At 44.7% G+C, this 72,089-nt stretch overlaps 1 protein-coding gene and 1 long non-coding RNA gene across 5 annotated transcripts; both read right to left on the reverse strand.

Annotated features, from left to right (window-relative positions):
- Positions 1–744: 744 nt before the first annotated feature.
- ADNP2 (ADNP homeobox 2) lies at positions 745–30,952 on the reverse strand. Of its 4 annotated transcripts, XM_033178449.1 has the most exons (5): positions 21,618–21,738; positions 10,666–10,760; positions 8,734–8,918; positions 7,964–8,053; positions 745–5,487 (listed from the first exon to the last, which is right to left on the reverse strand). In XM_033178449.1, exon 5 carries the CDS (start codon positions 5,308–5,310, stop codon positions 2,308–2,310), a length of 3,003 nt encoding a protein of 1,000 aa, XP_033034340.1. In that variant the 5' UTR covers positions 5,311–5,487; positions 7,964–8,053; positions 8,734–8,918; positions 10,666–10,760; positions 21,618–21,738; the 3' UTR covers positions 745–2,307. The 4 variants fall into 4 exon arrangements, with proteins under 4 accessions (XP_033034340.1, XP_033034338.1, XP_033034339.1 ...); XM_033178447.1 differs by lacking the exons at positions 8,734–8,918; positions 10,666–10,760 and adding an exon at positions 30,512–30,952; XM_033178448.1 differs by lacking the exons at positions 8,734–8,918; positions 10,666–10,760 and adding an exon at positions 30,508–30,709.
- Positions 30,953–51,636: 20,684 nt separating this feature from the next.
- LOC117064200 lies at positions 51,637–60,727 on the reverse strand. Its single transcript, XR_004429319.1, has 3 exons — positions 60,539–60,727; positions 53,136–53,257; positions 51,637–52,160 (listed from the first exon to the last, which is right to left on the reverse strand). It is a non-coding gene; the product is annotated as an uncharacterized LOC117064200 (long non-coding RNA).
- Positions 60,728–72,089: the final 11,362 nt, after the last annotated feature.

The raw sequence follows: 72,089 nt of genomic DNA on the forward strand, positions 1-72,089 counted from the left end.
TACTCGGGAGGCTGAGGCAGGAGAATGGCGTGAACCCGGGAGGCGGAGCTTGCAGTGAGCTGAGATCCGGCCACTGCACTCCAGCCCGGCAACAGAGTGAGACTCCGTCTCAAAAAAAAAAAAAAAGACTCAGCATGAACAGTTCTACCACAGCTAACTGCACCAAGAAATCAGAGCTCTTTTACCAGGATTCTGACAAGGAGATTCTGCTCTGCCAGGGACCACCCGGCAATGACAGTTTTGGTGGCCACAATGGGGAGAGAGTAGGGACATGCATGCTACTAGTGTCTAATGACACTGCTCAACACCCTACAGTGACAGAATAGCCACCCACCACAAAGAATTACCTGACCCAAAATGTCAGCAGTGCTGAGGCTGGGAAACCCTAACGTACATGACGAAAGCTGAGGATTAAACTACGGCAGACAGCAGCTGCCTCCTCATCAGCACCTCCTCCACACTGACCCTGAGCCACAGCCCCAGCGAAGGAAGCTTCACAGCACCGACACCCCAGTTTCCTTCTTTGGCACTTTCCGGGCTACCAGTATAGAATCATCAGGAATCTCTAGTCACACCTATTTTGTGACCTCAGTAATTAGGCCTTTTGGGTTATGTTCTTATTTTCACACAAATGACAAGTAAGGTTTTTCAGAACATAAATATGGTATCTATTCCCATACTGAGGTTATACCTATGATTCGCAATAATGTTTTAACTTTTAAAAGAATTAAACAGTTCTATTTACAGTGGTGTAACAAATTTTAATTCAAAATAGACACTCTGAAAACAACAGGTAAAAAAAAAATAAAGTTTAACAAGCTCTCTTTGAATTTACAACAGAGTACACCAACAATCACAAACCAGTTTCACAACTGCCTCAAATATGCACATTACAGCAATTACATGCAAGTATTATATTTTTTAAAATCCACATAGTAAGTAACATTATATCTCTTAGAGGCTGTCACATCCTCCAAATATTTCTACCTAAAGATAGAGTGAACAGGCTCCTCTGCCGTGTACCACCAGAAATATGACTTACCATCTCAACTGGCTGGTCTCCATGACTGGTTCTGGTGCTTTAAGTTTTTTTTAATATCATGTGGGGAAAAAAACGAGGTTTAACACCCAGTGACAACCACGGAGATTCTTTAACAATATGCCATCCCATCCACCCGGAAACAGCTTCCAGCCGAAACCAGCTAGAGAAAAGCCCATTTCCCCACTAAACATGACCTTCAGAAAATGTGGTCAAAGACTTAACTGTACCAACCATGGAGACTTAAATCTCAGTCTGCAAACTTCACCGTGTCCCCTGAAAACCTGTGCTGAAATTTAAGTTAGTATCCACACTCAGGGGCAATAATTTTATTCCTGAGTATCGTAGTCCTTCCCTTTCACTAGTTTATGAGTAGTTAGGTTAGGAGAAGAGTTTTGGGGTGCATTTTTTCAATGTTTATTCTAAAGGCACTAAAAATTTATTGTTTTACCTCTGAATGGAGAAATGACTTAGCATATCAAAAGAAAGGGAAAATCTACACTGAAAAATATTTCTGGATCTACAGAATAAATTTATTTGTAAAATAACTCTTGATTTATGAGCTACATACCAGCATACCAGATGTCAGATTCAGTCTACTTTTAACAAATAAAAACATTTGATTTTCTATGAGTTATGGGTAAAAAAAAAAAAAAAAAAAAAAACAAAAAACAGCCATTAGGACAAACCTAAAAAAATGCAGATCAAAATTATAATCTATAAGCAAAGATCTAAGATCTTACAAATAAATCAGCGTAAGTTAATGTACTGCATCCTCAAGGAGCCTTATACATACATCACAGGGATTTGTACCCACGTCTCTGAACACTCACTGTACCATCCGCTGCTGCAGGGAAAGCTGAAGGAAATCGATGCTTCCTCTCGCAGTTAAATCAAGTATTCTGAAAAGGGCTGAAATGTCCTTAAACGAAAAAGCAAATTATTTATAGATTTCAGTTTCTTATTATATGATACTGACACTACTGGGAAAACAAGGCGTGCATGAAATATCAAAAGATTTCATTTACATGACAGAGAAAAAAACCTGAAAACAATTGTTACAAATCAAACTGCAGGAAACAACAGATGTGAAATAACTACTGGCTTCCTGGTAACAGGGGTCTCTCCAGCACCTGAAGTAACTCTGCAGAGCAGCACAGCGACCACTGAGGTGGATTCACCAACACAGTGAGGAAAACACTGTGAAATTTCAACCGAAAAAATCTATCTACTACTTTAGAGTTACTTTTTTTTTTTTTTTACAAGTTTTATGGTTCATATTCAAAGTTCAATCTATGTTTCACATTTTTAAGTTCAGACATATCAAAGCCTAAAAGTACAGAAGGCTTGTGATTTTTTATTGCTTTCATGCAAATATACCTTCTTTTTCCAAAAAATGAAGCCACATCAATTTTCCACACCCAAAAGAGTGAGGATAACAATTCTATTTCCTTTTTACTAGGATATGGTTTCTTATGGAAATAATCTTTAAGAAATTGCTTCTTTTCTTCGTAAGAGCGGCCTTCATATTTTTTAGGATCTAATGCTAAAATCTGAAGAGCCTCATCCTTGACAATAGGTCCCTCTGTTCTGCTTTCACTCCTTTGTCTTTTGAAAGGCACAACACTCGTAACCTTTTCCGGACCTGGGGCTGCATCGGCATTCAGGATGGGAGGCTGCTCCTCCCCACGCCGCTGGTCTTCGGCCCCTAAGTGGCCATCAGGCAGCTTTCTCTTAACAGAAAAACTGGACTCATGTATCACTTCACCGTTGACTAAAAGCAGTTCACTGTTCTGAATAAAATCCGGCTGGACTTGTAGGTCTGAGCTGCTGTCCTTCGGAGCACTCCTGCAGCGCACCAAATGGACAGCGATGGCAGCCAAGGTCATGTTTCCAGTGTAGACCCCACAGCAGTGGATGCACTTGAAGGCGGGAGACTTCAGGACCGTGTGGACTGTGGGCATGATGTGGTGCCTCTCCTTCAAATGCAGCTCGTAGGCCTCCGTTGTCACAAAGGGGCCAAAGCAAAAGGGGCAGGTGGACACTCGCTTGCCAGTGCCCCCGGGGGTGCCCTCAGCCTGAGGCCTGACCTTCACATACACAGGCACCAGTGACTTGGAGTGTATCCCAGCCAGGATTGCCAGGTAGACTTCCCGCTCCCCAAGCTTCTCCTTTGGCAATATGGTAATGAAATCAAGGTGGGGAAAGAGCAGGTTGCCATTGGCATCGACATCTAACTGAAAACCTCTGTTGCTATAATCCATAGGCAGCTTCTTCTTCCCCAGGTGCCTGTTCCTGCTGTGCTCTGAAAGACCTTTGATATCATGGAAGGTGCACGGACAGAACAAGCACCCCAAGCCATGCATCAGCAAGTGGTGTATAAGCTCCTCTTCAGAGACCAAGCATTTACAAGACAGACACCGCACCGTTTTCTCTCTCATCCACTTTAGAAATGGTGCGCACGCTGCCAGTTTTTCAGGCTCAAGTTTCTCGCCAGACTTGGACTCGCTGTGCTTATGCGCTACCTCCATGTGGACCTGGTAGACGTTGGACGGAAAGAGCTCATTGCAGACGGGGCAGGTCTTCCACTGCTTGGCCTGTTTGAGCACCTGGTTTGTGTCTGCTGCAGAGGAGGAGGCCTGAACAAACACGCTCTGGGCAGCATTCACCAGCACTGGAGGAGAGGGCATGCCGGCCATGGAACCGGCCATCGGTGCAGCTGCACCTGACGGCAGGAGCTGGATGGGCATCTGGGGCGGAGCAACAGTCGCAAGGCCTCCAGGGGGAACCGGCAGAGTGACAGACACAGGCGCCAGCGTGTAGGTCGGAATCCCATTCACTTGTTTCCCTGTGGGGATGAGCTGTCTGAGAATAGAGCCTGAAGTTAGGAAGGTGGTGTTCTGCGAAGCACCAGGTCTCACTGGCTGGTTCACAGGCAGAATGTTGGTGCCCACAGTCTGGTTGAGTTGCAAGACCCCAGGCCTCACTGGCTGGCCCACAGGAAGAACTCCCGACACAACAGGCTGACTAAGCTGCAGAACCCCAGAATTCACACCCTGGTTTACAGACACAACAGCTGAGGAGGAGACTGTCTGGCTGGGAGAAAGCAGCCCAGATGGGACCACCTGGCCTGCAGGGAGAACCCTCAGTGGGGCTGTCTGGCCAGGGGGAAGAACCCGTGACGGAGCTGTCTGGCCCACGGGGAGAACCCCTGACTGGACCATCTGGCCAGTAGGAAGAACCCCAGAAGTGGCTGTTTGCCCAGGGATAACCCCTGCAGGAGTCATCTGGCCTGCAGAAAGGACTCCAGACGGGACTGCCCGACTCACAGACAGCACCCCTGGAGAGACAGCCTGCAGGACTCCGGGGGTGACAGAGGGACTCACAGGAAGAACCCCAGGCCCAACAGGTCTGTTTATGGGTCCCACAGGCTGGGTGAGGGGTAAAACCCCAGGGCGGACAGTCTGATTTATGGGGAGGACACTAGTTCCAACAGACTTATTGACAGGTCCAACTGGCTGACTCAAGGGCAACACAGGAGGATTCACAGACTGATGAAGTGGGACCCCGTGAGAAAGAAAGACGGGCTGAGGTGCTGGGGGCTGCAGGGTGAGGCTGTTCTGGCCCACGGGCAGAGGGCTGGAGACCAGAGTCATGTGGGATTGGCCAGCAGCAGGCGGGGAATGAGTGAGGCTTCCAGGGGCACCCTGGGCCACAGTCACTGGCTGTCCTGCGGCTGGGCTCGGACTGTTCTGTGGCAAAGCAAGATGGAAGCAAGGAGGTGGCACTGGAGCGCTTGGAGCACTGCCGTTTGCTGGTGCAGCCAAATGTGCCGCTGGTTTTGGAGCAATGTGTGTTTGCTTCAAGAGTCCAGTCCTCTTAATATGTTCTGAAATCACAGATCTAAGCTTATTCTCCAAATCTCTGTGTATGTCTGATGTCAAAATGTGATACATTAATGCATCCTGGCTGCTGGCATTGGCGTTGCACTTTTTACAGAAATATTTGTCAGGTGGTGGGATCTTCTCTATAGAAAGAGTATCGTTAGTTTTCGGTTGTTCATCCATTTCCTCAGTTCGCAGGCCAAAGTAGGAGTTAATTAAGTAGTGAAAATGGGCTACCAGCACATGCTTCTTCATGCTGTAGTACAAAGTGTTTGAAAAGTTACATTTTAGACATGTGAAACTTATCACATCACTCCTAGATGATTTAGCTTCACCTAAAATATTCACTGTGTAGTTCTGAACTTTCCGGACAGGCGCATGGAACATTCTGAAGTGCCTTCCCACAACTTTGGGCTGAGATGCAAATACACAGTTTGGGCAAGGGATCACCAGCTCTTGGTCAATTTCATCTTCATGGTAACGATGTAAATGATTTCTGAATGAAGTAAGCACCTTTGTAGAGTATTTACAGAGGCCACAACAGTATGGCTTTGTTCGGTATCTCTGTTAAAAGAAAAGAAAGCCTTAAGCATAGTTGAATAAACTGTTAGATGCTAACCTTCCACAGTCCCTAAGGACTTGACCCCTTTTCTCCTAATGTGCTAGGCATTTAACCTGACTTAGTGTTTTCTAACCCAGGGGTTGGTAAGCTTTTTCTGTGAAGGGCCTGAGAATGCTTATGTTAGGATTGTGGACCATACAGTACAGTCTCTGTGGCAACTACTCAGCACTGCCATTGTTGTACAAAAGTCCCCAAAATAATGTGTAATTTATGTTCCAACAAAACTTTATTTACAAACACCAACTTGAATTTCATATACTTTTCACATGTCACAAAATAGTACTGTCATTTTTTTCTTAAGCATTTAAAAGCCTAACTGTTCCTAGCTCATGAGTCGTGGCTAATTCATACACATCTAGGATTTGGCTCACACTCACACGGTTTGCTGACCCCTGTTCTAAGTCATCCACTAAAACCACAAATACAATTACTTAGTCCTGTACTTTTAATTATTAACAGCATCAATTTTAAAAGCTTCATTAATTTTCTACAAGAGAAAGTATTTTCTCCCCCTCATCCCACTGCTCTGAATTCCAATGTTATTTTTGCTCCAAATTCTAAAATCTCCGGAATTTATCCACAACTAACCGAACTTTCAAATGTTAAACCCATCATTACTATCTTTCTACTTCCCCTATTTCTAGAGAAGGTAGGAGTCAAATGGACAGTGTTTGGCCCATGCAAGTACCTAATAAACTATCTGATAAATAGTAAAGAAAGTGCAACTAAGCCTAAACTCACACTATGGATGACCCTAACATAAGGGTAAGGCCACAGAACGCAACACTGACCATATGGAATTTCTATTTAAGGCATGTTTTGGGGAACTTAACAAGTTCGGGACCTAAAAACACATTCACACAACAGGGTGCACTCTGTTCTAACATCCAGTAAGCCTTGCTGGTTTGCAATAACTTGAGAGCACACTGAAATCTCTGGTCTCATGACAGAGTCTTGAGAACCCAGAGCTGATGAACCACAAAACACCGTTCCCCAGTTCCACAAACAAGGAAGCTAAGACCTAGCTTCATCTAAAGCCCCCGAGCTGGCTGTGGCACTATCACAGTGATCAAGGGTTAATTCTCATCCTTTCCTAAACCTGTGTGCTCATTATCACTCACACTCACACACACACACACACTTCCATTCTTCAGGTTTTTTTTTTTGGACAGAGTCTCACTCTGTCACTCAGGCTGGAGTGCAGTGGCGTGATCTCAGCTCACTGCAACCTATACCTCCCCGGTTCAAGGAATTCTCCTGCCTCGGCCTCCTAAGTAACTGGAGTTACATTATAAGATATTTTAAGAATTCAGATGAGAAAAATCAATGAGGCTTAAGATTCGTGAAGTCAAGATCTGCTAAATGAGGCATCCTGTAGTAGCCAGAAGCTGTGCTCAGGTGAAGGAGAACTCAATCACAGTGGTTTCAAGGAATCTTGCATCTCATGGTAGAGAGGAGAGTGTCGGGTCACAGACTGAAAAACAGCACTCAAAGAAAGTGGGCTAACAAAAAGTATCTTTACAGAAAATTCTGACAAAGCACAGCCTGAGCAACACAGTAAGACCCCACCTCTACAAAAATAAAAACAAAAAAAAATTAGCCGAGCATGGTGGCATGCACCTGTGGTCTCAGCTACTCAGGAGGTTGAAGTGGAAGGACACTGTGAACCCATGAGGTCAAGGCTGCAGTGAGCTAAGATTACGCCACTGGACTCCAGCCCAGGCAACAGTGACACCCTGTCCCCCCAAAAATAATAAAAATAAAAAAAATTCTGACAACGACTAAATTACTGAAATATGTTAAAGCCCAAATTCCCAAGGCCAGCATGACTTTGACAACAGAAGCTGGTGAGAGGGTACAGCCAAGTCAAGTCTGGGATGAGCTGAGTTTGATACCGAAGAAGGTGCTAACAACTGGTGGCAGAAAAGGTGTCCCAGAAAACACTTTAATGAGAATTCAGCAGTATGGCTCATGTTTTAGCCTGAATTTGCTTAATTGTTTGAGGTTTCTAATTACTTAAAATGTTCCTTGATTCAGAGGTCTACATTTTTATTTCAGTTTCTGAAACCAGGATGTACATTCACTGTATGCACTTAACGTAGTGGCATTTTGTTTTACTCAGAACAATTATTGAATCAAACGTCCTTCTTACAGCAACGACATCTTATAATCAAGGACAAACAATAGTTTCACTGCATCACTGTGTCAACGCCGCACACGGAAAACTCGCAGAGCATCAGTAACCCTGCCTCACCACACACTATACTTGGTTTCTTGCCACTTCTCTAAAGGTTGCATTATTCCTCCTCCCCATTCACTCACCAGCAACCCCAATACATGTGATGTTCTTTAGACCACATTTACATTCATTCCTCACTTTTGAGGAAACATGAAAAAACAAATACAAAAAATACATACCACTTTCTTTCCAGAAGGTTCCCAGAGAGAAACATCTCCCCATGATGTGTTATGAAAGTATTTCTCTCCCGGATCAAAGCCTTTAAGGTCCTTTTAAAAAGGGAGAAAAAAAGAGAAATAACAATATGTAAATTCGGAAGATAAAGAAATATTTAATTACAACCTGATGAGATTATAAGGCCGGGCACAGTGGCTCACGCTTGTAATCCCAGCACTTTGGGAGGCTGAGGAGGGTGGATCACTTGAGGCCAGGAGGTCGACACCAGCCTGGCCAACACGGTGAAACTCCATCTCTACTGAAAAATACAAAAATTAGCTGGGCGTGGTGACACATGCCTGTACTCCAAGCTACTCAGGAGGCTGAGGCAGGAGAACTGCTTGAACCCGGGAGGTGGAGGTTGCAGTGAACCGCACTCAAGCCTGGGAGACAGAGCAGGACACTGTCGAAAAAGAAAAGAAAAAAGACAGAGAGAGAGAGAAAGAGGGGAGAGGGGAGGGGAGAGGGGAAAGAGAAAGAGAGAGAAAGAAAAGGAAGAAAAGTAAAAAGGAAAAGGGAAAAGGAAAAGGAAAGGAAAGAACGAACCTGATGAGATTACTTGGTACCTTAGAAATCTACAGGGGAAGAAAGAAATGAAAGTACAGTCACCCCTCGGTATGGGGACTGGTTCCAGGACCACCTGGAGGCACCAAATCCAAGACTGCTCAAGCCTCTTATGTTAAATTGTGTAGTTACTTGCACATATGTAACCTATGCACATCTTCCTACTCACCTTGTTTAGAGAACAATGACAAGAAAACAAGTCTGTCCATGTTCAGTACAGATGCAACCATCCATTTTCTCCCCCATATATTTTCAACCCACAGTTGGTTTAATCAACAGATGCAGAACCCCTGGATATAGACAGACTATAAAGCTCTCAGCAAGTTTTGATGGAGTACCCTTTAAGTATGAGAACTGAGGAAAAGGTTGAAATAATCAAAGTCAAAATTACAGATTCATAAGAAATAAACAGAGGAGACCTCCCAACAAGTAACTATCTACATCCTTTATACGTATGCAAAGCCTAAACGTAAGGATTCTAAAACCCATGGAGCTTCATGAGTACATATAAAGAAACAAAAAAGTACTTCAAAGTAAAAGAATCTTCATCTGGGTTGGTTCCAAGTCTTTGCTACTGTGAATAGTGCCGCAATAAACATACGTGTGCATGTGTCTTTATAGTAGCATGATTTATAACTCATCATTTCTATTAGGTATTTCTCCTAATGCTATCCCCCTCCCATTCCCCCACCCCACGACAAGCCCCAGTGTGTGATGTTCCCCGCTCTGTGTCCAAGTGATCTCATTGTTCCATTCCCACCTATGAGTGAGAACATGTGGTGTTTGGTTTTCTGTCCTTGCAATAGTTTGCCCAGAATAATGGTTTCCAGCTTCATCTACGTCCCTACAAAGGACATGACTCATCCCTTTTTATGGCTGCATAGTATTGGCACGTGTATACATATGTAACAAACCTGCACGTTGTGCACATGTATCCTAGAACTTAAATCAAAAAAAAAAAAAAAGAATCTTCATCTTGAACACACTCTTTTTAAACTATACTTTACTGCTATTGTTCGATCCATTTGTCTTAGGGAATGAAAGAAAAGTATTTTTATCTTACTCTTTAAATATTTTTCAAAGCAGTTAAACAAAGATCTAGAACGTGTAAGAGGGTTTTTTTCTCAGATGGAATCAATCATTTTTCACCCAAAAAGTTACACTTGCTAGAGAGAGAAAACTATGCAAAAGACCTATAGTGTAGACAACGGTGTCAGGAAAAACCTCACAATCAGCTGAAAGAGGCAGTAGTGTGAGAAACACAGTGCATACTGGAGACTCTCAGGGGCAGGTGAACATGGAGAGAAGAGGAACACGTAGGTCCTAGAAAGGGGTCCAGAGGCCAGAAATGCATGAGCTGAGACCTCCCACAGGAGCAGCATCCTCAGAGCAGGGGTTCAACAGCTGACTTCCAAAGCCTGTTGGCAGAAGGTAGGGAAGGGAGGAAAGGTAGAAGGAAGGCCTCCACCTTGCATTCAGGTAAAATGGCCTAAGACAAAATAATTACAAGCTCCACAGAATAGGAATCTACCTCATCCTTTTGTAGTCATCACTAATTAAACCCTCAAATATTTTCTTTTGGACTCTGGGGATCCAACCATGAATAAGACAAATGGGATCCCAACCTCACAGAGTTTCACAATTGAGAAACACCGATATTTTGTAAAATTTTTCTTCACAAGAAAATACTGTCTTTCATGGGTGATAGGTGCTATGAATAACAACCGTGAAGTGGTAAAGGAGTATAAAGCAGAGAGCTCCAACTGTGTCTGCCTGACCCGAGCGTGACGTGGGCAGGGGGCTGCGGTGGCTAACATGACAGGGAGGGGACAGGAGAGAGAGAAAAACAACAAGGCCTGGGGCAGAATCCTGATGCAGGGCAGCAGAGGGTTTTAAACAACAATGTTTTAAAAAGTGAAAATCAGACACTAAGTGAGAAGGCGTACAAGAAAAACATTTTCCATTTCTATCTAAAATTTTAAAGTCCATGTGGCCCAAGATTACTTTTCTTCTGAGTTGAAAAAAGTAAAAATCTACTCCTGTTTTGCTCTCAGCTACTTCCCAAAGCGTGTAGAAAGTGTAGTCATACAAAGCACTTTACCTGTGCAGCACAGCTCACTTGTTTAAAAGTGCAAACTGTATTAAGAAGTGAGCATAAAGAGGTATCAAGTCCATAATCGCATGGTGTGGACAGCCCTGTGAGGTAACAGTGCATTCAGAATTAGCTCACGACGCCAACTTCAGAACCTACAGAAAAGTACAAGTACAAATGCTCAAAAACAAATGAGACAAATGCTCAAAGAAGGGACCCACCCTCACAGACCCTTTAGGGGAGGGGTCATGACAAGAGCACCAGGAGCACCTGGATACTGTAACATTTGAGCATCAGAAAGACAAATGGCTGGAGAGACCCAAACACACGAAGTCACAGGAGAGCCACAGAAGTGCTCAAGAAAGAAAAAAAGGCATTTCACGAATCACCATTTGGAAAGGTTAACTGCTCACTTTGAAAAGTGACAGCTCAAAGGAAAGGATAAAACTATCCTGCCTTTCCCAGAGAAACCAAACAGTCCCAACTGCTGAGTAACAAGAGTTTACAGAAGAAATTCTGCTAACAATCCACAAGTGACAGAATCAGAAAGACCTCCCTCACAGCAAGTCCCCCAATAAAACTACCATCTAGGACCAGGATTATCAACAGGTGTTAAATGCATTACATTCCAGGCCACAGAAAGAATGTAACACACAAAGACCAGACTGCCACCTACTGCAGTGAAGCAACAAAATATGACTGGGGTCCCTGAAGTGACACAAGAAGCACAGAACAGCATATATGTCTTCTAGCCCAAAATGCTTAACTTGAATCAACTGGGCCTTTCAGTAGAACTTCTCATTTAAAAGCAGCTCAGGGGACAGGGGACTAAGCTGAAACAACACTACAAGAAAGTACCAGACAGATCTGGAAGGAGGGGCATCTCTGCAGGACAAGAGGCTGGTCTGGCCAAGGGAAAGCACTACGAACCCAACCACTAGATGTAACAGGGTCCACACGGTTTCTGGCTTACATAAACCGAGTGTAAAAACTGTTCTGGGGGTCGTGTGCGGTGGCTCACGCCTGTAATCCCAGCACTTTGGGAGGCTGAGGCGGGCGGATCATCTGAGGTAAGGAGTTCGAGACCAGCCTGGCCGCATGGTGAAACCCCGTCTCTACTAAAAATACAAAAACTAGCTGGGCATGGTGGTGGGTGCTCCTAATCCCAGCTACGTGGGAGGCTGAGGCAAGAGAACTGCTTGAACCCAGGAGACAGAGGTTGCAAAGAGCCGAGACTGCACCACTGCACTCCAGCCTGGGTGATAAGAGTGAAACTCCACCTCAAAACAAAAACAAACAAACAAAAAAAAAGTTCTGGGTAAAACTGAAGAAATCTGACTATGGACTGCATATTAAATAAGGTGAACATGTAATACATGACAAGACAAAGGAAAGTGAAAAAAGCAAGTGATAAAATAGCTAATCAATACAATCTCATGGGAAGAACGATAACATACAGAAATAAACAGCTAAACAATACGATGTTAATGGTGGCAACTTCTGAATGACAGAAATGTGGCATTTTAAATTTCATTTTCTAATTAGAAACGGTTACCTGCATTTTCAAACATTCATATAGTATTATTTTTATAACAATGATTACTTTTAATATAAAAAACTACAGAAAAATAGTTAATACAATTACCTTTAACTCTACAATAGTATGTAGCTTATCAAGTCAATTCAGAACAAGAAAAAGACAAGTTATAAAAAGATTTCTTTTTATTTATTTATTTATTTATTTATTTTGAGACAGAGTGCTGCTCTGTTGCCCAGGCTGGAGTGCAGTGGCACAATCTCGGCTCACTGCAGCCTCCACCTCCCATGTTCAAGCAATTTTCCTGCCTGAGCCTCCCAACTAGCTAGGACTACAGGCACATGCCGCCATGCCCGGCTGCTTTTTGTATTTTTAGTAGAGATGGGGTTTCACCATGTTGGCCAGGCTAGTCTTTATCTCCTGACTTCGTGATCCACCCACCTCAGCTTCCCAAAGTGCTGGGGTTACAGGTATGAGTCACCACACCTGGCCAAGTTATTACAAAGATTTCTACTGAAAGTTAGGTTATTTTCAGAACTATCTTAAAAGACAAAGTATACAACACATGGGTCCTTTATTCTGATTCCAACAAAGAGCAAAAATATTTGAAACAAAGAGAAATAAGCATAAACACTAGGAAACACAAAGGAACTTTAAGTACATCTTAAAAACCAGCACACAAGAATCTAAGCCCAATTAAAAGATGCTGCTAGAGCAGCAGAAATGAATCAAGAAGGCTGGAATTAAGAAGAGCCCCACAGTAATTATGAAATCATTATCACCCAATAGAAAGCAAGAATTCACTATTTCCAAATAGACAAAAGAAATAAGCCACTATCCCACCATATTGATCTTGTGATAAATTTGCACAGGGTCTCCTGAAGACTTTTTCTGAGCCCGGATGCTCTCATGTGTGAGAAAACCAGTGGGACTTTTCCACTGGTTCACTAGTGGGAAAAAAACTGTCAAAATGCCAGAGTCCACCGGGAGAGGGGAATGACTAATACAGTGACGTGAGTCAAGCCCTCACAGCGAGGTCTGTCTCCAGAGTCCCAGGCCGTCCAGACCCACTCTAGCAATGCTTAAAAATTTCAAGTGCCTTAAACATGTTATAGAACAAAATCCAAATATATTTAAATGAAACAACAAAATCTAGCACCCATAAAACACAATGTCCAGCGTGTAGCCAAAAACTGCCAATCAGAAAACAAAAAACAAAAACTGCCAGTCATACAAAGCAGCAGAAAAATATGACCCAAAACCAGGAGAACAAGAAATTACAGAAAACATGAATGCAACGAGAGAAGTGAAAGAAAGTGAAAGATGGGTGGTAAACTGCACTTCCACGAATGAAAAATGCACTATCATGAAAAATACAACGCATGAGATTAAGAGCAGATTAGATGCTGCCAAAGACTGGTAAATCTGAAGACAAAGCAAGAGAAATACACAAACACAAACACACACACACACACACACACACAAACACACCTGAAAAAACCCCAACAACGGCATCAACGAGCTATGGGACAGTATCAAGGAGCCTAATATACAGGAGTCCCCCCTTATCGGCACAGGACATGTTCCAAGACCCAGTGGATGCTGACACTGTGAACAGTGCCAAATGCTACATACACTATGTTTTTTCCTACACAGACATATCTACAATAAAATACAACTTATAAATTAGATTTGGTACAGGACATTGGTACAGGAAGGTATTAACAACAATAAAATAGAACAACTGTAACAATATACAGTAATAAAAGTTATGTGAATGTGGTCTCTCAAAGTATCTTACTCTACTGTGCTCGCCCTTCTTGTGGTGATGTGAGATGACACGATGCCTGTTTGGCGCCTCACGTGACAAGATGAAGTGAGGTGAAAGGTAGAGCTCGGTGGTGCAATATCTCAACACACTACTCAGAATGTCATGGAACTTAAAATGTATGAAATATTTCTGGAATTTTCCATATAGTATTTTCAAACCATGGTTGACTATGGAAAGCAAAACTGAGAATACAGGGGAACTATTATATGTGTAATTGAGTATCAGGGACAAAGTGGGGAGGAGAAGAAAAACTAGTTGAAGAAATGATGCCACAAAATTTTCCAAATCTGATGAAAACTATAAACACACAAAATCGAGAAGCTCACTAGACTCCAAGCAAAAGGAACACAAAGAAAACCAAACCAAGGCACATTATGGTCAAAGTATTAAAAATACAGACAGGAACAAAGATGACAGAAAACACATTGTTGGAAAAAATGCCAGCCAGAAGACAATAGAATGAAATCTTTAAAATATTAAAAAGGAAAAAAACTAGAATTCCACACCTAGCAAAAATATCTTCCTTCCTAAAAGAAAGACACAACTTTTTTTAGAGAGAAAGTATAGTGAGTTAATTAAGTACATCAGCACTACAAAATACGAAGTTCTTCAGGAGGCAGAGGAAATGCCTCGTGATGGAAATACACATCTACACAAAGGGATGACGAGTATCATCAATGACATGAAGATCAATATAATTTTTTTCTTTTTTACCGTTTAAAATAAAAGTAACAACATATTGTAAGATTTGTAACATGTGGAAGAAAACAACAGAACAAAGGCCGGAAGAAGACATTACAGCACACTGCTCTAAGGTTCTAATACTACAGATGAAGTAGCAGTATATGAAGAAAGTCAGCGAAAGATCTATAGCTAATAAGTCAATGAGAGATAAAATGGAATCATAAAAAATATTCAATCCAAAAGAAAGCAGAAAAAGAGTGAAAAATAAAGAACAGATGAGACAAGCAAAAATACAAACACCAAGATGGGAGATTTAAAACCAACCATATCAATAATCACATTAAATAACAAGGACTGGCAAACTTCTTCTGTAAAGGACAAGTTAATAAATAGTTTAGGCTTTGCTGCCTATAGAATCTCTGATACAATTACTCAATCCTGCCACACTGTGCACAAAAGCAGCCTTGGACAATATATTAAACTAATGAGAATAGCTATACCAATAAACTTTTAACTAAAAAAAATTTTTTTGAGACAGGGTCTCACTCTGTCGCCCAAGCTGGAGTGCAGTGGTGTAATCATGACTCATTGCAGCCTTGAACTCCTGGGCTCAAGGGATCCTCCCACCTAAGCCTCCAGAGTAGCTGAGACTACCAGCGCACACCACCACACCTGGCTATTTTTTTTTTATACGGAGTCTTGCTCTGTCACCCTGGCTGGAGTGCAGTGGCACATTCCCAGCTCACTGCAAGCTCCGCCTCCCGGGTTCACGCCATTCTCCTGCCTCAGCCTCCTGAGTAGCTGGGACTACAGGCGCCTGCCACCAAGCCCAGCTAATTTTTTGTATTTTTAGTAGAAATGTGGTTGCACCATGCTAGCCAGGATGGTCTCGATCTCCTGACCTCGTGATCCACCCGCCTCGGCCTCCCAAAGCTCTGGGATTGCATGCGTGAGCCACCACGCCCAGCCTATTTATTATTTTAAAGACAGAGTCTTGCTATGTTGTCCCGGCTGGTCTAAAACTCCTGGCCTCAAGTAGTCCTCCCACTTCAGTCTCCCAAAGTGCTGGGATTACCACTGCACCTGGCCCCAATAAACTGTATTTACAAAAACAGGTAGCAAGCCCAACTTGACCCATGGGCTATAGTTTGCCAATCCCTGGGTCTAGATACTCAAAAGGCATAGACTAACAGGTTGGGTAACAAAGCAAGACCAATTACATGCTGTCTATTAAGACTTTAAATATAAAGTCATTTTGGATTAAAGGTTTGAAAATAGAAAAATATGTGCCATGTATGATATTCTGAAATATACATTTGGTCTTCATCCCTATCTCCTGACATACAACTCCTAAAATCCTTGGAATCTCCTAAATCAGATTAACTTGTAGTTGGGCCTATATGTTATGAAATTTTTGAAAATTCAAGCAATATAGAAGTTTTTATAGAAAAATTACAAAATAGACACAAAACAAGAAAAATATTCAGAATTAACAGTTACGTTAATTTTTGTCTTTTTTTGTTCTAATGCGCCACTGCACTCCAGAATGGGCGACAGAGCAAGACTCAAAAAAAAAAAACAGAGTATGTTCACAAATAGGAAGACAATGTTGTTAAGATGTCAATAATCCCCAAAGTAATATAAAACACAATCCTTATCAAAGTTCCAACAGTCTTCTTTGCAGAAATGAAAAAGTCTATCCTCATATTCATACGAAATTACAAGGGGCCCCAAAAAGCCAGAACAATACTGAAACAGAATACAATTGGAAGACTCACATTTCCCAATTTCAAAACTTATTATAAAACTTACTATTCGTTTAAATCAAAACAGTATAGGGACCGGGCACAGTGGCTCACGCCTGTAATCCCAGCACTTTGGGAGGCTGACGTGGGTGGATCACTTGAGGTCGGGAGTTTGAGATCAGCCTGGCCAACATGACAAAATCCCGTCTCTACTAAAAATACAAAAATTAACCGGGCGTGGTCGTAGGCACCTGTAATCTCAGCTACTTGGGAGGCTGAAGCAGGAGAATCACTTCTTGAACCCGGGAGGCAGAGGCTGCAGCGAGCCAAGATCGTGCCACTGCACTCCAGCCTGGGCAACAGAGTAAGACTTAGTCTCAAAAGAGGAAAAAAAAAAAAAAAAACAGTATAGGATTGGTATAAGGACAGACATATAGATCAATGGAATAGAATTGAGAGTATGGAAATAAACCCATATATCCAGGACCAACTGATTTTTAATAAGAGTGCCAAGTCCATTCAATAGGGAACAAGCAGTCTCTTGAAGAAATGGTGCTGAAACAACTGAATTTCTATCTACATGTAAGAGAACAAAACCGGACTCCTACTTTACACAATATATAAGAATTAACTCGGCCGGGCGCGGTGGCTCAAGCCTGTAATCCCAGCACTTTGGGAGGCCGAGACGGGCGGATCACAAGGTCAGGAGATCAAGACCATCCTGGCGAACACGGTGAAACCCCGTCTCTACTAAAAATACAAAAAACTAGCCAGGCGAGGTGGCGGGCGCCTGTAGTCCCAGCTACTTGGGAGGCTGAGGCAGGAGAATGGCGTAAACCTGGGAGGCGGAGCTTGCAGTGAGCTGAGATCTGGCCACTGCACTCCAGCCTGGGCAACAGAGCAAGACTCCGCCTCAAAAAAAAAAAAAAAAAAGAATTAACTCAAAATAGACCAGCGACCTAACATGAGAACTACAACCACAAAACTCTTAGGAAAAACACAGGAGAACATCTTCATGACCGTGGACTTGGCAATGGATCCTCAGATACAACATAAAAACATCGACAACAAAAGAAAAAAAATAGATAAATTGGACTTCATCAAAATTAACAACTTTTGTGCAACAAAAGATCCAATTAAGAAACAGGGAAAGAACCTGCCAACAGGCATTTATCCAAAGAAGATATACACATGGCTTACAAGCACAGGAAAAAATGCTGAAACCAATTTGCCTATGAAAAGACACATCGAAACCACCATGAGATTCCACTTTACACTATTAGGATGGCAAGTGAGGGAGGGAGAAAGGGAGAGGAAGAGGGACAGAAGAAACAAAGCAGGAAGGGAGAAAGAAAGGGAAGGAAGGAAAAAATAAGTGCTGGTAATGATATGAACAGATTTAATTCTTGTACGCTTCTGGTAGGAATGTAAAATGGTACAGTTTCACTGTGAAAAGTTTGGCAGTTCTTTGAAAAAGTAAACAGAATAACTATATGACCCAATAACTCCACTCCTAGGTATATACACCCAAAATAACTGAAAACAGTGACTCAAACAAGTACTTGTGCACCAGTGTTCATTGCAGCATTATTCACAACAGCCAAAAGGTAGAATCAATCCAAATGTCCACCAACAGATCGAGACCATCCTGGCCAACATGGTGAAACCCCATCTCTACTTTTTTGTATTTTTTAATACAAAAATTAGCTGGGCGTGGTCATACGTGCCTGTAATCCCAGCTACTCAGGAGGCTGAGGCAGGAGAATCACTTGAACCAGGGAGTCAGAGATTGCAGTGAGTCAGAGATCACGCCACTGCACTCCAGCCTGGTGACAGAGTGAGACTCCACCTCAAAAAAACATAAATGAATAAAAGAAAATACTAGTCATGGGCCATGTGCAGTGGCTCACACATATATTAATCCCAGCATTTTGGGAGGCCAAGGCAAGCGGATCACTTGAGCCCAACAGTTCGAGACTAGCCTGAGCAACATGGTGAAACCTTGACTCTATAAAAAATGCAAAAAAAAAATTTACCCAGTGTGTGGTGGTGCGCACCTATAGTGCCAACTACTCAGAAAGCTGAGTTGTGAGGATGATCTGAGCCCAGGAAATCGAGGCTGCAGTGAGCCGTGATTGTACCACTGCACTCCAGCCTGGGTAAAAGAGCGAGACCCTGTCTCAAAAAAAAAAGAAAAGAAAAGAAAAAAATATGCCAGTGAGGGCCAGCTCCATTGGGCATGTAACTAGCACAGCTGCACAAAGCCTGCACTCAAGGGATTTAATGCTCAGTGGTAACCATCATGAATTCTTAACAATTTATCTTTGAATTTGTGTTTTATATTATGAAAGTGAACTCTGATGGGACATGGAGCATATGCCAAGGGCTTGGAGTCTCAGCTCACACATGGTCTGCCTCCTTTACCCTTTCCAGAGTCAGGGCTGATACTGCTCTCTGCCTTGCCCTCACCCCAAAGCCCACCTGGCCTCAGCCTTCCTCCCAGTCCCCAAGCCTATAACCACTCTCTCACATCTTCCACCTAAGTCAAGAGGTCCACATTCCACTGTAGCCCCAAGCAGGGGACTGGCACAGATTGGGGGTTGGGGGGTGGCTGAATGCCACACTTGCTGTGGCATCTCAGTGTGCAGCAAGGTGGCAAGCATCCCTGTCCTGCACTGGCAGCACCAAGGTACGTTTGGCAGGCAACTTGACAAGCGTCCCTTACCCATCCCAGATCCAATGTTAATTTCTGATCAGATGTTAATTTTTATAAAAAAAAAAACAACTCCTGGCCGGGCACGGTGGCTCATGCCTGTAATCCCAGCACTTTGGGAGGCCGAGGCGGGCGGATCACAAGGTCAGGAGATCAAGACCATCCTGGCTAACACGGTAAAACCCCGCCTCTACTAAAAACGCAAAAAATTAGCCGGGCATGGCGGAGGGCGCCTGTAGTCCCAGCTGCTTGGGAGGCTGAGGCAGGAGAATGGCGTGAACCCAGGCGGCAGAGCTTGCAGTGAGCCGAGATCGAGACACTGCACTCCAGCCTGGGCGACTGAGCGAGACTCTGTCTCAAAACAAACAAACAAACAAACAAAAAACTCATGAAGAGTTTCTATGTGTAGCAGGGTTTAGACATAGTTTAGAAAATATTAGGTGTGTCGAAGAGTCTACCTTTCCTAAAGCTTACTTTTCTCAGCCAGGCTATTGACATTAGCCTCCTATTGCTAAGATTGAAGTCACATGTGCTGTGGAAATCTTATGAGAAGGCAGAGTGACATACCACTCTGAAATCTGAAATACACAGCAAGGCAGCGGTGAGGATGATGGACAGGTAGTTCCCTCGGTTCCTCTTCTCTTTACAGGGCTGGTTCTCCAGTCAACTTGGATTCTTTTTTTTTTTTTTTGAGACGGAGTCTCTCGCTCTGTCACCCAGGCAGGAGTGCAGTGACGCCATCTCAGCTCACTGCAAGCTCCGCCTCCCAGGTTCAAGCCATTCTCCTGCCTAAGCCACCCAAGAGGCTTCCAATAAATCTTCTTTTGTGTAAATTGGTCAGATTGGTTTCTGCTGCTTGAAAACAAAGAACTCTAATTGCTGTGCTGGATTAAGAATAAATGCACTTGACAGGGAAAAAGGTTCCTACTATGAGGTTCAGTGAAAAAGAAACAACAGCTAGCACAGTATCTTCTACAATTTGACTCTATCTTTTCAGAAACAAATGTGAATATATCCCATTTTTAAAATCTATAGATATTTAACAATGTTAATCTGGATATTTCAGGGTAATGGTTTACACGTGAGTCTTACTGTCTTATTTCTGTGTCTGTTTTCTAATTTTTCTATAAAAAACTTCTGTATTGCTTGAATTTTCAAAAATTTCATAATATATAGGCCCAACTACAAATAAAATTTTCTCCCCAAAATAGTTTTAATAATTCAACAGTTAATCTAACTAACAGTTTTAAGCCATTCAAATCTCTTAATTTTCCCTTGTGAAGTACCATATCTCTGTGTTAATAAAGTCTTGGAAAGAAAAAGTAAACAGTCGTGAACAAATTCAGATAAGTAAACACATTCTCAGGCTAAGAAAGTAAAAGTTCATGAGTCATGTTCAGTTCTAGTCAAGTCAAAAACAAAGGACTCTAGGATGAGAAACTTTCATTGTTACTGACATGTTACCTAAAAATAAAACAAATTTCCTAACAGAATTCCACCTTAAAAAATTGAATTGATATTAAAAGGAGACTAAAGAGACATGACAACCAAATACCTGATCCTAGACTAGATTTATTAATGAAGGGGAAAGCAAGGCTATAAATGATTAGACAAAACAAAAATATCATTACCAATGACTACAAGGATATATAATAACTCTTTTTATTTCTTTTTTGAGACAGAGTCTCACTCTGTCACCCAGGCTGGAGTGCAGTGGCGCTATCTCGGCTCACTGCAACTTCTGCCACCCAGGTTCAAGCAATTATTGTGCCTCAGCCTCCTGAGTAGCTGCGACTACAGGCACCCGCCACCACATCCGGCTAATTTTTGTATTTTCAGTAGAGACAGGGTTTCACCATGTTGGCCAGGCTGGTCTCGAACTCCTGACTTCAAGTGATCCACCCATCCCAGCCTCCCAAAGTGCTGAGATTACAGGCATGAGCCACCATGCCCGGCCAGGATATACAACTTTTATTTAACATTTTGTAAAACTATATATGCCAACTATATATTCTCAATGTTATAAGGACAGACAAAATTTTAGGAAAACTTTTCTGAAATCACATATACAAATACACAAATCAGGATTTTAAAAAAATCCTATCATTTCATTGATGCATGCCCGTTTGTTGATCGCTCTAACAACACTGGGAAATTAAGTTAGTTTTCTTTTGCTAAAATAACAAATAAATCACATTTCTCTCAAACATCAAAAACAATTTTTTAATAACTAATGACTAGAAAAATCCCCTCCTTAAAGTAGCTTAAACACCTGAACAGCTTGAATAGCTCACTTTATGTCATAAAGACATAAATAAGTACTAATGAGGCTTTCACACAGTCATCTGAAGTATAATAGCAATTTCCATTTTGAGGAATCTCACCCACTTTTCGAAAACCCCAGTTCAAATCTCACCTCCATATTTCAATTGGCTACTTATGTCCTCTTACCTTCAGTAACTCCTTGCAGCTGTCAAGCCCAATATCCACAAGAATACCTTTCACCTTTTTTCGCACCTTTCTGATGTTGTCAAGATTTTCCACAGGAATTTGAAACATTTTTGAAATTTTCCTTAAAAGAAAACAAAACTGTAATAAGTACATGTATATAATACACAAAAATACATTTTTTGACAGGGTTGGTAAAACACTCAGATTAGAGTATAATTTTCAACAAATTGTTGCAGAAAGAGTGAACATTCATATGCAAATGAATGAGGTGGACCTCTTCCTTACACCATATACAAAAATTAACTCAGAAGTGGATCACACCTATATGTAAGACCTAAAACTATAAAACTCTTACAAGAAAACATAAGCATAAACATTCACGACCTTAGATTCCTTAAGGAATTCCTAGATAGGACACCAAAAAGCACCAGTAATGAAAGAAAAAATAGGTATGATGGATTTTATCAAACGTAAAAATTTTTATGCTTCAAAGGACACCATCAAAAAAGCAAAAAACCCACAAAACAGGAGAAAATAGTTGCAAATCTTATTTCTTTCTAATAAGGAACTTATATGCAGAATACAGATAACTCTTGTATCTCAATAATAAAAACACAGATAACCCAGTTTACAAATGGGCAAAGGATCTGAACAGACACTTCTCCAAAGAAAAATATCCATTAAGGTACATGAAAAGATGCTCAGGCAGGGGACAGTGGCTCACGCCTGTAATTCCAGCACCTTAGGAGGCTGAGGTAGGCAGACTGTTTGAGCTCAGGAGTTGAAGACCAGCCAGGGCAACATGGTGAAACCCTGCCTCTACAAAAAATACAAAAATTAGCCGGGCATCCTGGTGCGCACCTGTAGTCCCAGCTATCCAGGAGGCTGAGGTGAGAGGATCACCCGAGCCCAGGAGGTAAGGCTGCAGTGAGTCTGATCATGCCACTATATTCCAGCCTGGTCAACAGTGAGACCCTGTCTTAAAACAAAACAAAACAAAATGCTCAACATCATTATCCATTTGGTGAAATGCAAATCAAAACCACAAAGAGATACTATGCCCACCAGGATACCTATAAAGAAAAAAAAAAAGAAACGTGTTGGCAAGGACATGGAGAAACTGGAACTCTCATCCATTCCTAACTGTAATGTAAACCAGTGCAGCCAGTCTTGGTGTGTGCCTGAAAACAGTCTGGCTGTCTCACAAAAGATTAAAAATATACATAACATATGAACCAACAATTCTACTCAAGAGAAATGAAAAGCATACATCCACACAAAAACTTACATAAGGATGTTCATGACAACACTATTCAATCACCAAAATGTGTGAACAACCCAAATGCCCCCAGATTGGGGCATTTGATAAATAAACTGATGACTGGATAAATAAAATGTGGCATATCCATACAATAGATTATTTGGCCATAAAAGAAATACATACATGCTACAATATGGATGAACCTTGGAAATATGCTAAGTAAAAGCAGCCAGACACAAGGATTGTATGATTCTATTTATATGAAGTGTCCAGAACAGGCAAATCCATGGAAAGCATAACAGTGGGCCAAGCACAGTGGCTCACGCCCGTAATCCCAGCACTCTGGGAGGCCAAGGTGGGTGGATCACCTGAGGACAGGAGTTCAAGACCAGCCTGGTCAACATGGTGAAATCCCGTCTCTACTAAAAATACAAAAAATTAGCTGGGCGCCTGTAATCTCGGCTACTCGGGAGGCTGAGGCAGGAGAATTGCTTGACCCTGGGAGGTGGAGGTTGCAGTAAGCCGAGATCACGCCACTGCACTCCAGCCTGAGTGACAAGAGCGAAACTCCACCTCAAAAAAAAAAAAAAAAAGCACAGCAGTGGCTGTCAGGGCTGGGAGAACTGGGAAGAACAAGGCTTCTTCGTTCTGAACTCAACTGTGATGATGTATATACGATGTGAATGTGCTCACAGCCATTCACTGTACACTTTAAATTGGTGAATTGTATGGTATATAAATTATATCTCAAGCTGTTTAAAACAGTATCTAAAAAGGCATAAAATTAAAATAAACCCTGTGGTACTTGACCAGACTAAGGTTTACTGAAGTGAACTCATGTAGTCATACACCCCAGTAGCAGTGGGCACAACTAGGGCTCAAATCTTAATTCCTAAATACCACCTTCCTTTAAAAAGAACCCTTGGAAAAATGGCTGGAGCATGGTAAAGACAAGATGAGCCTAGAATATCCTGTGCCAGAATATAAAGAAATTGCTCAATGAGGCATGTCAACAGAACACAAAAGTAACCAGCTTGAAAGGGCTCCCATAGGCCAGATAAGAGACAATTTGGGCATATATCAAGTAACAGATATAACCTGTGGCAAAGTGAATTTTCCCAACACACAACAATACCTTCCAACCCACATGCTCTTACAATACAGCCCTAACTCTCCTCCCAAAAGTGGGGGCATCTATGCCCCCTCCTCTTGACCTTTGGGCAGAACTTTGTGGCTGCCTTAACCAATAAAGTATAGAGGAAATGCCATGAGAATTCCAAGACTAGATCATAAAAATGCCACGTACCTCTCTCTCAGGATGATCATGCTCAGAATCCAGATATCATGTGTGTAGCAAGTGCCAACTAGCCCACAGAGACACTACATAGAGGTGTTCCACATCCACTACCAGCATGGAAGCGAAGACGCCTCTTGAGGATTCCAGCCCCTAGCTGTCAAGTCACCCCTGCCTTTGAGTCTTCCCAGATGAGGCCCCAGACACTGCGGACCAGAAACAAACCATCTCCCTTCCCTGTCTGAATAGAACTAACCCAGAGAACTGATGAGCTTTTTAAATAAAATGTCTTACTCCACTAAGTTTGGGGTGGTTTGGTACACAGTGATAGTTTATATAGTTACACAGACTATATAGACTATATAACTATATAGACTATAACCCACTTGAATATAGTGATTTCCTGATTTTGATGGTTTTGTTGTGGATATGTAGGAGAATGTTCTTGTTTGAAGGAAGAAGAGAACGCTCTTGTAGTATTTAGCGTAATGTGGCAACTTTTTTGGCAACTTTTTTGGCAACTTACTCTCAAACAATTCAGCGAAAAAAATTATTTGTACTATACTTGTAACTTTCCTATAAATCTGCAACTATTCCAAAAAACATTTAAATGTGTAGGCTATAAAAGCTAAAATATATATTAGTCAAATTCAAGTGGCAAATATTTGGTTATTCAACTTCATTAATAATAATTAAAGAAATGCCATTTAAAATATCAATTTTTTACTATCAAAATAGTAACTACTAAGATTACTAACATCTGGTGGTAGTAAAAGTAGAAAAATTATAATTTTTACACTTTTACAGGGTAATTTGGCAATACCCCTCAAGACTTTTTGAGACACAGTCTTGCTCTTTCAACCAGGCTGGAGTGTAGTGACTTAATTACAGCTCACTGCAGCCTCAACCTCCCAGGCTCAAGCAATCCTCCTGCCTCAGCCTCCTGAGTAGCTTGGACTATTGGTGTATGCCACCACACCTGGCTAACCTTTTTTATTTTTTGTAGAGATAGGGTCTCCCTATGTTACCCAGGCTGGTCTTGAACTCCTGAGTTCAAGCAGTCCTCCCCCTCAGCCTCTCAAAGTACGGGGATTACAGGCATGAGCCACCATGCCTGACTCTCATGATTTTTAAGGACAATTTCTGAGTAAGCAATTCTTCTTCTACATTCCTCTCTTGTATCCCCCACCCAAGGAGAGGCTTAGTGATCCCTCCTAGGACTCAGCACAATAACCATATACCACTCCACTGTCTCAACTCACCATGTTGCAATTATCTATTTATATATCCATTTCTCCTATTGGGCTACTATTTCAGGGCAGAAATCATGTTATATTTGCTTGACAGGGTCCCATCACAGAGCACAGTACACTGCAAATGTTCATTAAATGAACAAAAAACATAAAACAGGATAAGAACCATAAGATATGCAGAAAGTGCCAGGGAGTTCTAAAGAGGAAATGGCTATGGAAAGCTAGTGCCCAAGAAATACAAGGTGAATAAATTAGCATCAAAAAATTATTGAGGCAAAGGAGGAAAAGTCTGAATTTATTTGGCAAAAGTAAAATCAAAAAGGTAGACTGGAATCAAACTGGGAAAGCAGTAGGAGGCAGAAAGGGTTAACATATAATAAGGAGAAATTTTTGGTGGGTACCAAGCAAACGTCAAGTTTTTGAGAAGCTGTTCTGGAGTGGCGAGATTTATTTTCAAAGTTATCAATGTGAAAAATGTATCCTGGTCTCAGCAAAAGGAGAGATTTAAGGATCACTAGCATTGTAGAACTGGGAGGATATAAAATTTAAAATTTTTCTTTATAAAATTTTAAGTTTAAAATTTTTCTTTATAAAATTTTAAGTTTAAAATTTTTCTTTATAAAATTTTAAGTTTAAAATTTTTCTTTATAAAATTTTAAGTTTAAAAAGTTTCTTTAATAAAATGCACTGATTTGGGTTCTAGCCTTCAAAAGCTTACACTCCCACACAAGAGCTGCCATAACCTCATTATGCATTTCCAAACACTAAACTCAAGGTCACCTTCTAGCCCAGACCAGCTTCTTTGGCCAGAGCAAAACGCAACAAAAATTTTGTTAACTGCTTTCCACGGACTCTACCAGACTTGATTTCATTTCCTCCTTAAAGTTCCACTATCCTCTCTATCCTCTGGGGTTATTCTCCAAAAGCTGGCTGACAGACAATATTGTCTAAAGTAGGGACCATCATCCACATATATCTGAAATAAGGAAGCTAAATTTACTGCTTCCAAGAAAGTCTCAACTCACACAGCAAGAGCTGATCTTATCACAGGGTTCTGAGAAGCCTGGAGTACAAAGACTTTTAAAAGCAGAGTGATTGGTGATTGGCCGATTCATGTAAGCATGGTTGTACATACACGAAACTCAGAAAGGGTTTACTAAAATGAGGCTCTCAGCGATTGGGCAGGGTTCTGGGGTTACTTGTTCAAAGCTTGAGACTAGGGCCAAGGAGTTCTCACTTTTTTATTTTTTTCCCTTGAATTTGAAAAATAGGCACTTTTTATTCTCAAATGAAAGTGCTCCCATTCCTTCATCATTGTTATTGTGGCCCTTCTAAACAAAACAAAACACAAGCACACAAATACCTTTTCATTTAAAAAATGGGGGGAAGTTTCCTGTTTTTTATTTTTTATAGCAGTTTCCTAACAGCTTTAGGGAAACCAACAAAGGATAAAAAATAAAATACAAGTAAACTACAGGTTTCATAACTGTTGCCAACCACTGGGGAAGGGAAGCTGACTTTTACCCATATAAGCTACCACAATTTATTCATTCTTAGATCCATTCTTACAGCATAATTTATCAATCCTAAGATAAAAGATTCCATATAAAATGCCCAGTGGATGAATTAACTAGGAAATAGTTCGATGTTTTCGTATTTATAGATCCTCTATGGATACTGTTCTCCACAGATTCTTGGAGCTCAGTAAAATCTGTATTTTCACCACTAGAAAACAGCAAGCTAACCAGGGGGGCCAACTGTTTCCATATCGTGCACTAACGTATATATCATGCACTAACGTATATATCATGCACTAACGTATATATCATGCACTAACATATTAATCTCAATTCAAAATAAATTTCAATTCCTAAAGTTTGCGGTAGGCATGGAACTACCATAAAATTCCACTGATATGCACAAGAAAATATTATTTCCCAAAATGGTACATAAAGGATTTCTCTGGGGATTTTTTAGTATAATGATCTCTTAAGGATATTCTATTATAGAAAAAAAATACACTCTAAAAAAAAAATGTTGGCCAGGCACGGTGGCTCCCGCCTGTAATCCCAGCACTTTGGGAGGCTGAAGTGGGAGAATCACCTGAGGTCAGGAGTTCGAGACCAGCCCGACCAACATGGGGAAACCCTGTCTCTACTAAAATTACAAAAAAATCAGCCGGCATGATGGCGTGCGCCTGTAGTCCCAACTACTCGGGACGCTGAGACAGGAGAATCACTTGAACCCGGGAGGCAGAGATTGCAGTGAGCCGAGATCACACCACTGCACTCCAGCCTGGGTGACAGAGCAAAACTCCATCTCAAAAATAACAAAAAAGAGTCATTCAGGTAATACAGCAATAAACAATACTTTTTAACGCCACAGAACTTTTTTCAGTTCCTGTGAAATTGCACAAAACGATGGTCACCAAAAAGGATTCTAGAGCTGTGTGCCTGGGTTTACATCAGCTCCACCGTTTATGAGCTGTGTAATCTTCAGGCAATCACTTACTCTCTCGGGCCTCAGCTGGCTCTTCTGTAAAACAGGGCAAGTATGACCTAATTCACAGAGTAGCTATGAGGATAAATGAGTTAATACATGCAAAACAGCACATAAGCACTGAGTTTGCTATTAATTAACTCCAAAAAACTAAATGAAATGTCTCAACTATTGGAATACAGGGCTTTTTAAAGAACAACTTTAAAAACACAGAATATTTGGATCATATATTCGGCAGATCTGGGTTCAAATCACGGGGAGATACCTGTTTCCACCTATGTAACACATTGCCCTAACAGGTCTAGGATAGCCAGAGGGTGAAGGGCAGGGCAGAACCCAAGTTTGCAATATGCTGTTGGTAAACTTATGAGGGCAATCATAAATTAACCAACAGCATGTTGCAAACTTGGGTTCAAATTAAAAAGGTGTTTCCCAAATCCCAGAATCTCTTCAGCTAAAAATCTTAGCTTAGCTGTCCTTTTCCTCCAGAAACAATGATTAACTCCTTTCAGACATGTCCTAACCCTCACTGTTCCTCCCCTCAACTAGAGGGCCGGTAGGACAACCGCTTGTCTCATCTCCACTCCTGTAATTCCTTTCTTTTTTTTTTTTTTTTTTGAGACGGAGTCTCGCTCAGTCGCCCAGGCTGGAGTGCAGTGGCCGGATCTCAGCTCACTGCAAGCTCCGCCTCCCGGGTTCACGCCATTCTCCTGCCTCAGCCTCCCGAGTAGCTGGGACCACAGGCGCCCGCCACCTCCCCCGGCTAGTTTTTTGTATTTTTTAGTAGAGACGGGGTTTCACCGTGTTAGCCAGGATGGTCTCGATCTCCTGACCTCGTGATCCACCTGTCTCGGCCTCCCAAAGTGCTGGGATTACAGGCTTGAGCCACCGTGCCCGGCCATGTACTTCCTTTCTTTTTTTTTTTTTTGAGACGGAGTCTCGCCCTGTCACCCAGGCTGGAGTGCAGTGGCCGGATCTCAGCTCACTGCAAGCTCCGCCTCCCGGGTTTACGCCATTCTCCTGCCTCAGCCTCCCAGGTAGCTGGGACTACAGGCGCCGCCACCTCGCCCAGCTAGTTTTTTGTAGTTTTTAGTAGAGACGGGGTTTCACCGTGTTAGCCAGGATGGTCTCCATCTCCTGACCTCGCGATCCGCCCATCTCGGCCTCCCAAAGTGCTGGGATTACAGGCTTGAGCCACCGCGCCCGGCCTATGTACTTCCTTTCTTAACACACATCTGTCACTTCCATGTTTAAGGACGACGGGCTCAATGCTGTCTTCAGAGTGAAGTCCTAACTCTAACCGAAATTTAACCGAAATATTAAAACACACTCATACAAGGCCCACTGTCCAGGAACATCTTTAAATAAGTTACACATACATTCCTGACTTCCAGACACAGCTGAACACGTACTTTACGCAACTTTTTACATGTCGTACTCTCTCCCACTAATGCTCCTCACCCCCCCAAATGGTACCCAGACTTTTTTGACAAAGGCTCTTTGTCAAAAAAAAAACCCCTTTTTTGACAAAGACTCTGCGTGGCACATGCCCACAGTACTCTACAAATATCGGCTGCCCCACTTGCCAATCTGCATTGTCAGTTATCTGCTTACCAGTTTCTCCTCCCCCACCCCACTCCTCCACAGCCAGTCTATTCCTCAAGATCCCAAGAGGCAGTGATTACCCGTGCAAATAGAGTAAGTTTTAAGCACTCAGGCAAGTCTTCTGTTCAAATAAACTACTTAAAATACTGAATTATTTCTCATTCTGCATCTGCACATTATTTTAAAAGGCAGTTAAAAATTTTAACATTCCAAAGCCAACTGTGATAGAAATCTTGTAAACGGAATCTATTTCAACGCAACCAGCAACGGCGGGTGAAAAGTACGTCCAGTCAACATCTGCATATCAATTATTGATATTCGCATCGAAAGCTCAACGGTGAAGAAACAGGGCCCCGTTATCAGCTGTTCTTCCAACCTTTCTAGGGGAAAAAATCTGGGCAGATTTAGGTGTCACTGTCAGCTCCTGCCCTACATTTGCCGTCACTCAAGGCTCCTCCAGGGAGAAGCTTCCAGGACAACCCGGTCTCGGGGCTGCGGCGGGCGGGCGGGCTGGCGGGTGGGGCGGTGCTGGGGTCCTCACAGGGGTCGCCACAGCTCCTTGCCTTTCCTCTTCTTCTCCATCCTCGTTCCCTCTCCCGCTACTCCTCGCTCCCTTCACCAGTCCCCCCTCTCTCCCTCGGTCCCCGTCCCCATCTTCCCCCTATTCCTCCTCTCCCCTTTGGTCCCCGTCCCCTTCTCCGCCCTCCCGGGGCGGCCCCGCTCCCACGTGACCGGCGGCGGGCGGGGCGGGCCGCGGGCGCGTCGGGGGTCGACGGGCGCCGTTCGGGCCGCGAACCCGCGCCGTGAGAACGTCCCGGGATTCCCGAGACGGCCACGGGCGGCGCCAGGGCAGGCGGCTGGCGTGGGTGTGGGCTGGGTACCGGCGGGGGCGGGGCTCGGAGGGGGCCAGACTGGGGCGGGGGCCAGGACCGGGGCGGGGGGCGTCGCCGCGCGGGCCCGCGCTGGGCCGGGCCGTACCTACCACTGGCCCCCGAGGAGCACCGCGTCTCTGCTGCTGCCTCTCGCAGGGCTGCCGCGTCTTCCGCCGAGCGCAGCCGCGTCCCCTGGGGCCTCCTGCGCCCGCCCGCGCCTCCGCCCCGCGCGGCGGGACCCCCGCCTCAGCGCGCGCCCACCCCCGGCGCGACTCGTCCCCTCCTCCCGCGCAGCCAGAAAGAGAAAATGGCGCTCGATTGGCCTCAGGAAGTGACGTTGACCCTCATTTGCATGTAGGCGCAGCTAGCCAATGGGAGCAGAGTGTGCTTGGGGGCCCCTGGCATTTCCCACAGGCCCCCCGGGGCCCCTGACTAAAGCTGGACTGGAGGCTCTGGGGTGGCAGTGGGGGGCCCCTCTAGGGCCCCCTGACTCCCTTCTGGCCCAGGGAACTGCCCTGCCAGCTCCTTTCCACATCTGTGCAAACTCTCGTGAGAGTTTGAGTGGGTAATGACGTCATTAAAGGGGTGGGGAGAGTGTGTCATCAACCATGTGACTAATCACGTGGACTCACCACAGCTTTGACTTCATTTGCATGGAATGGGGTGGAGCTAGTGCCAGCTCCAGGAGTGGTGACCCCGCCCACATCTCAGAGCCAATGGGAGCCCAGCTGTGATAATGCTGTCTTGCCATTGGAAGACAGAACTTTGGCTCCCAGAACTGGGACAAGTGTGCCATGATTGACATATCCTGGTGAACCGACTGGCTGGGGTCTCCTGACTTCATCATTCCTGTGGGAAAGTGATCACACCTTTTCTTGAGAATTCTGATTTTTAGATCTACTACAAGTTGTGTGGGGAGAGGGTTAATTGCATACATTTGTATAAACTATTAACCTAAAAGTTCACTTTTGCACAGGTTTTTATCAATTGTGTAGCAATTATAATTTATTCCTCAAAATGAGTGGAACATGGAGTAGGGCTTTCAAAATGGCTCTAGGTCTTCGTTCTGTGGAGTCCCCAGGCCTCTGGTGGACGCCCTCGTGCCCCAGAGCACGTGGGAGTAACCACCAGGGCAGCGCAGGCGCCTCCCCCAGTGCCCCCAACCTTAACCCTAATTCTGACCCTGCACCTGAACCTCACCCTAGCGCTAACCCTGACTCTGACCCTAACTCTCCCGCAGTGTTCCTCCCCCTGACCCTAACTCAGCCACGCCCTCCGTGGCTGTTCCAGGCCTTTCCTTCTTGGCCCGAAGCCCCCTGCAGGACACGTGCCCATTTCAGCATAAGGCCATGTCTCCTTCCAGAGTGCTGAGCCCCTGCAACCCGCCACCGGCCTCCAGCCCTGCGGCCCACTCCAACCATCACGGGGCAAAAAGGCTGTGCCCAGGCTGGGCCTTCCGCCCACAGACCTCTCCAGAGCCTCCTTGTCACCATCCACTTGCCCATAATTTCAGCTTTTCCCTCTCAATGGGAGCCTTCTGCTCAGTTTAGCCCAGTGACTAAAAACATAATAGGCACTAAATAAATGTCCATATTCGTTTTAAAATTGTGTTAAATGGTGAGCCGATATGCCCTGACCACAATTTGCTTTTTTCCTACGGGAATACAAGTCATAATTGAAGAAGAGTTTGCCCTTTATGTTTGCTTACGAGTTAAAATTTTATTTTGAGTTACAGTGGTAAGTGGATGTGATGTTCCTATATATCTTCCTTGCAAAATTATGGGTGGGATGAAAAGTGTAGTTAAAGTCTGCAGGCTCCCGTTGATCCTCTAGTGACCTCTCATTCTATCACATTTCTCAAAACAGCAGTCCTGTGTCTGTCTCCTCAGCCCCCTGCATGCCTCTCACCCCTACCCTCACCACTCTGCAGAAACGCCTTGGTCACCAGTGCCCTCCTAATTGTTGAGTCCAAAACAGATTTTAGGCCTCGTCTTTCTCGATCTATCTTCCACTTGTTACTACAGACCAATCCCCCTTTCCTACAGACCTTCCCCCACAAAGCCGCCCCCCGCCCCACTACTCCCCAAAAGGGCTCTTTAATCTCCAAACTCACTAACTGTTTCCTCATCTTCGCCTGCGTCTCTTCCCGGCCCATCCTTGAACGCGGTGTTCTCTGGGATCCTGCTGGCTTTTTCCTACACGGTGCAGCACATATGCGCCACTTGCTTCCTGTGTGCCAGGCACCGTGCTGGGTATTGGAACTCCCACGCCTTTCATTTTTTTCTGCATTTTCTCCCTTGTTAATTTCGACCACAGATTCAAACCTTGTTATTTCAATTCCAAACCAGTATCTTCACCTCTTCCTACGTTTCAGTTTTATTTTTCTGGCTGCCAAAGGGGGCAGCTCCACTTCAGAGTCCCACAGGCAACTCAGATTCAAAACGTTCAAATCTGAGCCCATCGTTCTCTCCTCAACAGCCACTCCTACAGCAAGCAGTGTGTTCCCTGTCTTTTCCAATTTTATATCCCAAATGTTCGTCAGATCTGTTCCCTCATCTGCAGCCCCACTACCACTTGCAGGCATTCAGGTCATCTCCTGCCTGTACCACCTGCACAGGCTCCCACCACCTTACCTCCAGCTTGGTACCTCAGGTACTTTCCCCAGTCAGCCCTTTTAGAGAGTGAATCTGACTGTCCTTCCCTTCTTGCTGCAATCACTCAAAATCCCCCAGGGATCAAGCCCAGCTGGTCAACATGACACACAAATTCTCCAAAGCTGACCAGTCAGCCCCCAGTCCCATTTTGCTCCTGTAAACACCACATGGTGTTTGTTCATGGGATTCCTGTCCCAACCCCTGAGCTAATTTTCATTCCACTGCCATTCAAGGCTGAACCCTACTGGCCTCTCTCCCACAAACATCTCCCTGAACACACACATACACATACACACACACACCACACACACACACACACATCAAAATGTGGGAGGTACTTCTTGACATTCCCAAAACATTCTGTGTCTCCTGCTGCCCTCACCACCTTGTTTACTGTTATCTGCTCACTGCTTGTCTCTCTGCGGGGCGTCAATAGGGGCCATGTCTCCTTCATCATTGTATCCCTTGTGCCTACATTACTTTAATAAATACAATATCAACATTTGCATAAACATGATAAATTTGATAAATATAAATATAATCAAATTTAAATGTTGAATGATTTTTTCCCCTTGCATTTTGCTATGAAAATGTTTAATGTACCAAAAAGTTGAAATAATTGTTCAGGGAACACCATCACCTAGCTTTTCCAGTTAACATTTGCTTACTTCCATTATCACATACGTATTCAAATATTTACCTCTTGACTCATTTTTTTAAAGCAAACATCAGTACACCATCCCTAAACACTTCAGCGTGGATATCTGATGAATACAGTTTAAAACCGCCATCCAGAGCGTTGAGCTAAAAAGGACTGTCCCTCCCACCACAGAAGGAATGAGCAATATGACCTGGGGACTTGTCAAGATTACTTTCATAGACTCAGGAAAGTGCATGACACTGAAGTCATCAAACCAAAGACACAAGTTGGACCTCAGGACTTATCTACCAGGCAAGTCACAGCTCATGCAGGTTTATTCTGCACACCCACTTCCGAATCACAAGAAGACCACAGACTTGCTGGCAGTAGAGGAGTAGATTCCTCGACTCCGGTTGCTCCATTAGGTTTGAAAAGGAAGATGGCCCGTGGGGAAGCTTCCCACGCTCTCATCTAGGTGCCCCATCACCAGTATTGGCATTTGTAAGATAGTTGTTCAGAACAAAGGGAGCCCCAGAGTGGACCGTGGCAGCCACAGGCACCTTTGTGTGAATTAGAGAGGCAGGGCCTCTGGGTGTGTTGCTGTCCTCCGGGACCTGGCTCGTGGAGATGAAGGGGTCTTGGTATGTCTTCCAGTATCACTTCCTCTGCTTCTGTGCAGACCCAGCCCCACAGCAGGGCACAGACCTGTGTGAAGAGAGCGAGCTGGATTTCAGCTCCCACTTCCCGCTCCGCTTGCTCTGTGTAAAGCACAAGCATGTACAACTATAGTCAGCAGCCCGACTGGTCTACGCACAGAGACGACTGTGCACATGCACACGTACAATCAAAGAAACTGCAGAGTTCATCTAAAACCAGTGAGCCACAGAAGAGGAGAGCTTTGGGAACAACTTACACGTATTCTTTCTCTACTTTGTTTTTTGAGGTTTCTTTTTTCTCTTAGAGACAGGGTCATACTCTTAGAGGCAGGCTGCAGTGATAGGATCATAGCTCATTGCAGCCTCGGCCTCCTGGGCTCAAGGGATCTCCCCACCTCTGCCTCTCAAGTAGCTGGGACTACAGGTGTGGACCACCGTGACTGGCTAAGTTCTTCGGTTTTGTTAGAGAAAGGATCTCACCATGTTACCCAAACTGGTCTCATACTCCTGGACTCAAGAAATCCTCCCATCTCAGCTTCACAAAGTGCTGGACTGAGAGGCATAAACCACCAACCAGGTTATTTCTCCCCTTCATCCCGCATACGCTCTGTGTAGGTCCACCAGGTGCCAAGAATACAGTGCTGAGCAGACTCCATCCCTGCTCTCCTGGAGCTTAAGCTAATGGAGGAGAAAGGCATCCGCGAAATAACTACACAATGAAAATATACTTATAAACTTTGGTCAATGCTCCTGAGAAAGGAAATCTCCATATATGCCTATGACCCAGAAACCTGATGTAGACCCGCAGTCTCGAAGAAGCAGGGTCTGGGATCAGGGGATACGTAAAGCTGTGAGAGGCGGAGAAGAAGAGAGATCTGCGAGAGGCCCCAAAGGCCTGCGCCTGAGGGAGCCTGGCACAGCCAGACCAGAGCAGCCAAAGTGCAGGCCACAGGAAGAAGAGGATCACAGGGGAGGCCAGGGCCAGGCTAGGAAGCCATTTGGGTTGTATTAAGACCAAGGAGAGGCCAAGGAAGTGGTTTCAGTGGCTGGGTTGATAGGATCAGATTTGCATTTGAAATGTACAGCAGGGCTGTCCTGTGGAGAAAGGAATGTTAATTGAGGAAAGGAAGATGCAGCTTAAGAGGAGGTTGTTGGAGCAGTCCTGGTGAAAGATGACGACAGTTGGGAACTGACATGAGGGTGGCAGCAGTGAAGATGAAAAGAAGTGGCCAGCCTTGAGAGAAAATTTGGAGGGGAGAGAATCTGCAGTTGTTGGCATGCAGAGCTAGAGGCAAGCCCTAGAGGGGGCACTTGTTTTTGTGGAGCTTACTGGCTTTGGAAGTATGCTTGGCTTTCTCTGGTTGGTCCTGAGTTAGAAGTGGAAACAATAAAAGTATGGAAAACTGGCAGTCACTGACTAAGTCCTGGCCATTTGGGGCTGATTGCTGCAGAGGCACAGGTCACAGATCGTCTTGTACAGTCAGACCATTTTTCGTTGGCACATTCAGTTTGGTCTCCCTTCCCCTTGTGGTCATTCTCTCACTGGAGAGTTTGGACAGCTCGGGGAGGCTAGAGATCCAGATCTTCACAGCTTGGAGGTTGTCTGGTTGCCCCCATAGGCAATCATTTCACGAGAATTCCTTTCTTTGCGTTGTAGCATCGCGGAGATCATCTGATGACAGAGCAGCTGCACAGAAGCACTGCAGACTCTGCAGAGGATGCAACCAACAGCATCATGACCACTATGACAAAACATGACTAATAGTTCTCATAAGATGCTTCTGGGCCGGGCGCGGCGGCTCAAGCCTGTAATCCCAGCACTTTGGGAGGCCGAGACGGGCGGATCACAAGGTCAGGAGATCGAGACCATCCTGGCTAACACGGTGAAACCCCGTCTCTACTAAAAAATATAAAAAAATTAGCGGGCGAGGTGGCGGGCGCCTGTAGTCCCAGCTACTCGGGAGGCTGAGGCAGGAGAATGGCGTGAACCCGGGAGGCGGAGCTTGCAGTGAGCTGAGATCCGGCCACAGCACTCCAGCCTGGGCGGCAGAGCGAGACTCCGTCTCAAAAAAAAAAAAAAAAACAAAAACAAAAACAAAAAGATGCTTCTGAACTGGGAACACCAGTTTCCCATCCCAGGACAAGAGAACAAATCCCACAGGCCATAGGGGATCCCATAGGATCAGTCTTAAAGAGACAAATAGTTTTTTCCTTACGGCATTGTATAGTCTCTTTCACTTTGCCTGTTTCATTCATCCAAGTACAGCGAGGAGTATTAGCAGCACAGATGCCATGACTCGCCAACAAGAAATCTACAGCAATAGGCTTGTTCATCACCATGTATACCAGTGAGCTGAGACTGGCCTGTGTTCCATCCAGGGCACAGGAGGTGGTGTTCACACTTCTCACTTCTGCCAGAATGAGTAGTAATTTTCTCAAAGTCTCCTCTACTTGTATGATTCCCACCTCTGGGAACACTGCTCTGCTTGTTCGTATAAACAATGAGTCAGTAATTTCTCCAGGAATAGTGCCTGAATGATCAGCCGGATTTCCAGCCTTGGTGATTTCTAAAATTAGAGTCTCTATGTGCAGACAAGTCTCAGAATTCTATTCCTAAAGTGCATGAGAGGCTGGGGCAAGGTGGCTTACGCCTGTAATCCCAGCACTTTTGGGGACCAAGGTGGGCAGATCACGAGGTCTGGAGATCGAGACCATCCTGGCTCGAACATGGTGAAACTCCGTCTCTACCAAAAATACAAAAAAATTAGCCGGGCATGGTGGCGGGCACCTGTAGTCCCAGCTACTCAGGAGGCTGAGGCAGGAGAATGGCGTGAACCCGGGAGGTGGAGCTTGCAGCGAGCTGAGATAGCGCCACTGCACTCCAGCCTGGCTGACAGAGTGAGACTCCATCTCAAAAATAAAATAAAATAAAATAAACTTCATGAAAGCAATCAGCTCTGGACCCAAAGAAAGCAGCATCCAATAGGGGTGTATGGAGATCCAGGAAAAAAAGGGATTTGTCTATGACACTAGCTTGGAACCAAGGTTTTACATTAGCTGGGTTATGCTAATTGGGTCTCTATTGGTATCTTTAAGGTGGCAAATACTGGTCTATCACTCTATGAAGGTTGTTGAATGCAAATTTAGTTTTAGGTTTTATTGTTCATGTAGATGCAAGTGGAAACGCTATCAGCTGTGATCTGCTATGTCTCATTTAATAAAACTAGAATTGCCTAGAGGTTTTCATCATTGGAATGTGGTGATTGATGGCATGTCCTGTAGTCAGTAAGATTGAGGGCACTGACTACTGTCTGGGATAATCTGAGAATGGTGTTAGACTATTTTCTGATCTAACTATTACCATAAAAAGGGAAGAAAAGAGAAAAAGGGGGTCATTATGAGTGGACAGCAACAAGAGGCCTATAGAAAATTAGAAGAATGATCATAGGCAAAAGATGAAAACTAAAACAAGAATCAGAGTCTTGGTCCACTGTCTTGAGCAGAAACTTTCCACTGTTTGAGCTTGTTCTAAAGGTCTTGAGTCAGCTTCCTACTTCCTAAGATGGGCTGCTTCTGGGGAATCTCTAAAGCTTGAGGTCTGCTCTTGGAATAGGCTTCCAATTGTGTGGGATTCTGGATTGCTTCTTTAGCAAGTTGTGAAATGTTTGGAGTTTCACTGCTATGGTTGTTGTAAACGTAGATGGTAAGTCCCTTCCAACAAAATTTAAGAGCAATTTTCTCAGACATCTCTTCTAACAGACAAAATCTCCAGGTTGAAGATCATGAGGAAGCTATTTAGGAAGATGTTGTAAGAAGGGGGCTGTTGAATATTGAACATCACCAGTATTTTGCTCGTCTGGGTGCAGCAGGGCCAGGGCTAGTATCAGAAGTGAAATCCTAAATGCATTACAAGCTGTCTTGGTCCATTCAGGCTGCTATAACAAAATATCAGACTGAGTGGCTTATAAACAACAGAAATTTATTTCTCACAGTTCAGGAGGCTGGGAAGTCCAAGATCAAGGCAGTGATCGGATTCAGTGTCTGGTGAGGTCCTAGTTCATCATAGAAGGCCATCTTCTCACTATACCTCACATGGTGGAAGAAGTGATGGGTCTCCTCTGGGTCTCTGTTTACAAGGGCACTAACCCCATCTGTGAGGGCTTCACCCTCATAACTTACTCACTTCCCAAAGACCCCACTCTTAATAAATTACATTGGGGGTTAGGCAACATATGAGTTTTGGTGAGACGTTCGGTCTATAGCACCAGTTCAGAGGGTAATTGACGTTTCCCTGAAGGAGGGAACCATATGGCCAGAAGGGGAGTGAGACTACCTTTGGCCAAAGGAACTCCAGGGTTTCTGAAAATTTTCCTACTTTTAATTAAGGATGCCGTTGGCTCTCTCAATCTATTCAGAATATGTGGGTAGTGAAGGCAGTGTGGTTTGGGGGTAGGAGGTAACACTTTATAGGATCCTCTTATAATGGCTCCATAGAGTGTGTACCTTGGTCACTTGATGTGAAAGCGGAGATGCTCCAAGATTGGAAACATGAAAGCAAGCAGCTTTTTAGGAACTGTAAGGGCTGTGGCTTTTTGTTAAGGAAATATTTTAACCCACCCTGAAAATAGACATGCAATAACTAAAACATCCTCAACTCTCACGGAGGGCAGAGGCAGGTAAAATCCACCTGTATTAGCCTGTTTTCACGCTGCTGATAAAGACATACCTGAGACTGGGTAATTTACAAAAGAAAGAGGTTCAGTTGGACTCACAGTTCCACATGACCGGGGAGGCCTCACAATCATGGCAGAAGGTGAAAGGCACGTCTCATGTGGTGGCAGCAAAAGAGAGTAGAGCCAAGTGAAATGGTTTTTCCCTTATCAAATCATCAGATCTCGTGAGATTTATTCACTACCATGAGAACAGCATGGGGGTAACCACCCCCATGATTCAATTCTCTCACTGGGTCCCTCCCACAACATGTGGGAATTATGGAAGTACAATTCAAGATGAGCTTTGGTGGGGATACAGAGCCAAACCATATCACTATCTGAAGATGCTCATGGGGCTATTGAGATCTTAATCCCTGGCCATGTTCCATCTTTATGGATTTTTCCATGATTATATGGTCAACAGGTCATAACACATGCCCAAAATAATCTCAACTATCTTTTTAAAGTTCTCCCACCAATATCAATTTAAGATAGTAACCAATTTGTCTGTACCATGAGCAGTAGTTTCACTGAGAAATTTAGCCAATATTCATCTGAAATCATCTAGTACCACCAACAGGCCTTCTTGGAAGTGCCAGAGATTATCTGAGTAACGGTACAACCAGGCTTCTTCCATAACAGTGGATATCTTATAACGGCCTCTTTGAATCCCTCCAGGGGTTTATTCTTTAGGGGTTTAGATTAGGATCACAGCCTTTGTTAAAACGGTTTGGCATGACGACCAAGTATTTCCTTTAGTTTCCATGGTGTCTCTTCTTGCCTAGGCCTCAGCCTTATTAATAGAAGGGAAAGGCTTCACCTCTTTAGGAAGTAGGAGTCCAGCTAAAAGCTTCTGAACTTGTCCATTTTGGATGGGGGTCCCAGTAGAAGTGAGAAACCTCCTGTTTCCAAAGCTTCCCACAGTTGTGTGCTGCTCCCGAAGCCCACCTGCTATCTCTGTGTGCAGCCCCTCTGGACTCTCACTGTCTGACAATCTCTAGTAAGCACAGTGAGCTTGGCCATCAGGGTTGATTTTACCTTGGGAGAGGACGATATCCTTAACAAAGAAGAGAGAGTGGTGATAGCACATCCTACCTGACCACTTCCAGCTTCACTTTTGAGCTATAATCCATCCACAAATAGTATTAGGTCAGGGTTCTCCATTGAGGTCTCCAGTGAACCTAAAAAGTTACAGAAGGCTCCCTGGCTGAGGTAGCACTCCCTTCAGGCTCCCTTTCCTTGGCAGAGGCATGAGAGCAGCAGGATTCAGGGCATTGCAGCGTGAACAGTAAGGGGAGAGGAACAGAATCTCCTAAAAGGCTAATTGGCTGGCTGGGAAGTATGCATTTTCAGACAGCAGCAATGTCTGCATGGAAGCAGGAACAAGGAGGTCAAATGGGGAGACGAGAACTGTGATATGGTTTAGCTCTGTGTCCCCACCCAAATCTCATCTCAAATTGTAATCCTCATGTGTCACGGGAGGAACCTGGTGGGAGGTGACTGGATCACAGGGGTGCTTTCCCATGTTGTTCTTGTGATAGTGAGGCAAGTTCTCACAAGATCTGATGGTTTAAAAGTGGCAGTTTCCACTGAGTTCTGTCTCTCCTGCCACCATATTAGAGGTGCCTTGCTTCTCCTTCACCTTCTGCCATGATGGTAAGCTTCCTGAGACCTCCACAGCCATGTGGAACTGTGAGTCAATTAAACTTCATTATAAATCACCAGTCGCAGGTAGTATCTTTATAGCAGTGTGAAAATGGACTAATACAAACCGGTTCATCAGAAGCCTCAAAAAGTTTTCAGTGTCAGCTATTGTCCTAAGACAAGGAGAATAAGCCCCTGCACCCAGATCAAGGGTAAAGCGATAGTGAGTCTAGGATCTTTGATGGTTCCCAGGAAGTTGAATAAAAACCCCAAGCACTTGCGCAGATTGCTCCTGCAAAACCGACCATGGGAACCTTTGCAGTTAGGGATGCCAAGGGAAGGGGCCATTGAAGAGCCTTCTTCAGGTCCCAGAGGCCTGTGCATGTTTATGCTCCCAAAGCAAAGGATCTCTTACTGAGTCCTTGGTCAATTCACAAAAAAAAAGTGTAGTAATTTTAGAAAAATCTGGCACTTATTGCAGTATCCAATGAAACCTAGAAATCCTCTTGATTGTCATTCTGTGAGAGATCTGGAATCAACTTGGGTAGTCTCTTTAGATAGGGCATGTCCTGAATAATAAACTATGTTTTGGCAAAATGGTAACATGTCTTCTGAAACATTATGTCCCTTTTCTACCAAGGCTGAGAGAAAGTCAATGGAATCTTTTCCGGAGGCTTCTTTGTTCTCTGAGAAATGTAGGAAATCATCTATATATAGTATCAGAACCAAATCCATGGAAATTTAGATCTTTTATGTTTTTTTTTCTTTTTTTTTTTTTTTTTTTTTTTTTTTTGAGACAGGGTCTCACTCTGTCACCCTGAGTATTTCAGGCTGGAATGCAGTGATGCAGTCATAGCTCACTGCAGCCTCAACCTCCTGGACTCAAGTGATCCTCCCACCTGAGCCTCCCAAAGTGCTGGGATTACAAGCATGAGTCACTGCACATGGCCATCTTTTAGGTCTTGATTGAGGACCTGCAAAAAATAGGAGGGAGCTTCATTGAGACTCTAAGGCATAACTTAGAGTATACTCTTGTCCTACCTAGGTGAGGACGAAGGGTACTGAATGTCTCTATGCGGGGGCACGCCGAACAAGACAAAGAATCTCTATCATGACGGCAAGTGGCTTCAGGAGGGGTTGACAGCAGCAAGGGGTTTGGGTTAGGAGCCACTGGGAAGCAAGAGATGACAATTTTCTTGATGGCCTTCAGACCTTGAAAAATCGACATCCTCATCCATTTGGTTTCTTCACTGGCAGAACAAGAGCATCAGGAGCTAGTGAAGTGCATGAGAAGGCCTTTGGATCCAAGGCCTTCAAAGATTGGTGTCAGCCCTTTGTTTCTGGCTTCAAGGAATATGGGGGAAGTTAGGGTTACAGTGTGGTAGAAGAGTTGTTGGGAAAAGGTAGGGCATCTGGACACAGGGGAGAGGAGGAAGGAGTTGATGGAGGTGTGGAAGGAGAGAAACAGGAGAGGACAAGGGGGAGGAGGAGGGCTAGACACAGGGGGACATGGAGGGCAGGCGGCTGAGGGGCTGTTTGTCAAGTCAGTCATTAGCATTGGCCAGACAATCTCTTAGCGAAATACTTTTTTATTCACAAATTAATTTGGAGGCCTCTGCATTTAGGCCTGGGGAATCTTATTCATTTTCTTCTATAAAGAATCTCTGAAATGAACAATGTTTTTCAAGCCAAATGTTCCCAGAGTTGCCACTGAAGACCCAAGTCACCCTTGGTGAAGTTTTGCCATTTAGAAAGATCAGCATGAGAACTGGGACCATGAGAAGCATAAGTCTTTCCTGGAAGAGCAGAGGATTAAACTGTGGATGCCCTGCGAGCTGGTGACAGGCAGCAGGCGTGTCATGCCAGTGCACAGTGTGTCTCAGGTCCCCAGCCTGTGGGCCGGCTTCCTCCAAAAACAGACCCAGGACCCAGCACCAGACCCCCACCCCCAAGCAGAAAACCAGAGAGAATGTTCTAAAAGCCAAGTTCTCAGGACAAAACCCCTGGACAGCAGAATCTCGCCCAGTTTCCCTGGTGATCCACAGCCAAGTTCGTGGATGTGAACAAGGGTCCAGTAAGAGCTGCAGACTCGCCTGTCTGTGAGGCTGACCCATGTGCCCCTCATGCTTCTCCTTACTATGATGAACACCACGTTTAGAAAGCACAGCACTGTGCTCAAGATGCAAAGGAAACCATAGACAAAGAACTAAGGGGAGTTGGGAGAATGATGCATGAACTGTAGGGACTACTAATAAATAGATATGAATAGATAATAAATATATATAAATAAATATTAATAAATATATAGTTGTGTGTCAAGCACAAACAACCAAATAAAAGTTCTGAAGCCAAAAAGTACAATCACGGAAATGAAAAATTCAACAGAGAGGCACAGCAGCAGATTTGATTAAGCAGATGAAAGGATCAGCAAACTTGAATATAGGGCAATTGAAATTATCCAGTCAGAGGAGCAGAAAGAAAAAAGAATAAAGAAAAATGAGGCCAGGTGCAGTGGCTCATGCCTATACTTCCAGCACTTTAGGAGGCCAAGGTCAGAGGATCATTTGAGGCCCGGAGTTTGAGACTAGCCAGAGCAACAGAGTGAGGCCCTATCTCTACAAAAAATTAAAAAGTAAATTATCTGGGCATGGTGGCATGCAGCTATAGTCCTACATATTCAGGAAGCTGAGGTGGGTGGATCACTTGAGCCCAGGAGTTTGAGGTTACAGTGAGCTATGATTGTGCCACTGCACTCCAGCATGGACAACAGAGCAATACCCTGTCTCTACAAAGGAAAGAAAAAAATGGGGGCCAGGTACGGTGGCTCACGCCTGTAATCCCAGCACTTTGGGAGGCTGAGGCAGACGGATCACGAGGTCAGGAGATCAAGACCATCCTGGCTAACACGGTGAAACCCCGTCTCTACTAAAAATACAAAAAATTAGCTGGGCATGGTGGCAGGCACCTGTAGTCCTAGCCCTAGCTACTTGGGAGGCTGAGGCAGGAGAATGCTGTGAACCCAGGAGGTGGAGCTTGCAGTGAGCCGAGATCATGCCACTGCACTCCACCCTGGGCAACAAAGCAAGACTCCGTCTCAAAAAAAAAAAAAAAAAAAAAAACAAAGGAAAGAGAAAATGATGGCCAAAAAACTTCTCAAATTTGATGAGGCCGGGCGCGGTGGCTCAAGCCTGTAATCCCAGCACTTTGGGAGGCCGAGACGGGCGGATCACGAGGTCAGGAGATCGAGACCATCCTGGCTAACACAGTGAAACCCCGTCTCTACTAAAAATACAAAAACTAGCCGGGCGAGGTGGCGGGCGCCTGTAGTCCCAGCTATTCGGGAGGCTGAGGCAGGAGAATGGCGTAAACCCGGGAGGCGGAGCTTGCAGTGAGCCGAGATCTGGCCACTGCACTCCAGCCTGGGCGACAGAGCAAGACTCCGTCTCAAAAAAAAAAAAAAAAATTTGATGAAACACATGAATCTACATATCCAAGAAGCTCAATGAACTCCAAACAGGATAAACTCAAAGAGATTCACAATGAGACACACTACAATCAAAATACCAAAAGCCAAAGATAACGAGAAAATCTTGAATGCAGCCAGAGAAAAGCAACTTGTAACATACAAGTGATCTTTAATAAGATTAACAGCCAATTTATCACCAGAAACTATGGAGGCCAGAAGCAGTGGGATGATATGTTTTACATTACTGAAAGAAAAAAAACTGTCAAGTAGCAATTTTATATCTGGCAAAACTATTCTTCAAAAATGAAGTAGAACTCAAGATATTCCCAGATAAACAGAAGCTAACAATTTATCACTAGTAGACCTTAGCGACAAAAAATGCTAAAGCAAACACAAGGTCAAACAAAAGAAATCTAGATGGCAACTCAATGTTATACAAACAAATAAAGATCTCTAGTAAAAGTAAACATGTAAGTAAATATAAAAGCTAGTATTACTGTATTATTCGATTGTAACTCCAATTTTTGTTGCCTATGTGACTCAAAGGACAAAAGCATAAAACAATAATTATAAATCCATCTGTGCTAATGGTCACACACATAAAATATGTAATTAATGGCAGCAACAATGTAAAGTAGGAGATGAATCTGGATAGGAGTAGAATTAATGTATGCTGTTGAAGCTATGTTTGTATCAATTTAAACTAGATTGGTATAAATTTAGGATTTAACTCTAATCCTAATAATAACCACAAAGAAAATAACTATATGGAAAAGAAAAAAGGGGGAAATCAAAATTGTTCAAGCCCAAAAGAAGGCAATATTGGAGGAATTAAGGAATACAATTAAGGAAATATAGAAAACAAATAGCAAAATGGCAGAAGTAAATTCTTCATTATCAGTAATCACATTAAATGTAAATGGATTAAATTCACCAATTAAAGGGCAGAGGCCGGCAATATAAACTTTAAAACATGATCCAAGTATATGCTGCCCACAAGAGACTCACTTTACACCCAAGACAAAAGTTAAAAGTGAAATGATGGAAAAAATTGCACACAAAGAGCAACCAAAAGAGCTGGAATGGCTATATAAATATCATAGCAAACAGATTTAAGTAAAACATAGTTATGAGAAAAAATAGGATGTTATATCTTGATAAAAGGGCCAAGTCATCAATAAAATATAACAATTATAAATATAAGCATATATGCATCAAACAATGGAGCTCCAAAACATATGAAGCAGACATTGACAGAATTGAAGGGAGAAACAGTTCTACAATAATAATTAGAAATTTCAATACCCCATTTTCAATAATGAGTGGAATATATAGACAATCAATAAAAAATAGAATGTAAACACTATAGACGAATTAGACCTAACAGACACATAGAGAATACTGCATCCCACAACAGAACATAAATTATTCTCAAGTACAGACTGACCATTAAGTTTTTAATAAATAATAAATATCTGTTCTTTAGATCGTTGGCTACTGGTAAAAAATATATATAATGATTCATTTGGGCCTTTGAATCTACATGCTACCTTTATTTCTAATATTTCTAATGTGCTTTGCACTCAGAATTCAGTATAGTGTCAAGCAGAAATAAGCATTTCCTTGCATCTACAGTTTCTGCATGTGATTGAAGTCCATGTAGAATGATTGTCAATAAGGAAAAAAACTGTATTTAAACGAAAATTATGCTGTTGCTTCCCCACTTGCTAATTTTTTGATGGAAGGAAATACTGCTCATATGAGAGGTTGGGAAAGTGAGACTTTGACCAGTCCACTGTCTCTACCAATGCTGGCAAGTTTATTATAGAAATTAAATATAGTAATAGAAAAGAAGGTATATTACTTTTACATTGCTCATAAAATTTTTCTACTCTAAAGAGCAAATTCAAATTTTGATATGATTGTCTTTATGCTGAGGCTACATTACTATAAATTAGGTTAGAGTAGGGAAGCAGATTAGAAGATTTAAAATGGGACAAAATAGCAATTTTCTTTTTCCTTTATTTTCTTTTTATCCCTTTTTATCCCCTTTGCAGTAATTCTTGTTTATTAGCTCCTAATAAATTATGTAATCTTTCAGATAGTTTATATCTGAACATTTCATCCAAATAGTAAAGTGAAACAAAAACAATGCCTTTTATGCTGACTTATTCACCTTTTTCTAATAGAGATTTTGTCACATCTTGTTAAGCATTCAACTCACAATTACTGAGCATCACTGCTCCTTGTTATAGAGAAGGCAGTCAGTGAGAAGGACAGACAAGATAATTCATGCTGACAACAAGCAATAGATGTTTATACTGGATCTTCTAGGAGAAGCAGGATGGGGAGGGGAAAAACATAGGAAAACTTTTCCTAGAGAAGATGAGACCTGACTTGAATCTTGAAAAAGAAATAGGGCTTTAGACCATCAGACTAGAATAAATGCCTTCAAGGCAAAGGGTTAGCATATGTAAAGACAGGTATGCTGCTGTCTATGGCTACACACACACATTCCTTAGAATTGCTGGCAGTTCACTCGCATCTCAAAGAAATGTTATTTTCTTTTTTTTTTTTTTGAGACGGAGTCTCGCTCTGTGGCCCAGGCTGGAGTGCAGTGGCGCGATCTCGGCTCACTGCAAGCTCCACCTCCCGAGTTCACGCCATTCTCCTGCCTCAGCCTCCCGAGTAGCTGGGACTACAGGCGCCTGCCAACTCGCCCGGCTAGTTTTTTGTATTTTTTTAGTAGAGACGGGGTTTCACCGTGTAGACCAGGATGGTCTCGATCTCCTGACCTCGTGATCCACCCGTCTCGGCCTCCCAAAGTGCTGGGATTACAGGCTTGAGCCACCGCGCCCGGCCAGAAATGTTATTTTCTTCTTTATTTCATGTGTGCAGAGAAGCTTTAGTTACACATGAAATGAGTTACCTTTCTCTAGAGCTCTTCGTACTCAACCAGGAAGCACTAACTAGGCTTTGCTCTGGAATGCTGGATCAGGGATGCCCAGCAGAGAACCACCTGCAGGCTGGGGCAGAAGTGTCAAATTGGGCATGTGCAACAGTAGTCCCTTATGAAGTAGAAGTGGTTTATATGAGTTCTGCAAGGATACTAGTGCTCCCTTCATTAATACATGAATTAGTCTGTTGTCACATTGCTATAAAGAACTACCTGAAACTGGGTAGTTTATAAAGAAAAAAGGTTTAATTGACTCACAGTTCCCCAGGCTGTACAGGAGGCATGGCTGGGGTGGGGGCCTCAGGAAACTTACAGTCATGGTGGAAGGCGAAGGGGAAGCAAGCACGTCTTCACATGACAACAGGAGGAAGAGCAAAGAGGGAAACCCTACGCATTTTTAAACAACCAGCTTTCATGAGAACTCACTCACTATCATGAGAACGGCAAGGGGGAAATCTGCCTTCATGATCCAGTCACCTCCCACCAGGTCCCTCCCCTAACACTGGGGATTACAATGCAACATGAAATGTGGGTTGGGACACACAGCCAAACCATATCAATATGTTTCTCCATGCTTTCATAAAGACGGTGCTCAATACTCTCTTAGCAGAACCTAGTGAGAAGATGCTTGAGCAGGACTCACTTGATAAATCGACATCATTTATATCTCCTTAAGCCTTTAAATTATTTCCTCTACACTAAATCAAGTTATGGATCTCAACGTCATTTAATGTGGCCACAAACTACTCCAGCTATATTTTTCTAAAAGAATTCTAATTTGCATGTTTGTAGTCTGTTCTAGAGAGTGAGCGAGGGCCTGACCCATTGCTTTTCCTAAGCAATGGATGGATGGGAACCCCTACTCCCAGGAGGAGTCCTAGCTCTTTAGGAGCAGTGCTGCCAAGAACAAAGGATGCCAGGTGTATTCATCCTTTCTCACATTGCTCTAAAGAAATACCTGAGACTGGATAATTTATAAAGAAAATAAGTTTAATTGGCTCACAGTTCTGCAGGCTGTACAGGAAGCATGATTCTGACATTTGCTTGGCTTCTGGGGAGGCCTCAGAAAACTTACAATCATGGTGGAAGGTGAAGGGGGAGCAGGAACGTCTTACAGAGCAGGAGCAAGAGAGAGAGCGAGAGGGGAGGTGCTGTACACTTTTAAACAACAAGATCTTGTGAGAACTCACCATCATGAGTACAGTGCTGAGGGGATGGTGCTAAACCATTCATGAGAAATCCACACCCATGATCCAATCATCTCCCACCAGTCCTCACCTCCAACACTGGGGATTAAAATTCAACATAAGATTTGGACAGAAACACAGATCCAAACCATATCTCCAGGTCCATCAACTAACGAAGCAAACACAGTCATTCCCAGCTACTCACACTAACACATGGAGTCCAGAATATCTGCCAAGAACACCTGTATCAATAAATTCAGCCCAATCTAGCAGTTTTCCTCCTTCTCTAATACCAATAAAATTCATTTTTACACACTTTACTCATGTTTCTACTGATAACTAGGACAAATCTTTTTTTTTGTTTTTATTTTTTGAGACAGGGTCTTGCTCTGTCACCCAGGTAGGAGTGCAGTGGCATGATCACGGCTCATTGCAGCCTCGACCTCCCAGGCTCAGGCAATCCTCCTGCCTCAGCCTCCTGAGTAGCTGGAACCACAGGTGTGCACCACCACACCCGACTGATTTTTAAATTACATGTAGAGACGGGATCTATGTTCCTCTGGTTTGTCTTTAATTTCTGGGCCCAAGCAATCTTCCCCCTCAGCCTCCCAAAGAGCTAGGATTATAGGCATGAGCCAATGCACCTGGCCAGAAAAAATGTTGTGTAAGCCTCTTTCCCCCAGTCAGATTTTGCATTCATCCCCCTTGGTGTGCAGGGATCTGACTGTGGTGATGGGTCTGGAGGCAGCAAGAGGTTTGGGGTTTGCTTTGAGAATGACCTGCTCTTGCAAGCTAATTGTCTCAATGAGAACATTACAAAGTCTTCCACAAGGGCAGGTTGATCCACTCAGGTGGGAAAAGAGCATTGGCTTCTAATAGCAAAAGGAAGATGATGTGGAATTTGAGGTTCCAGTTTCTCATTTGCATCACAATCCACCCAGTGATTCCCATTCCAATTCTTAGAGCCCTGCTCCTTTCCAATCAATGTCCTAACTTTCCAGGAAAATGCCTGCAAAGGCTGTGATATCAATTTGTGTTGTTCTTCAACACCCAGAAGGATAAAATTGGGTTGGAACACAGAGAAATGGCTTTCCAGCTTGGGGCCCAGCCTGCTTGCCTTTCACTCCAAATCAGAACAGTTTATGAAAGTTCCACTGACCTAGCAGGCATCCTTAGGACTCTGCACACAAGAAATCCATGCCTAGGGATTTTCAGATAAAGGACATTGAGTCATTTCCCCATCAGCACTTCCAAGGTTCCAGTCTCTCTAGGGCACTTTACCATTTCCATTTTAGGCCCCTTTTCCTGCTCTTATTACTGTCAAAATAGTTTCTAGGTGGGCATGGTGGCATGTAGCTATAATCCCAGCTACTCAGAAGTCTGAGGTGGGAGGATAGCTTGAGCCTAGGAGTTTGAGGCTGCAGTGAGCCATGATCATGCCACTGTACTCCAGCCTGGGTGAGGGAGCAAAACCCTGTCTCTTTTAAGAGAAAGCAAGAATGTTTCTAGCTCTGAGCTCTCCTTTCTGGATCCTTCACCTCATTTATGTTCCCATTACCACTTTCTGTTTCCACTCTATGGGGAGTTATCTGGACAACCCCAAAGGGCCCCTCATCCCTCAGGGGATCTTCGTGGGGCTTCTCTTGGAGATTTGCAGTAAGTTTCCCTTAGAAACTCAGAGAAGTTCTGCAATTTTTTAAAAAACACCTTTTTAACGTGTCAATTCATATTTTATTTGATTTAGTACTTTCAAAGCCAGTATAAGATCTGATCCTTTTTAGAAAGGTAGTAAAATGAAGAGACCCTATGTGAACAAATTAGACATAGTGGGAAAGACATAATTGTTACTGTACTTATCCCTTTCAAAGGGGAAGTACAGAGTCATTCAGAGAAGAGGGGAAGGAGAAAGGTTCCAAGACGGTCTGGTGTTTCAGAGCACAGCACTGATGGCTTAGATGGGAGAAGCTAACTGCAGGCAGGACACTCACAGCCTAGAGACACCAAGGTGGTAATTCACACCTACATCGTGAATAGCAGCTAAGAGTGAATTGCAACGTGTAGAGTAGAAACAGCCTGGGACAGGCTCGAGGTCAAGAGAACAAACAGATTTAGAAAAGCAGAGCTCAGTCAGTGTTGCCCGTGCAGCTTTACCTTAGTGGGAATGTTTTGCTTGCAAAAGGAGAGTAAAAACACGTTGTTCTCCAGACAGCTTGTTGCCAGTAAGACAGTGAGCGCTCCTCTCCCCTCGACTGCCTGGGCTCCCCAACCAGCATCTCAGACGCAGCACATGCTCTGGTGCCCAAGAGGATTCGTCAAGTCAGTGGTTGTCTGGAAATTTCACACCCTTTGATAATAACAGCTCATCTTCGAGTGTGCCCCGCCTGCCTGCACTGTGCTGCCCCCATGTCAGCCACAGGCCATGGCCCGGCTGAGGTTGCACAGGTGATGCTCTGCCATTTCATTTCGGCTCATACCACAAACAAGTGCTCTTTTCACGGCCCACATAACGCCATATTCTTCACACTTCTGTGCTTTTTCTTAGTGATTTTGCTGTTTAAAATGACCCCAAGCCCAGTGCTGACATACTGTCTAGCATTCTAAGAGCAAGAGGCTGTGATGTGCCTCACAGAGAAATGCGTGTGAGATAGCTTTATTCAGGTGTGAGTTCCAGTGCTGCTGGCCATGGACACAGTGTTAGTGGGATCACCAACATCTACTCAAAAAGGTGTCTTTAAACAGGAACACGCATAAGCAAGGTTATGTACTGATTGGTTGATGAAAATGTTGTGACCAGAGACTTGCGGGAACCCAGCCCTGTATTTCTCCAGAAGCAAGGGCTCTGTATTCACAAATTCAGTGTTTAGGTGACTTTATAGAACTAACGGTGGCAAATCACAAGAATCAACTGCATCTGCCTCCATTTTGCTCCACAGAGAAGCAAAGTGACAAGGAGGGTACATAGAAAACAGCCAGTACCCTCCAGTCCCACACAACCTGGTGTCCAGGGGCAGAGTGGCTTGTGCTAAGCCTCATCCCAGCCCCACTCAGATTTCCTTTGTATTTCTGGTGATTCCCTCCTGTTTTCTCTGGTTCTCCAGAATACAGTCTTCCAAGTTGTTTTAATCAGATTCATTCCTACCTTGATGAAGAACTAGTGAAACATTTGAGATTACTGACCTCCTAGTGGTCTTTAAATTTTTTTAAGGTGAATACACCTGTAGGCTCAGTGTTTTGGGAGGCCAAGGAAGGGGGATTTCTTGAGTCCAGAAGTTTGAGACCAGCCTGGGCAACATAGCAAGACCTCACCTCTACCACAAAACAAAACAAAACATTTTGAGCCCAAAAAAAAGTCATTGTTTAAAAAATTGACTCATACATACTATAACCTAGATCCCCAAATTTAAAAAAGACAATTCACATTTCTCATGTGAGGTAGAGAAGGGGAATTAATGTTTCATTCTCACACTGTATGATCAATTGAATAATTTGCCTCTGTGGGTCCTGTGGATCCAGGTCTTCAGCTGAGGCCCCTGGCAGCCTGCAAACCTTCCAGCCACCAGGCTCCTGAAGCAGCGCAATCCACTGTCTGTGGCTCCTGAACACTGCTCCTGCCAGCAATGCTGATGGCGGATGGTGTGATGCCAACACAAAATGGCTGTTGGTGGAAACACATTAGCTGTAATTACAAATTGTCACAGGTCTTTCTTTGAAAGGAATCTTTTTACACAAAAATCCAATATTACCATCAGCCTCTCCTTGGTTTCCAACATGCTCAGGTTAGCCACAGTGATCCCAACTTCTGTTTCGTGTCACCTCTTGGCATACACACCCAAAATGTCAACTCCTATGGGAACAAACACTAAGCAAAGTGCAAGACCATGGGAGGCGTTCATCACAAGATGGCAGACTTGGATTTTGGCTGAATGTGTGGTGCAATTTGGAAAGAATGCTTTCGATTCCCTTTTACTGCATATGTCAGAACAATTTCCTGTTAACTAATATGATGTTCTTACTTTAATTTTAGTATGTTTTAGTACAAATATCTAGGAACAAATTCTTCAGTTGAACAATCTGAGAAACAAATTGCTCAACTGATTCAAGGTCTGTCATTGTCTCATTCTACAGATAAGGAAATTGCAGCTCAGAGAGACCAAGAAGGTTGGGAGACAGGGGTCTTACTCTACGAGTGCCACAGCCTTCCAACACCAGACTTCAGCACCAAAACAGGGCCTGGCGTGGCCAGGCATGGCAGAGCAAAAACCAGGCTCCTGACAAACTCTCACACAAACTGGAGGAGGGATTTGGAGGGGCAGTTAAGACCCAAACTCCAGTTTCAGCAAGTCTGCCTCACAGTTTTACAATCTCATCTTTGACCTTTTTCTTCCTTCATATCTAATTTATCTTCATTTTCTGGGTTTTGTACAAGTTCTCAGCCATCATTAAATCACATTACAACTTCACCTACCACATCTTCTCTCCTTCCTCTTCCGCCTTTGAGATACTCTCTTCCCTTCCTGTCATATAGACTTCTGACACCATGAAACAGTCTTCCCAAGTTGCCTGCTGTGATTAAAATAACTTTTAACTCCTCGGACACCACCTCTCTGCTGCTCCCTTTTTGCTGTTCTCTTCCATCAAGTGCTGGTTCCAAGCACTAAAAACAAACTCATATTCAGAAGTAAATTTTGTTCATTAATATACCAGGACACTCTTCCATTTGAGTTTGTTTTCTAAAAGACCACATAAGACTGCTGCTTTCTGAATTGTTTAAGGGGAAAGTTCACAATTGCATTTTAAAATAAAATAAAATGAGGCTCACATTGAGAACTCAGACTCTGAGGTTCTGCTGGGTAGGCAGCTCCCACATAGCAGGAATGTGTTCAACATATGCAGGCCAGGCACAGGCACAGCTGCATTTGTGTTCATCGTCCACAGAATGCACTGCCAACGAAGACGAACGTGAAATGAGGGCCCGGAACCTTTGAAGCTGGTAATTCACAAAAATTCCAACTATATATTTTGTATGGAAAACAAGGCGAAACTGTATAATACCTAATTCAGAACTTGTCCCTTATAATTGTCTTTTTTTTTTTTTTTGAGACGGAGTCTCAATCTGTCACCCAGGCTGGAGTGCAGTGACCGGATCTCAGCTCATTGCAAGCTCCGCCTCCCGGGTTTATGCCATTCTCCTGCCTCAGCCTCCCGAGTAGCTGGGACTACAGGCGCCCGCCACCTCGCCCGGCTAGTTTTTTGTATTTTTTAGTAGAGACGGGGTTTCACTGTGTTAGCCAGGATGGTCTCGATCTCCTGACCTTGTGATCTGCCCGTCTCGGCCTCCCAAAGTGCTGGGATTACAGGCTTGAGACACCGCGCCTGGCCAATAATTGTCATATTTTTAATAAATTTTATTCCTTTTCCTAAAAAAGCGGAATGCTTGCCATTTTTCAAACATGCACTTATCTTTTAAGATAGAAATGGTTTCCCCGCACCTCTGTCCACCCTCACATATTTTATGCGCAGCCTCGTTTGTGCGATGCAATGTGAGGTTTCTCTTATGTGAACTCTCACTTCTCTTCGCTTCCTCAGTGATTTTCTCCTATCCTTCTCTTTGGTTTTACTGTTCTTTAGTGCTAAATTATAAAATTAGAAGTAAAAGTGTTGTCTGGCCTTGCCCTGGTACACTGCTAGTGCTCACCAATAAATATGAACCGACTCCATTTTGTCTGCGTGTGGTTTTGGGTCAGGGCTGCTCTTTAGCCATTCTGGGATCAGCTGTCCCTTGATAGCTGCCTGAGGGGCTGGGGAACACTCTAGAGGGTGTGGTGCGAGGAGCAGCCCATGGTTGAGAATGAATCCCTATTTTTGTGTCAGCTCTGATACCTGCTGGGTCAGGCGACCACATCCGGCCAAAATCACGGGCTTTCTTCCTCTCTCCAGCTACGTAAATGATAACCACGCATCCAGATGTCACCTTAAAAGCCCCAGAGCCTTGGTCTTACTGTTAAAAGAGCTAATTGTGCCCTTGCGCACTAGCTGCCTTCATTCTCAAGGTACAGAGGAAATCGGTGAGGCCAGCCTTGGAAGACCCCCGGGTGGGGTGCAGTGTGGGTGCCTTCCTCTCGGCTCAGCCCCTCCCGCCTTCCTTCTCCACTTCTCAACTCTTCACAGCCAGGAAGGGCCCCTGTACTCAATTTCTTTGTCCTGTCCTAGTAACTCCACTGTTCAACAACTCCATTTTTTTTCCCAGTGTTCTGCATCCTGTTTTTATTGTTGTGTGGCAGATCCCCACCGTAGAACATAATTGCAAGTACTCGGTGGTGCAAAAGAGCAGTTAGTACCTAAGTACAGATGGGAAACACGATTCTTTTGTTTTAAGTAAATACTTAAACATTGCTCAGGTCCTAAAGCATCTGGACTCTAGGTCTGAGTAGCGGAGTGCGTCTCCTGTGGGCCTGCAAGGACCCCTGGATTCCCTCCCTGCAGTGATCAAGATATGGAACTGGAGCCACAGCTGGATCACAAGATGTCCCTTTTCTAGAGCCTTTCCCGGCCCTCTACAGGCAGGATCCGGCAGGAAAAAGATGATCGGAATTTCTCGAAGGTCAATGGTCTGCACAGCTGAGGATTCTGTGTGGTTCTCTCGGTTCCCTTGGTGTCTGGAGGAGGCCGAGGGCCTTAGATGACCTTTCAGCTCCTCGCACAGGACCAGCACGAGGGGCCCCCAGCCTCTGAGGACGCTGGCCCAGTGCCCTGGAAGAAGGCCTCGTCCCCTCGTCTTTAAAGGTCTTCCCCCAACAGCCGAGGGTGCCATGTACGTGATGTGAGCTCCTCTGAGCCCAGGCTGCGTCATCGTCTGCCGCGCCATGTGGAAGGGGTGGGAGCTGCGGCCACGGTGGTCACCCAGCTCCCCACCACGGGCACACTCTTGGCATCTGGGAGCTCGCCCTTGGCTGAATGCTGAGACAGGCGGCCGGGAGATGATGGGTGCCCTGCACGGAGATGCTGAAGCCCTGGAGGCTCTGGAGCCCGTCAGACTGGGTGACCTTCACCAGGCAGTGTCCCAGGCCTCAGGACTCGGCTCTGTGCCCAACTTCCCAACATTGGCTGCCAGGCGGGTCTGGCAAAATCCTAGGGGTACAGAAAGCAAAGGGAGGTGGCACCGGCCACTGGAGGCCAGGCTGCCCACCAAGTACCTCCAGAGCCGCGTGTGCCTGTCCACGCCCTCCAGGGAACAGCTCACAAGTGAGCCAGTGAAATCCTTCATCCCTAGTGACCAAGAACCAGAGACAGCCAGGCCCTCACAGGAAGCACAAAGCCCCAGGAGCACCACGCCAGGAAATCTCCCCTCATGACAAAAGGAGAAGGTCTGAGGTCACCAGGAAAAATCATGAAAATCAACGAAAAGCTAAACATTTCAGGCTTTTTGTTTGTTTTTTAGAGACAGGGTTGTTGTTGCCCAGGCTGGAGTGCAGTGGTGCAATCACAGCTCACGGCTGCCTTGAACTCTGGGACTCAAGCAATTTTCCTGCCTCAGTCTCCCAAATAGCTGGGACTACAGGCGTGTGCCACCAGGCCCAGCTAATTTTTTTTTTTTTTTTTTGAAGATTGGGTATGTTGCCTCGGCTGGTGGCCAACTCCTGACTGACCTCAAGCAATTCTCTGCCTCAGCCTCCCAAAGTGCTCAGATTACAGGCATGAACCACCACACCTGGCCCTTCAGTTTTCTTTAAGAGGCATATTCCAGATAAACATATTAGAATATTTCAAAAGCATTGGTTTGTGTCAAAATCATTTTTCATTTTTTCAGAACACAGTCTATAAGCAACAAAAAGACAAATGCCACCATGGCCCAAATGTGCCCCCAAATGCATGTGTTGAAATGTGATTGGCAAAGTGATAGTATTAACAGGTGGGGCCTTTAGGGGTGACTAAGTCACATAGGCAGAGCCTTCAGGAATGGGATTTGTTACTTTATGAAAGGGCTGGCGGGAACTAGGCAGCTCCTTTTTCCCGTCCGCTTTCCACCATGTGAGGACACAGCATCCCTTCCCCACAGAGGACACAGCAATAAGGGGCCATCCTGGAGGCAGAGAGCAGCCCTCCCCAGACCTCAGAGCTGCAGGGCCCTGATCACAGTCTTCCAGCCTCCAGAACTGTGAGAAATAAATATATGTTTTTTAAAAGTTATCCAGTCTCAGATATTTTATTATAATATAACAGCATAAACAGATCAAGACAGAAGCCCAAGTAAATCACTCAACTGTGGAGTTCGTTCGCTCTTTTCTTTTCTTTCTTCTTTCTTTCTTTTCTTTCTCTTTCTTTTCCTTCTTTCTTTCTTTTCTTTCTTTCTTTCTTTTTCTTTCTCTCTCTCTCCCTCCCTCCCTCCCTCTCTCTCTCTCTCTCTCTCTCTCTCTCTCTCTCTCTCTGTCTTTCTTTCTTTCTTTTTTTTTTTTTGATACAGTCTGGCTCTGTTGCCCAGGCTGGAGTGCAGTGGCCGGATCTCAGCTCACTGCAAGCTCCGCCTCCCGGGTTTATGCCATTCTCCTGCCTCAGCCTCCTGAGTAGCTGGGACTACAGGCGACCGCCACCTCGCCCGGCTAATTTTTTGTATTTTTAGTAGAGACGGGGTTTCACCGTGTTAGCCAGGGTGGTCTCGATCTCCTGACCTCGTGATCTGCCCGCCTCAGCCTCCCAAAGTGCTGGGATTACAGGCGTGAGCCACCGCACCTGGCCTCATGGTGTTCTTTCTATTGACATTCTTATTACAAAGCGTTCACAGTCACATAAAGGCCAGGCTGCAGGACTGAGGAAGACAGGGAGGGAGCCTCCAGAGCAGCGGTCCTCGGCCTCTTTGGCACCAGAGATGGGTTTTGTGGAAGACAATTTTTCCACTGACAGCAGGGACGGGGGATGGTTTTGGGGTGACTCAAGTGCATTACATTTATTGTACACTTTATTTCCTTGTTATTACATTATAATATATAATAAAATAATTACACAACTCACCATTACGTAGACTCAGTGGGAAACGTGAGCTTGTTTCCCTGCACCTAGACGGTCCCACCTGGGGGTGATGGGAGACAGTGACGGATCATCAGGCATTAGATTATCATGAGGAGAATGCAGCCTAGATCCTTGCAGGCACAGTTCATGACAGGGTTCATGCTCCTACGAGAATCCACCGCACCACAGACATGACAGGAGGCAGAGCTCAGACAGTAGCACCAGTGATGCAAGCGGCTGCAAATACAGAGGAAGCTTCACTCAGTCTCCCACTGCTCACCTCCTGCTGTGCAGCCCAGTTCCTAACAGGCCACGGACGGGTAGCCGCGCTTGGTTAGGAACCCCTGCTCTACAGCATTCCATCAGAAAAGGAGCGAGGCAGCCGCTGCTCCACACAGCAGAGGAGGAGTGGCAGTGCTCTGGGACTCGGAATGGCACACAGCAGAGTGGACCCAGAACTGAGGACAAAGCACAGCGCAGAGACAGGCCCGACTCTCAACAGCCCGACTCACAATGGGTCAGCTTTACGACAGCATGAAAGCCACCTGTATTCAGTAACACCCCCCCTTACAAGGGGTCTTACGGGGGGTCCTGTCAGCGTAGACGCCATGGAAGTGGAGGAGCATCTGTGTGGTGCAGAGATCTTTCCACTCAGGGATGCTAACCAAAAGCCACGGTAGCCTGCAGTGCGTTACCGGGAGACACTCATGACAATGTCCTTGTTCACAGAGTCTACATCACAAAACATCGAATTTTAGTGATACTCTCCCCAGTCAGACACAAAACTTCCACACGTACTTACTTCACTCCAGTCATGATCTTAATGAACCAGTTTTCACTGAGAAATGCCAGAGCGCAGCCCTCACGTAATGCTCACTTGGGAAGACCCTAGGCAATGCTCCACATTTGGGACTACTTCAAAACAAAGAACACTTACGTACAAAATCCCCTACACTTCTGTGACAACAGACATCGGCCTCCAATGCCGAGAAAATTACATGAGCTACCATTTCCCTGTCAGCCCATCTTAAAGGAGACAGGAGCGGTGTGTTCCTGTCAGAAACCAGCAGCTCCAGGCTGGGCACCACCGCTCACTCCTGTAGTCCCAGTGCTGTGGGAGGCCGAGGTGGGAGGATCACTTGAGGCCAAGAGTTGGAGACCAACCTTGGCAACACAGCAAGACCCCGTTTCTAAAAAAAAAAAAAAAAAAAGTTAGCCTGGCACGGTGGTGCACACCTATCTTCCCAGCTACTTGGGAGGCTGAGGTGAGAGGACTAATTGAGCCCAGGAGGTCAAAGTTGCAGTGAGCCATGAGTGCACCACTGCACTTCAACCCAGGTGACAGAGCCAGACCCTGTCTTCAACAACAACAAAAGTACCAGCTCCAATCCCAGTCTTGGTTTTTTTCCCATTTTACTCTGAGAGACTAGCTGGCAGCAATGGTGATCCCACAGCACCCTGGCCATCCCTGCGTGCACCCAGGTCCTCCTGGACAGGTCCACAGAGCCTCACATGCACAGAGCCTCACTTGTGTCAAAGGTGAAGCACACAGGCCCTGGGCTCTCCTTACACTCGGACACCAGCCAGCTTCAGGGCCACCGGGATTACTTTCTGTACAAAGAAAGGGTGGCTAGGATATAAGGCTACTTCCAGCCCTGAAAGATCGTTTCAACTTTGGGGAGGCGGCATTTAATGTGTTTCGAAACCTTAAAGCCAGTCCACAAAAAGGTCCAACTGGATCCATAAATGGGACATCTGTCATTGGATCACAAACTTCTCAACAGCCCAGAGTCTGCAGAATATCCCTCAAATCTGTCGGCAAGCAGAACAGCACTCAGGGTAGGTGAGCAGGGGCTTGCCGCCGGGCGCCGGCCTGCAGGTTTGCACAGGGGTGTAGGCAGCACAGTGAGCCCTCGGTGCCCACAGTGGTCCAGGCAGCACCATGCACTCTCCTGGGAGTGACCAACTGAGGCTAGTGTGGCAGCGATGAACACAAATGCAGGCTTTGCCCATGACTGGCTGCCCTCTCACCTCAAGATCAAAGCTGCAAACCCTGGATCCACCTACAATGCTGCTGTTGGTGATATATTGAGAGCTTTCAGTCCAGACTTCTTGCTTTTCCATTTAAATGTAAGTCTTTGTATTGTAATACCTTGGGTATCCCAAGGTTTAGTCTTGTGAAATTTACCTTCCCTAGAGCTGTCCTTTCGAAGTATTTGAGTTATAAATAAAGACAACAACGAAGTTTATATATTTAACCCAATAGTGGGTTTAGTACAACGTGATGCCAGTAGAGAAACATTATACATTTGTGGTAAGGAGCAACTCTCTTTATTCCAATATCCGACATGAAAAATCTGCTTTGTGTCAGCTAACATTCCACAGATATTCGGAGCGCAACTACAAAAATAACTTGCTTAGAAGTCCCTGTCTTGCCAACTAATTTTTGACTGAACACAAAATGGGGGCCTTCCAAAAAGAAAATTTGGTTTCCAAACAGGACATTTCTTTTCAAAAATTAATTAATTAATTTTTTAAAATTATTATTTATTTATTTTTTTGAGACAGAGTCTCACTCTGTTACCCAAGCTGGAGTGCAGTGGCACGATCTCGGCTCACTGCAACCTCCCCCTCCCGGGTTCAAACAATTCTCCTGCCTCAGCCTCCTGAGTAGCTGGGACTACAGTGCATGCCACCACGCCTGGCTAATTTTTGTATTTTTAGTAGAGACGGGGTTTCACCATGTTGGTCAGGCTGGTCTCGAACTCCTGACCTCATGATTCGCCCACCTCAGCCTCCCAAAGTGCTGGGATTACAGGCGTGAGCCACCGTATGCGGCCTAAAAATAGGACATTTCTTTCGAGGTTTCAATAATTTTACATAATCATGGGTTCATAGAAAAACTATTCCAAATTACCTAATGTACTGCTATATTTTTTGATACTCTTGATAATTCTTTAAAAAGTCATCTTAAGATGTTTATTTCTATAGAAGTATTTTGCTCACTTCTAGTTACTATGTAGTCCATGTTGAGTTTTATTTTATACGATCATCCATTTTCCTTTATCAAACCATTCCCAAGCAAAATCAAAGAAAAACCCAGCGCAGGCTTAAGTCAAACCCGGCTGTTAAGGCAAAAAGTCGATGTACGAAGAGTCCAAAGTACTCACTGAAAATTATGCGGAGCCGTTCCGAAAACACGATGAGTGCAAATCCCACTGAAAATTATGCGAAGCCATTCCGAAAACATGACGCGTGCAAATCTCATTGTTATTCACATTCTTGAGAAAACTAACTGGTGACTTCAATGATCAGCTCTTCATCCACCTTGAACGAGAGAAAGAGAAAGGAATTTACCCATGGTATTTACAAATGCCACCTAAGCTAGCATTCAGCATAGAAGGTGTGGTTGTGGTGGCTCACGCCTGCAATCCCAGCACTGTGGGAGGCCGAGGTGGGTGGACTGCTCAAGGCCAGGAATTGAAGATCAGCCTGGGCAACACAGAGAGACCCTGTCTCTAATAAAAACAATAATCATAAAAATAAAAACGAAAATGAAATAAAAGAGGTATGACCAGAAGGCTGTTTGCCCCCCTTACGGATTTTTCATTTCATCTACATTTTGCTTTGCAATTTGAGAATAGAAGGATCTGCCCATTTAAGAAAAACAGGCCATGCTGATGTTTAAAAGGCTCGTAAAGAAAGAAGTGGCCTGTACTGAGTCTATCTAGCCAAGTGGGGCACAACTAAGTCCACATTGGGCCCCCAGAGAATTCAGCCCTTACTAGATATTCGCTCTTATTAATATTATTCTAGACCTGATTCTCTGAAGTTACAGAGTATTCATACTGATTTTAATATTTTAGAATTTTGTTTAAAAGGCTCATCTTCACAATACTGTTCTGGTTACAATCGGGACTTTTCCTCATTCCACTGTGCTCCCGCAGAGAACGGGGTGCAGGGCAGGTCCCCTCAAGGGTACGGCTGGGTCAAAGGGCGAATGTGTTTGGGATTCCAGCAGACACCGCTGGCCACTCCCCTAGGGAGGGCACCCCACCCGCCAGCAACGCAGAAGGCCATGTCACAACAACGCTGCTTCCAAACATTTTGTGCATCACCCATCCAATAGCAGAAAAATAACTTCTTTTCCTTTTCTTTCACCGTGTCCCCTTCTGGAGCCCTTGCTAGTTAGGACCATGCCCAGGACTTGCACCCCGGGGTTCGTGAGCTCCCCGTCCTAACTGAGCCTCATTCTGAGCTGCCAGCAAGGCTGCCAAAAATTTCAAGCAGAAGAGAGGATTTCGGTTGGTGCCAGAGAAACAGGAGCGGCTGCTCATTCCACAGATCCAGGGCAGGACCATCCTAACAGGCACCAGTGAACCCGGAGGGTAAATCTGACTTGGCCAAGGGCATGGGGATTAGAGCCTAATCCAGTAAGACAGTGGCCACTTCTGTGATGGAGGAAGCATCAGGGAGAATGATGCTAATAACTAAGAAAATGAAAGAAAAGCACGGATTCAAAACTATATTTGCCACATGGAACTTTTACAGTGATGCCACGGTACGCGTTCCAACGCCTCACCCTCATTCTGCCGGGAGCCGCACTGAGGACGGAGTTCTTGGGGGAGAGAATAATATGGTGGATTTTTTGGAATGGCATATTCTAATAAAAGGAGGAAAACATTTAAATTTTTGAGTTTTAATTAAATGAATATGTATTTAATTTAATAACTAACACCTAAGGCTGCACACCTGTGAAATCTATTTACTCTCCTCAATATGGAATCTTTTTTTACATTATAAAAACAACACCTTTCTTGAAAAAATTCACACTACATATAAGTATATAAGGCAGCACCTGAGCCTCCAGAACCCTACAACCTCCAGAACCTCATCCTCAGGGAGGGTTCTGTGCTCCTCCCAGACCTTCGTATGTGCCATAAAAACAGCCAAAGCCCAGTGGACGCATCTGAGCTGGGTCCCCCTCCAGGTCTGTCCATTTGCTTTTACCCTTTGGAGACTGCGTTGCCATCCCCAGTTCACAGAGGAATGGACCCACATCCACCCAGCTTTCACCTCCAGGTAGATTTTGACCCACTTAACTCTAGCATGTTTAAGTTGTGCAACAGAAGAAAACAGACAAGCTGTTATATTTCTATTCCAAGATACTCAGGTTTCTTATTTCCAGATCCTGTACTACACTAAGTCAAGAGTTCAAAACAACAAAAGGGAAGTATTTCTCATTATAAGATATGTTTAAAAAACAGTCTTGCCGGGCGCGGTGGCTCAAGCCTGTAATCCCAGCACTTTGGGAGGCCGAGACGGGCGGATCACGAGGTCAGGAGATCGAGACCATCCTGGCTAATACGGTGAAACCCCGTCTCTACTAAAAAATACAAAAAACTAGCCGGGCGACGAGGCGGGCACCTGTAGTCCCAGCTACTCGGGAGGCTGAGGCAGGAGAATGGCATGAACCCGGGAGGCGGAGCTTGTAGTGAGCTGAGATCCGGCCACTGCACTCCAGCCTGGGCAACAGAGCGAGACTCCGTCTCAAAAAAAAAACAAAAAACAAAAAACAAAAAAAAAAACAGTCTTTAAATGGTCGACTTTCAGAATTGCAGCAAAAGCAGAACTGGACACACCCAACAGGCCTTGGTTGTTCCCACACAATTGCCAAGCTTGAAGGACCGCCCTGGAAAGGGGCCGCCTACTTTGGTGGGCTTCATAATTGGCCTGCAGAATCTTCCAGGCATACTGGTCTGCAGGCCCCTAAACAGGACCTCTGGGGCCCCCACTCCAGTTCATCTTCCTGCCCCGGCCGCCCTTCTCGGCTCAACTCTCCCCTTCCTGCCACGCTTGGCAGCTCCAGGGGTGGTGCCCTCGGTAGCCCCCAACTCCTCCCATCTCCCCTCTCTCCAGGCCCCAGCCCTTCCACTCCCGGGACACCTCCTTGTCTTTCACTGGCTACTTTCTGCATGGCATGGAACCTCAGCAGATGGCCTTCCGCGCCCCACACGCTCACCAAGTGCAGCTTCTGCTGCTGCCCTGCTCTAAGACCCCAAGTCAGTTCTGGAGCAGGAACACGTGTGCACCCAGGCCCCCGCACCTCCTCACCCAGGCCTGGGCAGGTGAGCACTCCCAACAGGCGTCGCGATTCTCAGTTGCAGCTGCTGCCTTCAGTGCCTATGCCTCTCTGTCTTCTCTCCATTTTCCAAAGTCATAGAGGACCACCAGAAAACATCCAAAACCAAAAAGATCAACTAAAGCTCTCTCCCAACACTTTCCAGCCTTACCTGCATGCTTTCTTCGAGGCGAAGGTCCCATACCGGCCTCTCCTCCCTCTGACACCTTCCTCTGCCTGCCTGTAGGGCTCTTAGCCTCACATCCTAAATTCACACACAAAGCTTAGCTCCCTTCAAGCCACCTCGTGTCCTCCCTGCCATCAGCTCTACATATCTTGACTAACGCAGGGAGCTGCTGAGATTTGTGAAATAATTCATTAAGAAGCTAAGTCCCTGTGGCTGCTTCTTATCTCTAAAAACACGGCCCCGGCTCTCATGTCCCTTGGGGAGCAATCTGCCCAGACCACACCAGGGAAGCATAAAGTTGTACAAGCAATGAAGAAACTCTCCCTGATGAGAAAGCCCAGCTTGAGGGTAGCTTCAGCACCACAGGCAGGACAGGAATCAACAGCAGACCCCTCCTTACCTTCCAAGAGGTGGAGCGGAGAGAAGAGAACCCAGACAGCATGCATCCCTCGTCTCCTCAGCACCCGTGGACACATCCCCAGGGCCTACAAACCTCTTGTTGGGCCAGGGATGGCCCCACCCCATTCCGCCCGTCTCCAGGACCTTCTTCACCAAGGCTCACAGCTGGATGCTGTCCTGGCGATGTGGTTAATTTTAAACACCTCATTGTATTAGAAATCTCATCTTGGGTACAGGCTAAACACAGAACTGAATGCCCTGAAAAGAATCAAGTCCTCCAGAAACTTCTTTTTCCGCTGACTGAAACTCAGGTCTGAACTCATCCCTGTACAAGGCCTCACCAGATACAACCAGAAAGGCACACACTGCATGGGCTTCCACGAGCTCACACAGCGAAGCCAGCGGCTGCTGGACGCAGCCTCGGAGGCAGAGCTGGCCGTGACCCGGGCCTCCCCATCTTGGTCAGCGGAGCACTCCACCCTCCCACCCCATGGGTGCCCTCATCAGGGTCCTGTTGCCCCACGAGATGCATGTGGAGCCCACCCAGGACCCTGCACACTCACTCCTGGGCCCTCCTGACCACTGTCCTGTGGAGCAGACAAGCAGGTAGAAATGTCCAGGGCCAGGCTGCACATCCCGCTGTCCCCTACTCCTCTTGGCTGGCCCCAGCCCACAACCTCCGATCTCCCTCACTGCAGCCCAGGGACCTCCGAGGCTTTGGTCTGGCCAGGGTGACCCTGATGCAGGCCCTGCCAGGCAGCACCCTCCGAAAAGCACATGTCCCAGGGGACTGAGGCTTCGCCCCGGCTCTGAGACTGTCTGGTCCCACAGCCTTTTTTAGGATGAAGAACAGGATGGGGAAGGTAAAGGCAGATGTGGGAAGTGATGCCACAGTATTAACCAGATCTGATTAGAAAACACTGGAAGTTTTAAAAAGCATGCACTGGGGAGAAAGCACTCAAGGTGAGAACTGGTTCACTTCCTGCCTGTGTGTGTCTTCATTTCACTGGAGAGAGTTTCATGAGTACCAGTGCTCAGAAAGCTTTAATAAGAAGCCTTCTGGACAAGCAAAACTCACAGCAATGCCCCCGTCAGAATTCTGGAAGATTAAACCACAAGGAACAGGCAGGGCTCCCAGAGGAGGGCGCAGATGTGAGGCAAACGTGCCTTCCTCATTCCTTTTTTCTGTGCACGATGGGTGTTAATCCCGTATACTTACCTCAATGCCTAACATGTCAAAAATTAAAAATAAAAAAATTAATTGTATTATTCATTTATTAATGTATTATTTGTAATTTATTGTATTATTTATAATGTGATGTTTATCAGTATAACTTACTGTTAATTTAATTAAAAAATAGCCTGGGCCCAGTGGTTCACGCTTGTAATCCCAGCACTTTGGGAGGCCGAGGGAGGTGGATCACGAGGTCGGGGGTTCAAGACCAGCCTGACCAAGATAGTGAAACTCTTGTTTCTACTAAAAATATAGAAATTAGCTGGGTGTAGTGGCAGGTGCCTGTAATCCCAGCTACTAGGGAGGCAAGGCAGGAGAATCACTTGAACCTGGGAGACAGAGGTTGCAGTGAGCCAAGATCACGCCACTGCACTCTAGCCTTGGTGACAGAGCAAGACTCCATCTCAAAATAAAATAAAATAAAGTAAAAAATAAAAAAATAAGCAAGTTAGCCGTGATGACCCCTTAATGGGAAGTGGTCAATGTGTACATCTCTGCAGTCACGCAGTATTTCATCAGATGCCTCAAGTATTGTGTTGGTGAAACAGGAATATCTGAGGGAGATGAATCCTGTTGCTTCATCCCCTTAGAAAAACAAAAGCAAGACATTCACACACAGACACCAATACCTACACTTGGCGCAATCTAAAAGCAAAGGTGTAGTTTAGAACATTTGGAGTGATCCTATTTTATAAATATCCTTCCCATTACAGATCAAGTACACCAAGTCCACAAAAATCCAGCTGAAATTTGTGATGTGTGTTGGTCAATAGGGAGAAGAAAAACACAATCCACAGGCAAAGCAGCACCTGTGTGGGGAGAACGCCGCTTCCCACCGACATCCTAGTGGTGACGACAGAGACAGGCAACACTCGCCGAGGCCCAGCCACCTCCCACCCAGTGCTGTTGAGAAAGTAAAGACAGCTTTACAGGCTTGATGCCAAGGACCCAGGACATTTACTGTGGCGTGACAGTCCCCACAGGTTACTTCAGGGCGGATGTCCCTGGCCTGAACCCCAGAGGCCAGGCAGTGAGTCCAGGCCTTGGTGCCCAGCAAGGAGCAGGTGTCCCTGAGAACCCAAACACCCTTGAGTGGATGTGGGAACCACCATGGAGAGTGAGACTCCCATAGGCCCACTGTTCAAGATGGCCTGGCAAACTGGTCGGTTATAAACGTTGCTGCAGGTCCCTGAAGAAAACAAAACTGGATGAGGTTTCCCTCTTGTCTTGCATGTCTTTGGGAGCTTGAACTTGTAACCATGTGGCTGTGCTTTCTTTTTTCACAATGGTGCCCAAGTTTAGGGCCCAATTCCTGTCTTCGGGGATGAGTCCTTTGTCTTCTATTTATATGTGTTGTGTTTGTTATATAAAAGAGTTTTGATTCATTGGTCTAATAACAATAACAGCTTAAATCAAATATTTTGTCAGAAAAGTAAAAAGTGTAATAACTTTTATTTAGCTCATGTGACTTAAGTAATCTTTGGGAAATAAAAACAGTTTTAAAGATTATTGGTAAAATAAAGACATTTGGTCTAAATTACGCAGGTCAGATATTAAGTTTACTAAATGCTTTAAGGTCATAAACTGCTTCTTTGACTTTTGAAAATTGTTCAATTTACCTACCTTGTGGACATTAGATTCTAGATAACACCTGGGGACATGTGGAGAGCCACACCCTAGCTATGCTGGAGAGTCCGCCCTTATCTGCACTTCTGTCTGGTGGGTCCTAGGCTAGGCTCCACACCTGGGACATAATTAAAATCCCTTACTTACCAAGATTTTCACCAAAGCAAAAGTTGCTAAGAGTTAACATTGTATTTGAGACTACTCAAGAAATAGTTCTACACCGAAGGCGAAAAGGAAAGTGGAATATACTTCTGGTAAAAAGATTTTAAGAAGTCATGGGAATGTGGATGTTTCTGCCTGGATTAAAGAGTTAAAGAACTGTTTTAAGTTAGGATCAAGCTAAAGGTTTGAACAAGTTGTGGAAGGTTTGTAAAACATTAATTGTACAAGAAATTCTGTGTATGGACATTGGCTAAAGTTAAAGGGGTATTATTCTGTTTTCCTGTAAATTAAACATTGGAATAAAAACACAACAGGTTTTTCTTAAAGCAAAATCCTACTTATAATCTGCTCTTTAACAAAAAAAAATTGTAAAGGGTTATAAAAGGTATAAGAATCTTACCTTAGGAGCCAGGCGTGGTGGCTCATGTCTGTAATCCCAGCACTTTGGGAGGCTGAGGCGGGCGGATCACCAGGTCAGGAGATTGAGACCGTCCTGGCTAACACAGTGAAACCCCGTCTCTACTAAAAAAAAAACACCACCACACAAAAAATTACCCAGGCACGGTGGTGGGCACCTGTAGTCCCAGCTTCTCAGGAGGCTGAGGCAGGAGAATGGCATGAACCTGGGAGGCAGAGTTTGCAATGCACCAAGATCACATCACTGCACTCCAGCCTGGGTGACAGAGCGAGACTCTGTCTCAAAAAAAAAAAAAAAAAATTGAATAAAGCATATTCCTGTGAACAAAATTTTGTGCATATTTGTTTCTGTGTACTTGATTTCTCCAGAATTTGGAAACTATTTGTGAGTATTCTTAATTCGTGGCAATATAGTTGTTTGCATAAGTTCAATAAGAATCTGTTTTCATTTGTAACAGGACACAATTGGATTGGTTATTTTACCAAGGATTTGACTGAAATGGTTATTTTACCAAATTGGTTATTTTACCAAGGATTTGACTGGAATGGTGTGTTTTCCTTTAAGGAATCAAACTTGACTTATAGAGTCAATAAAAGCCCCTCAGGAAAACATACCTTGTCTATATAGTCCCTGGACAGGGGGCCTGACCTGTGGTAAGTAAAAAATGTCACTTATGACAGGCTGAGGAGCCCCAAGTTGTCTTGGGACCTCAAGAGGAGAGGAATTTACCTAACTCATAGGTATTTGAGGGCACAAACCCATAGCTGGGTTCGGTTTTTTTTTAAAAAGTCTTATCCATTTATGCAGCCAACAGACACATGAAAAAATGCTCATCATCACTGGTCAATAGATAAATGCAAATCAAAACCACAATGAGATACCATCTCACATTAGCTAGAATGGCAATCATTAAAAAGTCAGGAAACAACAGATGCTGGAGAAGATGTGGAGAAATAGGAAAACTTTTACACTGTTGGTGGGAGTATAAACTAGTTCAACCATTGTGGAAGACAGTGTGGCGATTCCTCAAGGATCTAGAACTAGAAATACCATTTGACCCAGGGATCCCTATAGTAGCATAAACCATGCTACTATAAAGACACATGCACACATATGTTTATTGAGGCACTATTCACAATAGCAAAAACTTGAAACCAACCCAAAGGTCCACCAATGATAGACTGGATTAAGAAAATGTGGCACATATACACCATGGAATACTACGCAGCCATAAAAAGGATGAGTTCATGTCCTTTTCAGGGACATGGATGCAGCTGGAAACCATCATTCCCAGCAAACTATCACAGGAACAGAAAACCAAACACTGCATGTTCTCACTTATAGGTGGGAACTGAACAGTGAGAACACTTGGACACAGGGCGGGGAACATCACACACAGGGGACCGTCATGGGGTGGGGGAAAGGGGGAAGGATAGCATAAGGAGAAATACCTAGTGTAAATGACGAGTTAATGGGTGCAGCACACCAACATGGCACATGTATACATATGTAACAAATCTGCACGTTGTGCACATGTACCCTAGAACTTAAAGTATAATAATAAATAATAATAATCATAATAAAAAAAGAAAAAAGAAAAAAAGTCTTATCTGAGATTCCTTCTATGGAACACAGTTCCATCAAAGCCTATTTTAAAAGTCTATGTGAAAAATAATTATTCTTGCTGTACTTTATACAAATAATCAGGCCAAGTGTAATAAAGCACATCAGTCTTACAATGATTTGTCCTTAGTGAAAATGGGGTACTGGAGAGAGAGAAATTATGTTTCAAAAACTACAGTACACCTATTTTTAGATTCTAGTCTCATCCATTGTTTTTAATAATATTTTCCTGCAATTTAGAATAACCCTGCTTATTCCTGTGAACCAACCAGTGAACTCTGGCTGCTGCTCAGAAGAAACAAGAGGGATGGGTAATGTAAAACTCCGAATCGATATTCTAATTCTAGGCACATTGGAATCAGCTAGCGAACCCCTATGAGCTTGGTTCCAGCAGTTGCCCAGTTCGTGGAAAGCCTTCTTATTTAGTTTACTTGGGATAATTTTACTTATTTTGCCTTACTGTTGTGGAATATATTGCTGTCATGCTCTGAGTAAGGTTGCAGGATAAGCTTACTGAATGTTTTCTTAAATTTCTTAAATTCTTAAATTTGCCAGAACTTAGAGTTATGAATGGCTCTCACCATACTGGAGCTTTCTGACTGAGCGCCTCTCTACCCTGAATGCCCTGAAGGCAGGAATATCATCACCTCTATCCAGCCTGAAGTAGTTACAGAAGATGGATCTTTGTCCCTCTGCAAGTCTTCGGATTAAGGGTTCTCTTGTAAAAGGGAGGGGGGAAATGTCAGAGGCATTTGAACCAGAGCATTTCCATCTTAAATAGGGGTTTCCATATAGGAAGTTACTCTATACAGTCTACAAAGGGAAGGGATGAATAATCCACCCTGTTTAGTAAATAATCAAGAAATAACCATAAAAATGGGCAACCATTCGGGGCTGTTCTGTCTATGGAGAAGCCATTCTTTATTCCTTTACTTTCCTAATAAACTCACTTTCACTTCACCCTATGGACTCGCCCTGAATTCTTTCTTGCACGAGATCCAAGAACCCTCTCTTGGGGTCTGGATCAGGACCCCTTTCCTGTAACACATTCGCTTAAAAATAAGACACTGGGTTCGCTGACACTTAGAGTTTACCAGCTGTATCTATGCTGCCCAATGCTGAGTAAGCACCATGAAACACAAATAATAAAAATAAATTATAACACTTAACTCTAAAACACATCTCAAATCACCATGCTCTCTCCTGCCTGGAGCCAGGGAGCCCCCAGCCACCTGCAAGAACAGGGCCCCACCGCCCCCTCTTCCTGCAGGACACCCTTCATGCAGACCAGACACCCATGAACGTTTATCTCTGGCTGTTTGTCAGAAGCTGCACATGAGAAGCATATTCTTAGAAACACTGCAAAGCGAATAAAAAACATTGCAAACACCACTTGAACAGCTGCTGAAAGAGAAACCAGACATTCTCACAGTGGGTTAGTTTCTCCCTTTCCCATTAGGCCACATTTAAGAATTTCTAAAATCCCAGAAAACCCGAATCATCCATGGTCCAGCCCTCAGCACTGCACGCCTGGGGAAGCTGGGAAGGAGCTGAGTCTCCAAGGCCAGCCCTGAGCCTCCCAGGAAAGGCCCTGAGTGCCTCGGGAGGGTGGGGTGCAGGCCCTGTGGGGGATTCCAGGGGGTCAGGTGGCTTGCTTTCTTGTTTTTGTGGTGCTGTGCTTTGGGTGTGGATAAAGCTGTGGTTTTGGCAAATGCACTGGAAAAGGTGAAGATAATTTCCTATAAAACGTGGGGTCACACAGCTCTTGTCTCTCCTGGTCGCACTCGCAGGGGTCCACGCATGGGGCTGAGGGCTGGATGTCTGCTCTGCAGAGCCAGGGGGCAGGGCTCAGTGAGCTATGACCCCCACACTCTGGGATCTGGCACTGAGAACCCTGGAGAGGCCGGTGACCCATCCCACCTCAAGACTCCCCCCAAGGAGGGATGTCCGGTCTCCCTGTCCCGGTCTCTGGGGCCCCAACCATGCACCTACGGAGAGGCGGGCACTCGTGCTGTTTTAGAAACACAGGGATGTGCGCAGAGCCTTGCATTTCCTCCTCACCCACGTGACACCCTCTCCCTGGCTGCAAGGGCGCTCCCTCCTGGGAAGGGCAGGGCCCCCTTCCACACTGGCATCTGTGGGACAAAGGCTCTTGGGCACCTGGCGCTGAAAATACTGGGGTCCTGGTGCTGGTTTCACCATAGGAGAGGCAAGCCAAGAAGACCTCAGGCTACTGCCTGCGCCCCAATCTCAACTCCTAGGTGGGTGATGATGGGTGTCACCCAAAAGGAAATTTGCCAGGGTTCCCTCCCCACCACCCACCAAGCTCCAGGAATTTTGCCTGGAGGTAGAAGACTGTACAACAGATAACTCCAAATCTCTTCCCAAAGGAGCTGATTTCACTGAAACACAGTGTGAGGAGGTACAAGCCTAAGGGCGCTCTCAGAAAACAGTGACGGTGGCGGCTACAGGGAAAGGAGCAGATGCAGAGGCTTGGCTGCACACCTGCTAGTTTGCCCAGGAGAACTGGGAAAAGAGCTCCGAGGAGCCTGCCTGAAGTCAGAACAAGTCCCAAACACAGGCCTCGGGAACGACCCTTCAAAGCATCCTGAATTTGATTCTTTAGGATGGGGAATGATTTATGCTCCAGAGTGTTGTTAAAACAACAGAGCGAGTAGCGGATTAGACAGCTGGGTACAGCCAGGAAAACAGAGTCAAAGTGAGCCATGCCCTGATCAAAGGAGAGCTCCCACTAAATCCCAGGGTGACTATGGACATGGCCAAGGCTGAGTTCCCTGAGGCACAACATTAGATACTTAACACTGGGAATCTAGGGTTGGGCGTAGGTAGACTCCAGTAAAATAAGCCAGCCAGTCACTAAACAAATAAACAAGTAAATCACAGTAACAAGCCTAGAGAGAAGGGTCCATACCCAGAGTTGCTACGTATATCATCTAAAACAGCAGTACCCAACCTTTTGGGCACCAGGGACTGGTTTCA

The sequence above is a fragment of the Trachypithecus francoisi genome, unplaced genomic scaffold (genome assembly GCF_009764315.1).
Source record: "Trachypithecus francoisi isolate TF-2019V2 unplaced genomic scaffold, Tfra_2.0 Lachesis_group19, whole genome shotgun sequence".
Classification (NCBI taxonomy): domain Eukaryota; kingdom Metazoa; phylum Chordata; class Mammalia; order Primates; family Cercopithecidae; genus Trachypithecus; species Trachypithecus francoisi.

Excerpts from the sequence above, each read along its gene's own strand:
- ADNP2 (XM_033178446.1), bottom strand. The coding sequence starts at position 10,779 with ATGCACTGTTACCTCACAGGGCTGTCCACACCATGCGATTATGGACTT. Across the intron at positions 8,054-10,665 it reads AAGTGAGCTGTGCTGCACAG|GACCTTAAAGGCTTTGATCC; the intron begins GTAAAGTGCTTT and ends CCTTTTTAAAAG. Across the intron at positions 5,488-7,963 it reads AACCTTCTGGAAAGAAAGTG|AGATACCGAACAAAGCCATA; the intron begins GTATGTATTTTT and ends TTCTTTTAACAG.